Source organism: Prinia subflava, chromosome 9 (assembly GCF_021018805.1).
Source record: "Prinia subflava isolate CZ2003 ecotype Zambia chromosome 9, Cam_Psub_1.2, whole genome shotgun sequence".
Taxonomy (NCBI): domain Eukaryota; kingdom Metazoa; phylum Chordata; class Aves; order Passeriformes; family Cisticolidae; genus Prinia; species Prinia subflava.
The window spans coordinates 17,432,183-17,503,522 of record NC_086255.1 but is presented as its reverse complement, the minus strand read 5'-3'; the positions used below and the strand labels follow the sequence as shown (position 1 = coordinate 17,503,522).

Sequence of the window (71,340 nt, the reverse complement as noted above, 5' to 3'; positions counted from 1 at the left end):
AGCTGTATTTGTTAGGATTTCAGCACAAAGCCAAGTTTAACCAATGACAACAGAAGGAGTAACCACTATAGCGTGACTCAGCAGACTCCAACTGGTGCTTAATAAGGTACTAAGAGTCTTCATGGGAACTCCTGCCATAAAAGAACTGTGGGCCACCTTCAGCTCTGCTGCTGTTCTGCTTAAGCCAGAGAGAGTTAGGCCAGGGATTAATTCGGCCTTGCAGTTCCTCTTAAAAGGAGCCAAGTCCATTTATTCTGCATTTCTCACACTAAAGTGTATTATACTCGGTGAAATTTCCTTCTCTGTAGTCTTTCAGTGGGTTGTTTTGACACTTACAGATGTGCAATCAATTGCAAGGTGATGTTTTTCTTTCTCCAATGATATGATCTGACATTTTTAAATCTAGGTGGACATTGCATAAGAAAAGATATAGGAAATGTCTGCTTGGGAAGATGGGTGATCTCCTGAGTAATATTTCTGGCCTTGTTTCACTCAGCTGGTCTGCTGCCTTTCAGGATTCTGCTGCCATCTGAAGTCAGTTCCAAATAGAAAACATTTGCAAAGCCTGGAGTCTTCTGCAGAATGAAGAATTTAATTTCAAATAAACTTTCTAAATGCTGTGTAAGAGATAAACACAATTCCTTCAATCCAAGAAGCAATATCCTTCTCTACGAAGCAATGAATCCTAAAGAGAATAAGACAACAAATCTTACAAAAAAGGTAATTTATTCAGTTCAATTAACTATTATTTGGGGGAATTAGATATCAAACATAAACACAAATATATATGATATTAATACATAAAGAATGGTATTCATTAACATGCTAGGCATAAAGATTACAGAAGATTCTTCTGAACAATGGGCACAATGGCCATTCTATGCAAAACAAATGTTTGTAACCAAACCTGAAAGTTTTCACAGTTAAGTGGTCAAATCATTAATGTGTTAGGATTTTAAATTCCAAAGTAGCAAATAATAAATTCTATATTCTTCTAAGGCCTTTTGAACAGCTGTCTGCACTACAGATGTCCTCTCTGAATAATCAGTTAAACTGGCTGTTCCAAAGCTGATCCCTGAATGTGGAATCACTCATTAGCACCAGTTTGGTTTTGGTCAATGAGTTGATTGCTGCTGTCACTGTAAGTCCAACACCTGATCAGAGAACAAGGAAAGATACCATGCCCTTTTGGTGGGTGATTAAATCCTGGGTCTGGCAAAGGTGAAACAAACATCTTTTTTGACAGCTCACAAACGCAAACATTAAAAATGCAAATAATTACTAGCAAATCTATTGATGAAAGCTGGCCTTAGTTTGGAAAGACCTGCTTTGATGAAGGAATAGAATTGAAATTAGTACTGTACATAATGGTCAGCCTGATAAGCTTTTCTTAAATTCCTTTTTATAGAAGAAATTTTTATCCAATGTGGAAGAAGATGACTGCATTTTATATTTACAGATCCTGACTAGACAGTAACGCATTATGTGTGCTGCCTAATCTCTACCTATCTCTCTGTTCAAAAAAGTTACAAAGCAGTTGATACAGACTTGCTTATTCTGGTGAACCCCTCCAAAAGGCAGTGACATGCTGTCACATGGTTGCCCCTGGATGCATGTCTCCATCCTTGATTGTCCCCCATCCTCCTCTCCTGCATTCCCATGCAGTAACAGGAACCAGGGCATGCATGAGTGTTCCTGTGGTGATTCCCAGCTGTGCTCTGAGCCCTGGTGAGAAGCTGGTGAGAAGCTGTTCTGTCCCTAAAAGGGACCTGTGAAGGAAGAAGCAGCTTGGACCATCTTACAATGACTCCAGAACCCAAGGAGTGCTACCCAAACTCCACATTAAATACTGCTGAATGAACAGCCTGTCATGGGGACCCCTCACAGACCTGGAGAAGACCTGGCACATGCCAAGTATTGGCCCTCCATGACCTGATGGTGACCTAAAGAGCCCATGCTTTTTCATCTCCATGAGCTGCACTCAGGGGTTAAAGCTTCCCAAGACTGGAAAGATGTTGGGTATCGAACTCTCCCTGAGCTTTGGGGAAATTTAGACAGTGAAGATACATGAGCTTGAAAACATCAGTCCAGCTATTCTTCATGGCTGAAATGCCTGGGATGGCACAGAATAGCTCATTTTCCATGAATGTGTATCTAAGTAAAAAGAAGAATGCCTTCTCAGTTATCAAGAGGTAAAGAGAGAGGAATGTTATTTTGCGTCCTCACATTAGGCTCATTTCCCTGTCTCCTGAGCCCTGGTCCTTCCAAAGAAATAATTCCAAAGTCAGCAGGGCTCTCAGAGTCTGTTCCAATGTGAAGGAGAAGCTGTGGAATTTTTTCCTCTAGATCAGCAGCTCATTAGTGCAGGCTACAGGAGAAAACTTTTGCAGGTTTGGAAACACCAAACTAAACCAAGACCAAAAGCAGTGTCCTGGTTCTCTCAGTTTTTTACTTACTATCAAGTTTTTCCTTTTCCCAAACAGAATTTTAAAAAATCAAATCCTAGGAGATGTTCTTAAGCCATGAATATTCTTCCTTAAATCATGGGGGGTTAATTATAAATGTTTCTTTCAGATTATTTTGAACTATTTTATTTCAAACACCATACTAAAAGTCATGTAAGTTTTTAAAGACAATGTCATTTAGAAAGGGAATTTGAAAACATAGAGAACAAACCTTTTTATCTATTTCTGGAGAAGGGGGAAAAAGGAGAAAAAGTAATTTTAGCTTTTCCTTGGCTGTAGAAAAAACTCTCAGCTTTACTGGGTTAATATTTTTCTGATGGGACAAAAGGCATTAAAGTGGCAATTTTCCTGGTCAGTGGTCTTTTCCTTCAGTAGCAGGTTGATGGGCATGGATCCTGCCATTAGTCCTCCTGAGGCTTGCTAAGATACTGATGTTTGTACCTGGACTCATCACATAAACATTAAAGAAGGAATAATGTTTAGTGTTAAAAATGCCCCAGGTTGAACTTCAGTCCATTTCCAACAGAGGTATAGAACACTACAAAGGGTATCTCTGGGATGTCACTTTTTGACCAGCTGCTTTTTCTATGATTACTTTCAACTGCATCATGTTTAAAAGTCTCATAGGAAAAACAGAAGTGCATGAATGGAAATAAAAAAATAAGGACATTTGTATGATTTTTATAAATAAACAGCACAGCAAGAATTAAATAGAACACAAAGTACAATTACACAGGCATGAACTATTACAGCTTGTTCTCCTCAAAGAGTATCTGTGCGTAGACTGTCATACTGGAAATGCCTTTGGCTTCCTGAATTGGCTTCATCAGTTCAAGTTCAGCATATGTTAAATTCTCCTCTGCGATTTTTGGCTGCAAAACAGAACCAACAAATTCATTATAATGTCGTTACCACTGAATGGAGATACTTTGTAACACTGGGTATAGTTCCTCTCTCACCCATTCTAATTCTACTGTATTGTTAATTGCTTTACTCTGCACTGGAGCTAGTTCATAGAAGATGAAATAAAAATAATACTAAAAATAAGAAACAGGGCTAAGTAGGATTTTCAGGTTTGCTTCCAATTTCACAAACCCAGAACATTTTGACAATTCAAATATTACAGATTTAAAAGATGTAAGCAAAATATTCAGCCTCCTTAATATGTAATTTCCAAACTTTATTTATTGCAGATTTCACAATTTGAAAGATATATGCCAGATTTGCTTTCCAGCTGTAAACCTTGGACCAGTTACATCTCTAATCACATTCACTCATGGAGCTTCTCAGTATATTTCTTAACAGAACCAAAAGATGTTAAAATTATACAGAAGGCAGAAAAATGGACAGAACTACTGCTGTTCCAGTGGAATTTCACCATTTTTGCCAAGCTATAGATGAGTTCAGAGTTTAGAACAAAGGCCATACCACCAAAACTACCTGCTGTATTACATTGATTGAGTTTGACTTAAAACTACAAAATTTAGCTAAGGGAGATGATCAATAAAATTTACTGAACAAATTTCTTGTTTGTGGCAGAAGCTGCCTACTGCTATTGGTGGCTTCATCCAGCCTCAGGTGGCTTAGAGGAGGAAAATCTTCTATTGTGCTCCTCTGTGTGTTTTGTCACAGTTGGGAGTGGGTTGTCCATGTCTAATTCACCTCGGAAAGTGTTGCAACAAATAAGAGTTGCTGGGGAATTGAATGTGAGACCCTCAGTACCTAAAATGGATTTCAGTTCATCTGTAGGAGATTGAGGTCTATGTTCCCTGAAAAAGAGTGAAGTTCTACAGCCCTCTGTAAGTGAAGTACTGGAGAATTTGTTCTTTATCTCCTTGAGTACTGTGTTCTACCTGAATAACTGGTGCCCTCAAGTGAAGTGCACAGGACAATTAAAAAGCCAAAACATTTCAGCCATGCAAAGTTTTGCAGTCACCAGAAGTAACCATGAAAAGGTTGCATCTCTCAGACTAAGAAATGCTTTGGCAGTTGTAAACTTAAAACAGGTTCAAAGTTCATAAACCAAGATTTTCCACACAGTACTTAAATGTTAAGAAGAAATTGTAAATATTTGCCAAGGCCAAAAGCTTCACATTCTATTTATTGCTTATGTATTCCTGATTTAACACAAATGATTCCTGTTTCCTTGAAATGTGTTTGAATAATTATTGTATTGTCTTCTGCCTAAAAGGATAAGCATCTCACACCCTCGGAAATCAGTCCCTGTGCTCCCCTGCTTCCTGTCCTTTGCACTGCTCTGGAGGAGCTCCTCTCCTTTTGCCTTGACAGTTGCTCACACTCAGCATTTCAGGTTGTTTCCATCAGGGTGAAAAAGTTTACACTTTTGCAGCATTAATTTGATCTTATTTCTTCCCTGCAGATCAAATCCTCAAAAATTTGTGCAGCTGCTGCTGCAAGTGGTGTCACTGAAGTCAGCCAATCTGTGCAATGTGAGTTCCAGCCCTGTGCAGGGCACTGCCTGCAGGACTGGCACCTCTGCATCTCACTCTTCAGAGTCTTCCCTCCCTTCCCCCCTTCCATGTGTCACCCTATTTGTTCTCAACTTCTGGTCCTCATTCACTACAAAATGCTCTGCAGTTGACAACACAGAAAATGTCCTGCTTTCACTGAATTCTCCGGTGTAATGTCAAAAGGAATTCCTGTGGATCCAGACAGATCTTGACTGTCTGAAGAGAAATCAAACATATATTTTCTTTGTTAATATATTAGGACTGAAGTGCATCACAGTGTTTAGAAAGACATCTCTCCTATCCTGGCCTTGGCTTAAAGACTTAGAAAAAACTCCCGGTCAACTGCTGTGATGCCTGAAAAATTTTTATATTGCCGTTTTCTTTCTACCCTGAAAGTATTAGCCTCAGTTTCTAGGCACTTCAGTTGTTCCTTGCTTTTATATTAAGTTAAAGATTCCTTTTGAGATTTCAAATGGTATGTGCCTGTCTATTCAGTTATGTAGTACAAAAGCTAAATACAGGAGTTACATTGAGGATGGACACCACAATAACACCAACAAATGCTGAAGATTTTATTTTGAGTGTATGACAGTATATTGAGTCTCTGTTTGAAGGTATTGGGAATTTTGATGCCCGCTTTAGTGTCACATTAGACCTTCAATGCATAATGATACACTGCATGTGAAAAGCCTCCTAAAAATGAATCTGATACAACTTTTGAAACAAAGCTGTCGGTCACTGCCAGAGGAAAACTCTGCAATTCCTAAGTCTGATGCAGAACATCTGCTGAGGTAGAAATATTTCCATTGTTCTGTAGGAACCAGTTGTTCAGGACAAGCTAAATCTGTATGTGTTTTCCCCTTTACTGTTTAATCGTATTTCTTGTTATGTTTCCATTTAGAAAATGCCGCATGTCCTAAAATAGCCACCCTAATGCCCAGCTCATGTAAATTTTAGAAGTAAGATTTATGAAATCATATTGTCCAGGTGTTTTATTATATTATCTCAAAATTGCATTGTTTTTCAGTGTAGATTATCTCTTTATTCTTACCTTATTCTATTATGTTTGGATATGAAAAATAACACTAGATTCCCTAAAACAAGTCATTGGGCAGTAGTGGCTGATGTGTTGCTTTCATACATTTTTATGATGTTCCTATAGTAAATATAATTTCATAAAGCCAAAACACACTAAATAAATAATTGCATCTAGAAAAGCAATAAAACCAAATAAAATTAGTACTTTCATAAGTGGAAAAGGTACTTCAATTACTGCTACAAGCAACAGCACACCATAAAATGTGTAGAATAATTTCCCTTATGCATATTTCTAGTATGTAATAATTTGATTGAAAATATGAGGAAACACACAGGAGGTTCAAAATTGTGAAAGGTATACAGTTTTCAGCAAAAGATGTGTAATAACAGTGCATGGGAGCCAACAGTACTTTAAGTACCTGTGGTAGCCAGGTTTTTATTCCATACACTCTTCTGCACTTCATTTATCAACCACATGTTTAATTTAATTTTGCTGGTTTGTTTGTCCAAAACCAACTTTTTTAAGCAGACGGGAAAAAAAAACCCAAACTCTAATTCTACGATTTCATCTCTCATTAGGATTGAATATTGTCTTGGCAGTGTTAACCTGGAACTGTGCCACCACCTTCTTTCTGGAACAATTGCGTGACTTTAACAATTGGTGTTATAGGTGGGATGGAGGGTAGGGCAGAAGAGGAAGAGACAATGAATGACTGGCCACTCACCCCTCTCTCTCTGTCCTGGCTCTTCCTCTAGGAGACCATTGGGATTTCTAGGGCTACAACATCCTTTTCTAAAAAAATTGCATCATTGTTCTAAAATAATATTGAAACAATTTCTTCAAGTAGGATTCGATTCCAATGTGGCATTCCTAGATACTGTATTTATCTTGTATGTCTGTTTTCTCATCTTGGGATCATATACTTTGCCAAAACATAAATTTGGAAGAGTTATGATTTTCCAGTGTATCTTCTGGCAAATGCAAAATGATTCCTCTTCCCGGTTTCTTCCAGTTTAATTTTAGTTTATTCCAGTCACAGGGCTTCCCACTGGCAACTATTCCAAAGAGTTCACATATAGGAACATTTTCCTTACTAAACAATCTGCAAGGTTTATCATGTGAATATGTAAAAGCAACTAAAGTATGTGTATATATTTTTTGTTTTTATTTGGTTTGTCTGGTATATAAATGTGTTAGAAATTAACTAGAAGGATTGGGGTTTTAATCAAAATTATTCTGAATTTTATGCCATAATTACCATTTATGTCAATTTTGCTTCTTCCAGGTTTAGCTAGTTTGTTTCTTGGCAGCCTCAAGGATGTTTACTGTAAGCAATGTCAGACTTGAAAGTTCTTAGTTTTAAAGTTTTTTAAAGCTTTAACTAAGACTACTCTTATCCAAATTTGTAATTAGGTATGAAGAAAACAAGAAAATAATAACCTCATAAATTTAACTTCTCTGGAAAAACAACTGATGCCAACTTGCACTTGGAGACTGCTGCAATCTCACTGTTCCATGACCACACGTTATCATGAAGATGACAAACCCAATGTGAATTTTTAGTTTACTATCAAAAATGAGCAGAAATAGCCTGACTTCCCAATTCATTTCAGTCCTAAATATCTCAGAGACTATTGCTGCAGACATTCCCCTTTGAATTCAGTGTCTATATAATCACATGTAATGTAGTTTTTGTTTGAGATATGATACAGAAAGACTTTTACATAGGGTAAAAAACCCCACAAGTGAAATTTTCAGCAGTTTTCTGGATTCAACAAGTATATTTCCCAAATTGTGTACATGGCAGTGGGGTTGGAACTAGATGATCTTTAAGGTCCCTTCTAAAGCCATTTTATGATTCTATGAAATTCCAGTCAGAGCTTCTCATTATTTTTAGTAACTCCGGTTTCCTGCAGTAACACTTGAAAATGAAACTCCACCCTCACTGGCGTGCCCTGCACTCATGGGTGAATGGATTAGGTCAGCAGGGATCAAACCCAGCCAGCTCTGCAGATGTTTGCTGGTGTGATTGCCAGTATGTGGCAAATTGCCACCTGTGGCCCAGCCATCCCTGCTGTTGGGAGGGCATGTGGTGCCCAGGGATGCTGCAGCAAGTGCAAATGGGAAAGGTAGAGTCAAGAGCTACTGCTAATGTTTGTTTGATCCCGGCTCTAGGAATTGCACTTCTCACCACGTTACTCCACAGCACCAAGCAAGCAGCCTTGCCCAGGGCCATGAAGGAGCTCTTCTTAGCAAGCACACTCTGAAACTACCATTTTTTTTCTCTCCCTTTCTCTTGCAAAAGCCAAACTTGACTCTTTGGCCTTTTTCCTTTAATGTTTGAGAAGCATCCTGTTTTGTAGTCACAGTCAGTAAAAATCTCCACAGAAAAAATGCAGATCGTGTCCAGATGGCACAGCTCAGGAGCATCCAGTGTCACTGCTGAGCACACTCCATCAGAAGGTGTCTGATGACAGGACTCCCCAGGCCAACTGGTTGGGCTGTGTTACCACAGGAAGAGATTGTTGGCTGTCTCTGTATGCTTGCCCAGAAGGGTGGAGACTGCCTGCTGAGTGCAGCCTAAGGGAAAGGGGGTAGCCCATCATCTCCTCTGCACATCTCCCTTTCAAAGCATCTGTTTTTTACAGCCCTGGAGGGGATGGGATATGGCTGCCAGCCTGGCCATCACTGAAGGTCAGTGATGGAGGTGAAAGTGAGGATGTGCTGAAGCAAAGATCCAGCATGTTTGTGGATGGGCTGCAATTCCCTTGTCTGGGCCACCAGGACACTGGAGAAAGCACATGCTGGCAGTGGGGTCAGGCAGGAGAAAACTCACTGTAGCTTCAGAAAGGAAAGGATTAGCCTTTGACAGTCCTATTTTTAAATCTACATTGGAAAATCTCTCCCTTTAGAGGATGTGGCCTTTCTTGTGCTGAAATCAGTAGTTTTCCTGAGGGCCACAGATACACTTAGTGCCCAAACCCTATGCATTTCAGTGGGATGACTTCCTCATTAAGATAGTACCATAACTCAGAAGTCAGAATTTTTTTTAAGAGCTTCAAGTGTTTACTATGTCAGTGACTTGATTGCTAGCAGAAAACCAGAGATTGCTCTGGAACAGAGGAGCTCCAGAAATTACTTCTGCAGAAGTTCTGAAGTTAGATCTGCAAAATTACTTATCCTTTAGAAATCTGCCCTACTGGCCAGTAAGAGTGCTGAAATATCAAGACAGACATTCAGTTCCAAAGCTAAGAAATATGACAGTGGAAAATATGGAGAGTAGTAATTATGTCTTTTAGTGGCATTATCAGTTAAAAAGTTAAAAAGTTTTCCCACTAAGATGACTATTTTTTAGTCCCTATAGCATAAAATGTTTCCTATACTCCCTGAGAACAATATCCACAACAATCTGTGAAGACTCTTCCACCGTTGCATCTAAATTTTGTTATTGAATCCCAAAGAAGTTATGGTTACAGAGTCAGGGACAAAGATGATTTGGTAAGTCACACTGAATGAGTTTTTGGGGAAGAGCATCCTCACCTTTGCTCATGCTCTATTGCTTTTACAGTTGCAGCTGTTCCTAGATTCTAAACCAACATTGCTGGAAATCAGGTTGATTCCTTCTTATCATTTAAAAAAAGCCAATGAAGTAATTAAAAGTTTTCACTTCACTGGTGACAATTCTGTTACCACAAATGTGTCATCACACAAAAATCATCTACTGCGGGATTTTGTAAATACACGAGTCTTGACACAGATTCAACAAGAAATTTTACATATTTATACAAATTATTCATTCTTGGGAGTAAAGATAGCAACTTCAATCTGAATGGGGAAGCAAGCATAACCCAGTAGCTTTGAATATGTTGAGTACCAAGTGTCAACCTGAATGTGCAAATAATATTCATGTCCTACGGACATCTTACATCCTATGGAGAAACTGGAAAAAAAGAAAAAGAAAAGATTACTCATCTTATAGAGAGAGGAATTTGAGGACTGAATGGAAATATTAAAGAATAAAAGGAGTCAAGGGAAAAACTGTTCACCACTCCTTTGTATATCACATGTATGGTCTTACTGGAGGTCTGTGGAGATCAATAAGAAATTAAGAAATTGGGAACTCAAATCATTGCTCTTTGTTACATGTTGTGCAGGAAGCAACTCTTCTTCCAGAGGCTGGCGCAACTTTTAAATTAAAGTCATCCAGTAGAAGGGAAGACCCAGCTTCAGAATTCAGAAATTACTGAGCAGATGTGTTCCACTTCCTTTTTCTTTCTCAAGAAATGAGCCAATGGTACCTACAGTTAAGACTACTGAGAAATCCTACTAGTTGTGCAAAAAACTGACTGCTAGAAAATTCCCTCCTCCTTAGATAACCATTATCCCTTCCTGTTTTTCAAGCAGCTTTTACATCACCATCATCAAGAGCAGATCTCAGTAATCATGTAGTGCTGAGCCACTGGTGATCCAATCCATGCTGCAATAAACAATGCTGTATGAGCTGAAGGCAGAAGGATGCTTCTCTTAAATAGCTCAGTGCTATGGTCACTGAGAGGACTCTGCTCCAGAAGTCACACAGGAACAGCATGGACTCTGTGGTGGGGAACAAGAGAAGCCAGATATACTCTATTCAGCAGAGAGGTTATTCAAGAGGTCAGCCACTGTAGGAACAGCAGAAGCCAACTCTTGTAGACTGGTACAATCAAATGGACGTGTTTGAGGAGCTAAGCCCAAGGGGATAATTTGTACTACAGGAGATATTTACCTGATTTCAAAGTGTGATATCCATATGATACAGCAGAGTGCATGTCAGTGGCAGAATCAGAAGATTCCACTTAGCCTGTCTTATCTGGGGAGGTATACCTCCCCTTAAAATTTAGTGTGAAAATGATGAAGTCAAAAAAAATGTTGCATAAGTAAACATTTGGAGTTTTGATCCAACATGAAGTTGCATCCTTTCCATTGGTTGCAGTGAATCCCACAGGAGCTCCTAAGATTGATGGTTTAAACCTTCATGAAAAGACACTAAAGCCTTTTCATTTAGATGATGTTCTGTAACTGACACTCTTGGGCTATGACAGCTAATCTCTAGGAGGCAATGAAAGGCTTACCAGAAAATTTGGTTGAGGAAGTAGAAGATTTATCTCTACCAACTCAACGGGCTAAGTACTTAAAGCTAGAGCAGAACAGCCCCTGGAGAGAAGAGTTTGTGGGCCCCCAGAATTTTCTTCTTTGTAATGACTCTCTGTGCTTCTTGCATGCTATAAAAAACATCCCTTTTGCATTTCAGCATCTCTATTTCCTTAGCTCTGTACACATTTCTCATTGATGCTAATAGAGAATGACACTGAGGGGGAATATTTTTGCAACAGGGGGAGCATAGAATTGCTATTCTGGCTAAAGCAAAAACAGTATGACTTAAGCAGAGTATTTAAAAGGCTTTACTCAAAGCTGTGCAATTGAACTTGGTATTAGGCTTTCTCTCTCTCTCTCTTTTTTTTTAATTTTCATTGAGATTATGTCAGTATTTTATCCAGGTTATTGTGTTCTTGTAAAATTATACTGCAACCCACTCTAGCACGTTAACAACAAAAAAATTTCTCTAGTTTATTATAAACATCTTTCAAGAAACCAAAAGCATATGTCCTCTGGAAATAATTTTGCTGGTATTTAGGCTATTACAAAAAAATTTCCCAAAACACTGGAATTATTTTGTAATGTTCCTTTACACTCTAGCTTGTTAGCTTAGGTTTTCCAGACTATTCTCCTGGTGCCCCACTATAGTCCCCTCCTTGGGTTGCACAGGGAAGCTGCAGAAGTAGCCCAGAAACTCAGCAATTTGTGTCTGTCTTTGCAGTAGTGATTACGTGGAAAGTGTGTGCCATCAGTGAAAAAAAGACCTAGTGTAGACACCAGCTGTGCAATCATTATAGTTGGAAAGAAAAGGTTATTTTATCCTGCAGAGATTTGGCAGGATGATGACAATTTTTTTGCCCCAAGGCAGATGGAAAATATAAAATCTGAGAATTTTCTGAGAATTAAAATGGGGAGACAAATTTGGTAAAAAAAAAAAAAAAAAAGAGTTTCATTTAGATGTTTTTGATATGTCTTTTTCTCTGTATTTTCTGTATTTTATATCTTTCGTTATACTTCTTTAACTTTAATTAGTTTAATTTTCCTCACTGAAAAGAAGTAGTTTAAAAGCAAAAAGTGTGGATTATTTTTTCCTGAGAATACAAAAACATAGACAACAGTGTTGTAAAAGGAGGCAAGAGGAACAGAATTGGGAAACTGCTCTGGGAAGTGCCCTGCTCAGCCTCTGAATGTGCCCTGTAGACTGACTTTGGTTGAATTTACTTTGTCCCTTAATGCACTTTATTGCTAGGTGAGTCCATATTTGTTGGATCACTTTTTACTTAAAACTAACTCACGTCCATAGACTGTGTATCTTTTGTGAGCTGCTGCATCTCTCCAGGTGCACTCTGAGGTGAAATACGAAAGGGAAGAGAGCAACATGTGGAAACAGCTGCCAGACTGAAGTCCAACAGCAAGGCATTAAAACAGAGTTTACTGTCTTCATGCAGCGTGTGGATCTTCAGTTGTGCTAGGGGAGACAAAGCTGATTTTGTGGTTTGAAAAGGTTTTACTCCTGCTCACCTCCAAAGTGTCTGCACAGCAGCAAGGGAAGAGCCAACAGCTATTTTAAGGGCTATCCTTCAAATCATTCCAGAAAGAAAAAATGTCTGGAAACAGATTTCCTTCAAGTTTAGCATTGCTGATGTGCTTTGTTGACCTGCAGGAAGAGTCTGAGTGCTTTAACTGGTGAGAGCTTTTCCTAAGAGGGCTGAAGGCTCCCTGATTAGGCAGTGCCCAGTGCTGGGATTTACACCACGTGCACAGCAAAGGGTGGCTGTCACCCCTGGCCACAAATGCTCAAATCTCTGTCCCCTTTCACAGCTTTGGCCTGCCACAGTTACCTATGTCAACATGAGGCCTTTCTCACAGAGTCTGAAACTCTGCCTCTTCCTCTACCAAAGCCTGACCTGCATGAGCAGAGTCTGGCAAGAGGCAATCCCAGCAGGACCAGCAGAGGAAAAACGAGCTTCATATCCAAAATTCCTTAAGATATTAGCTGAACTGTTCTCAATCACCTAGCATTACACCCAATTATTCCAAGGTGTAAAAGTAGAGGTTATTTTCTGATAATTGGTGGAAGGTTCCCAATTCTAAGCCTCATCTGAAAGTGAAACCATCACATGGCATTTGAGTTATTCCAGGGGCATCATTTTAGGCACCCACGTTCACCTAATATAGAGAGTTGGTCTTTCTGGGATCTCTCTATTGCCAGAGAAGCTGGAAAGAATTCCCAAAAGGCCACTCAGAGCAGTAGTCTGAATTACCAGGAGTATCAGGCTCCCACTCTTAACTCATCTCTCTTTCTATTGCCTACACAGGGAGCACAGCAGACCACTGCAGCTATAGGCATCCCAAGTGAGCTGGTATAAACCTGTGTCACTCCATTACCACTGGACACCTTGTCCAGGCATTGCTTTGTCATAAAAGCAGAGAAACATCTCGCCATCCATCTGATTTGTCTGGCAAGTATCTGCAAGGGTATTTTTCAATCAGAAACTCATACCCAAGAGGAACTGTTATATGAAGGGTTTTTCCTTGTATGAGCTATATATATCCATCTTATTCCTGCAATTCAAGGCATTCCTGACTTACACCAGTGAAATAAAAAATAAGGCTTCCCATTTCTCACTTGAAAACTCTCAAAAGAAGTGTGAACAGTACAGTTATGATTCTGTCAGTAACTGGTTTTTTTTTTTTCCAAAACACCAGCTGCCAGAAGCACGTGAGAATGAATAGCAACTTTCATTTAAGGACAGGCCAAGTTTGTAGACATAACAACTGTTAGAATGCTGGAAAACATAATCCAGCGTAACATAATACTCAAAATAAAAAGAACCAACATAATTCATGACTTGAAAAATTATTATTAAAAAAAAGGACCTGTATGATTTTTTAAGGCAATTTATAATATCTGAACCTAGAGTTCCGGCAACATTACAGCATTTGTATTGAGAGAGAAGAACATGCAGAAAACTATGTCATAGAAAATTACTCACCAGGATCAATTTTCTTTGAGGTTTCAAGAGCTTGGGCTTTGGGAAATTATTGGCAATTGGAGCTACAAAAATAAATATTAAGGGATCATTTCCTTATTATTATTATCATTCACTGTCATTTTTAGTATACGCATTAGCAATTTATAAATTACATATTAATAGCAAATTAGAAACAAATGCACATACTTATATATGAGTTTGACCATATTTCAGGTATTTTACAAGGAAACATAATGAATGTTTTGAATTAGAAAAATTCATAAGATTAAAGAATCTGATATTCAAGGCATGCTGCTTGTATGCAAACATCAGAGCAAGTATACCCCCTGAGAACTGATCATTTGTGACCTAACCCACAGCAAATCTTCAAGTCCTTTCCCTCCTCCCTCCCACTGGCTTGGCACTGGCAGCATTGCTCAGAAAGTACACCCAAGAGTTTGTGAGACTGACCCCGGGGATGCAAATCCTCTTGAAAAATGAAGTGGCAAAATTCCTGATGTCCTACGCTCTGCTGTCCCTCCATGGTTGTGCTCAGGATTTGAAATACCTCTGCCTCTTTTTCATACCTTTTGCTGGGATGGCTGGTGGCTGCTCCAGTTTCTCTTTCTCTTTCTTCTTCTTTACCTTCTTAGGCTGTAGAGGAGACATGCTTGTCACACTGGTAACTGTCTCCCCAGAGCTGCAAAGCACAGGTCCAAAAGTGAGGGGAAAATGAATGCAATGGAGGGAAAGAGAGTTTGTCCCTGTGAGCTCATGCAAACACATCACCTTCCACTTGTGGGAGTCCATGCCCAACAACCTGAATTGTGATCTGGGTATATAATGAAAAACCTCTTACAGGGATTGGAAACCCTGTGAGTTTTGCATTTTTTCAGCTGTATAGTATGGCTGTGAAACTCAAAGAGTTTCACTCACCTTGGCATAGAAAATGTCAACTGTCCAGTTTAAACAAGACCCATTTCATAGCACCTATTCCTTAAAAGCATGTCTGACCCCACTGCTGCACCCAGAGTGAACTTTGCCACCTGCCCTCGAGGGTCAGAGGCTCAGACAGATTAGAACAGTTGCATAAGCTCCCATGGGAATGTATGGAAAAGCAAAGTCTTCAATGCAGACTCTGGGCTAAGACCGGCTGAGGGACTGGGAGAGCATGCAGTCTTCAGGCAGCTCACAAACCCACATCTGCAAAATCCGGCTTCTTCAAGGGGGCCAGTGTGCCCAGGAAATATAAAAAAAGAAGCTGTGCTGCACTCTCTAACTCAGGCATTCTCCAGTACATCTGTGCTGAAAAGGTGTTTTTAGCTACAAGGGAAAAATACAGGTTACACTGTAAACAGACTCCTATCCAAGAGAGCTTTGGACTATTAGAGTTGAACATCCTGTAAGGCTGGATTTTTCACCCTTATCACCTCCCAGAGGCTGAGCTCAAAACCCCTGCTTTGACTATCCAGGGTCTGGATGTGCACTCAGGTCACAGCGATTGTCACTGCGGGTCAGCTCAGCTGTGGGAACTGACTCTGGGGGGCTCCCTGCTTGCAGCTAAGGGAAAAACATCTGCTGCCTTAAGTGGTAATGAAAGGGATCTTAACTTGCAGCTGGGGTGGGGGCAGAGTGCAAACCCTCTAGTTATGATGGCCACAGTGATGGAGGGGACTTGGCAAGCAGTGGCTGCTCACCCTGGGGAAGGTTAGGGCAGTGTGGCTGTGGGGACCTTTCTCTTCTGCACTGAGCTCCACCATGTCATGCAACACAACCAAGGTCTCCACAGTCATAACAATGACAACACTTACTGCACTGAATTTCACATCTTTTGTCCCAAGTTCCTGTTCCTCTCCAGATTCTTTTCCATAATGAAACATTGTATTAACAGAATAAAATATTCAGACTGGGCCAAAGACTTAATGAAAGTTAGGATGTCTCAGCTATTGCCCACACAAGAACAACAGAATTACACAGTTTTACACAGTTGTAAATCCAAATGAATGTCACTACCATTGGTAAAATCACCCTGGATTTTCACTTGTGTGGATTACAAAAAGACTCTGGTTTGCTGATTTTCCTGAGTTCTGTTTTGTGTATTCAGTCAAAAACATAGGTTTGCCACCAAACTTTCTAAAAAGTGTTTAAAAAATAAAGTATGTTTGCAATAACAAATTATTGCAAACAAAATAAATAAATCACAACTTATGTAAACTGAGGGCTGGATTGAAACAATTTCTAAGTCTCCCTGCTCTACTATGAACCTATCCCACAACAACCATTTGTTTCTATACCAAAATCAAGATGAAATGGTTTCAAACCAGCAGAAAATGAAACTGTTCTGTCTGATTTCTTTGCTGTACAAACAGCAAACTAGCAAGAAGAAAAACTACCAAAAAGGAAATGGGAATGATTTTTTTAAATGTTTTTGGGTTTAATCATCCAAGGTCATTAAGGCAGACATGTAACTTAAAGATGCTGTTGTGCCGATATAATTTATTTAAGCACAATATATGAAAAGGCTTAGTGTCAATTCACTGCATTAGTTACTATTCCTGCTTTGCCAGGAAAAGTGAAGCTACAAAGAAATGTACTTGAGGGTTGCAGGTTTCTTTTAAAAGCCAGGGCCATGCAGGGTTAATTAATTCTGGGAGATACTATAACTATACTTGCTGTCTTAGAACTGAGCTCCTCAAACCAAACAAGGAGGCTCAGAGAAGACTCCTTGGCTCTGAAACACTGCCTCTTTGTGACCTTGTCTTGTTCTATGTCTAAAAGGAGAGTTAGTTTTTTATCTCCAGCTCCTTCTTCAGCCCCCTGACTTCTATTTCAGTGGTGTCACATTGCGCATTTCTTGAAGGATCTAATGAGCTTTTTAGAGAGCAAGAAAAATACAGGGGCTTGGGGAAGTAACCTGTGGAAGGTGTGTAATTATCGTGGAGCCGGGGCAGCAGCTTCCCTGGAGGTCATGGCTGTTGCAAGACCTGGGAAACTACTAGAATTTTGGCTTTGCTATCCCTATTAGAATCTAGGATATGGAACTTTTCCTGTTGTCATCTAAGTCAGCTATTTTCTCCTCCAAAGGTCTGCAAGGGGGTGACAAAAAATTCACTTGAGTGAACTGGGAGTTACTTGGATGTTTTCCAGATAGGAGAGCTGTGTGAAAAGGTGCCAGGGATAGCTACATTCTTGTTTCTGGTTCTGTGTGGCAGAATTTGTAATGTGAGACTGGCTTTGTGGAACCAAGGTGTCGAGATGGACAGCTTTCTGAGGCAAACACTTCATTTACCTCCAACTGCTTATCTCCAGAACAGTCACTGAAGGACTAGAGAGTTCAGGCCAACACAAATATAAAAGACAGAAAAAAATGTTCCTGTTTTCAAAGCTTCACCTCCTGGGGGTTTCTGGATACGAAAACTGGCAAAATGATCCAATAACAAGGAAAATAATATGAAGAAGGGTATTTAAAGAAAACACCAGGAAACGGAATTAGGTGGTTTGGAAAACTAAAAATAACTGTACTGTTTTATTTAGGTAGTTATTTTTAAAATGTGGTAAAGAAATGGTGTTTGGTCAAGTCATTTTTTTTTCCTTAATTTGTTATTGGTCAAGTAGCAAACCAAAACCTAAACATTTGCTTTGTTATACTCAGGAAATCTGGATTTAATTTTCTTTTCTACCACGGCCATTTTGTGAGACTTGGGGCAAATCACTTATCCCGTTGTGCTTTAGATTCCAATTAAAAGTAAAAACATCATTCTGATGTCAAGACATAAAATATTTTAAGATGCTTAGGTATTACTGCAGTGGGAATACAGACATTTCTTAGACATCAGACTATTAATGTAATTTTGAAACCGGATTCTACTCTGTGCTTGAAATATCACTAAGGGAGTTGGAGTTGAGCTTCTCTAATCAAGGCTGAATTTTGCACAGTAGTAATTTTAAATGTCAAGAATCTCACGCAAATTAGTTAATCAGGTTGGCCTAATGGATATTTAGACAGTAAGTTTTGGGTCTAAGTGTGTTGAATTAAGTTCCAAGACAATTTGCAGATGGAGAACAATGAGTTCAAAGGAAGTGATGCTTTGTGTTTTTAACAGAGGGTGGAAAATAAATGGTGCCAAGTGTGAAATATAACAATTATGATGCTGGTAACACTTTCATAGCTATTTAATTTTCATGTCCTGAAGTCAATGCACTTTAGGCATGCATTTGTGTGATGGAGCATTTCATTAGCATAACTTGTCATACTGAAATACATGAAACTGTGTTTTTATCCATATAGAGTCATGCATTCCTTTCACTTCTAGAGAATCTGTTTTATGGTGAAGAAATCCCATTGGCTTGTTTTCTCCCCACTATTCAGCCTCCTAAGTTCAGTATCACTGCTACATCATGTCTTCCCAGAGAGTCAGAGTTTGTAGTATGAGTTTTTATCTGACTGCCATGCTCCATTTTTTTTCAGTTGGGTCTCATTTTTCTTCTCTTTTTATGTTCCCTACCAGTATACTTTGATTTCCTCCCCTTCCCCATTCTTGTTTGTTTGTTTTTTTGTAATTCCTACTTTGTCCCAGCAGTTAATAAAGAATGGGGAAAGTGAAAACATGCAGGAAAAAAACCCAAAACTGCTGAGCTGTCTCAAAATTTCTGGGTGGAGCAATGGCTGGTCAAGGTCACAGAACAAAGAGCTGTCCTTGAATAGTGTGAAATTTTTGGGTTGTACTGGACCCTGTGTTGCTTTGTTTTGATTTCTCTTCCATCTGAGTGCCAGTTAGATTTAATACCGTGATAATGCCATGAGAATGCACTAAAAATCACACTGTTGGAGGATCTAGGGTATGCTATACTCAGCATTGAATCACACAGTGTCCAAAGAGACTATGAGAAACAGTATGTGATACCAGGAGGCATTGGATTTAAACTGCAAGGCTGGAAACACATGGTTTCTGTCACTGGAAACTGGGAAACAGCTGTGATCTCTGTTGTTATGAGGCATCCCTCTTTCATCTTTTTTGTTTGTAAAATATTTGTCATATATTTTTACTGCAGTTCCAGTCCAATATACATATGAGGAAAATTATAGAAAGGAAATCAGTTTTATAGCCACACCATCAGAAACTTCTGGCAGCAGGTGGTATTTAAAGGGACAGTGATTAACACTGCAGCAGAAGTCGTCTTCCCATCACTTGGGGTCTTACGCTGGGAACAGACTGTGGGCCTTGAAAATCTGCTTTTGAGCCCCACTCCATTCCTGGGCATGAGAATCCCTGGGTAAAATTGTGATTTGTTCTATGTGCATGGACAGCTTAGGTCATTACCATCCCATGAGATGTTGGGGAACCCTAGAAACTCACACAGAATGAAAATAGGCTTCTTCAGAAAGCAATTCAGAGCATCTAGGAGAGGCTTGTCACTGGAACACCTGCAGGACCTACAGCTAGCCCAGGTAGATCTCCCTTTTCATGCACAGCAGGCACATTCAGGAGTCAGGGATCTGCAACTATTTATGTTGGCAGAAGCATTTTTGAAAACATTACTTCTGTTCTTCGGCATACACAGCAACACAAATCCAAAACTGGTTCCTTGGTTTAGGGTAAAGAGACGTGTAATCTCTTACCTGTTCTGAGGGCATTTCACCAGGTAATGTTTCACTGTTAAACAAAAGAAAAAAAGGAAGAAAATGTGGTTTCACACAAACACAGTTTATGAGTTTCAAATGAGCACTGCAGACCTGTGTTGCTGAGATGGTGGAATTGCCAAGTTACACTGGGAGAGCTAAGGATAGTCACCATGCGTTGTATTGTGCTTTAAAGTGCAGTCTGACTCAAAGACATAGCTAGTCTTGGGAAAGGGGAATGTATTAAACAACACCAAAAATCTGCTGTGGAAATGCTGGGCAACACACATTCCAGTGGTCAGCCCAGCCAAAAGACAGCTTGCTAAGGAAAAGCACAGCAGGCCAGTAATTTTGCTTTGAAGACTTTTATTTCCCTTGTGGTGCCTGTATTTATTTCCAGAAGCCTGAAATAAACCATTGACCCACAGGAGCCATGGCTGTTCCTAATGTAAGTCAGATTGTGGCCACAGGCATAAAGGGATCCCTTCTGGGATCAGATCAGAGGTCCAGTCCAGCCACCACCCTCCCTCTGACAGCTGTGTGTGTGAGCTGTGTAAATCCTTCTACTTCATATTCCTTTGAGTCAGTAGCCCTGAGCAAAGGCTGCCTCCACTGCAGCCCTTTAGGAGCCAGGGTTATTAAGATGCTCTTTTGTGGCTTTGTGGTTCTGTGCCTCTCTTAAAGGACAGACTCTGGCTCTTCTGGTCAATTTACTGCCAATATATATCTCAGAAGGATGAGAGAGTGCATCCCTGGGTCATGATGTGAAGCTGAATGCAACACAGACATGTCTCTCCCTTTCATTCCCTGTTCTTTAAAGCACCATGAACACCAGACAACAGGGCACTCACATGACTATGTCCCTCTCAAGGAAAGTTTTCATATTTGGACTTAGCTAAAATCTTCCTTTCTAAGGGAGCTGGACATCTCCCAGGAGGTGCATTTTGGTCCTAAGGAAATGGGTGCTGAGAGCACCCGGAGCTGGGACTAACACTGGGACAGTGTTTAAGCCAGTCAAGGCAGTGCTTCCATCTCCCTGTCAGGCCTTTTTTAAATGTAGGAGAACAGTAGGCCTGATCCTTAGGGAGTAAGGGAATGCTCATGTACACTGCTGACACATTTTTGAGCACGCAAATATTCAGATATTAGGGTAGTGAAGAAAGGTTTTAGCAGCTCAGAAGAACCTACTTTTTCTCTTTTGTATATCCTTATACTATACTGTGTATTATTTCAATTTTTAGCTGGTGTTGGTTCAGTGTAAACAGACCTTTCCTTCAAGTTGCTTGTATGCTCACAGCAGTAAATTGAGAAAACCAAGCAAATTCTAACCCAAAATCTGCTCAAGAAAAACTGGGATACATCAGTCTAGTGCTTGTGGCTTCAGGGTGACTCACCACGACCAACATTCTTAAGTGTGGGTACTCCCTTGGCACAAAATCTTTGTCATCACTTAACAGGGTAGGAAGAATAACATTGATCTTGCTCCTTCCTCTTGGCAAGCAGAGTGTTGGGTTGTTAGAATCAGAGTTACCCTGCTAAGTGCACTACCAGGAAGATGGAGCCACAGCCTGAAACGTGTTTGTGGCCAGGCAAGGGCTTCTCTATACATCTATTTCTGGCTTACATGTCTTCTCTCTTGTGCATCTGAGTCACTCATTCCTTCGTGGGCTCTGTGCAGGCTGCAGAGGCAGCAAAGTCATGATTCTCTCCTGTTAACAAAGCAAGTCACTAACCAAAGTCCTTCTGAAAGTTTCAGAGGTGGTCCTTACACTCTCCCCTGACATGGTGGCTGGTATCTCATCCTTGCAGCTTGTGTGAGGTCTCCAAACAAAACACTTTTTAAATTGAAATGAAAGTAGAGCCTGCACTGGTTACTCCACAGATCTGAAATAGCACTTCTGTTTACAACAACACTGCTTTGATGAAGCCCCTTTGAGAACCCTCTCTGCGGCAAAGAATGAAACAGTAACCCTTGATCTGGAAATATTATTATGAAAAGACAGATTTACATGTTGAAATGCTTGAGTTTCATAAAATACGGCACATGAGAGAGTGCTAATAAAATTTCCCAAATTCCCAAGAATATTGACAGCTACTCAAGAAAGGAGAATAAAATAGAACAGGATTAATATTACTTTGAAACCTCTCTACATGTTTGGAGAAATGTCACTTGTGCAAAATTTTAGCTTCTGGTCAGAATGCAACTTAATGATTCAGCACTTGGTCTCCTCTGAAAGAAGTTCCAACTACATTCGACTTATGTTTGTGCAAAGGCAAGAGATTTTTGAAAAGTCCAAAGCAATCTTGAAGTTTTATTTCCTCTGTATTTAAAGGGAAGAAATGCCTTTGTTCTAATGTAGCTGGCAGAATTTTTTTCTTCCTACCAATTTTATTTAAAAATACAACCAAGGTAAGCAAATATTTCTTTTTCCTGCTTTGTCTGCATTCTCTTTTCCCCTCCCCCTGTCCCCCTTTTTGGCAAGGGCTTTCAGTCATCAAGAATGGCATTTTGCTCACCTGTGGATCTCCTCTTGCTCAGAAGTGACTGACAGAGAATGACGAGTGTAAAAAGGAGGACGCTGATGATTCCTATGGAACACACAAACACTGCGTACACGTACAGGTCTGAAACACAGGCACAGATGATGTCAGTGTTGCAGATGATGCTTTATGATGATAGGTCAGAAAAAAGTTACATCCACAAAATCTAAACAGACTCTGGCCCAAAAGACTTAGGGTAACAGTTCAGAAGTAGTTTAACCCTCTTGAAACTTTCCTATAGTATCCTGCTCAGTTTAAAATTTGGTTGAAGTCTGCACAAATGTAAATAGGCATAACTTATGAGTTGTGACTTTCAGGAGCAAAGGACTGGTTTGGCTGTTGGGGATTTTTTGAGCAACAACTCAAAACCCAAAAGGACTTCAGCTGGCTTATTTCCCAGCTCAAACAGCTGTACTTTTTTTTTTTTTTAATGGTAACAAAAGGGAAAAACAAACAAACAATGAAACAAGAAAAGTGGCAGTGAGGAGAGTGCTGAGTGGCTGAGGAAGAAGGAAGAAAGTCTGCAATTGCTTCTTCTGCTGGCAGGACTGACTTGAAACTTTTGTATCACTATTTTTTTCTTTTTCAAATTCAGCTTTAGTCTCCCTTCATGGAGAGTCTCCCTCCCTTTTATTCAGATGTTGTAACAGATTTCCAGTGGTTATTTTCCCATTGGCCATAACAGATATACAAAAACTGAAGCTGGACTCTTCCATTCTCTTTTGTCCAGTACCCCTTGTACTTTGTGGGATGATTTCTCAGGCAAGGCTGGGTTTGCACAGGAAGTGGCAGAATTGTTTGATTTGGGACACTTTAGTTGTCCTGTCCATTGGACTAAACTAACATCATGTATAAAAACAGTAGCAGTTAGATGTATCTTTACCTTCAAAAAACTTCCAAGCTTCATGGTTTTTCTTGAAAGTGGGATGATCAGAAGATTTTGATGCAATCACTGAAAAAAACAAAGAAGATATGACAAAAATTGTGAAATGTGTGGCATAAAAAGTTTGAACCTCTTTTAAGTAAATGTATTCTGTCTTAGACTTCAGTGTCCCAAGAGCTTGCTGCATTTCAATAAAACAGTTCAGCTGCACTGAATTGTCCTCTGTGTTTCAGGAGGAGGAGTGACTGCCAGTGTAACAGCTGTACAGCCTAGAACCAGAATCTAAATGCTCTGATTGCTGAAACATTGCTCAAAACCCTCTCTGCTCTCCTCAGCCATATTATTTATGGATGCTGATATTTTTTATGACATCAGATTAGATGATGTCACTTATGCCAATTCCATGGGTTTTCTTCCTTTAGCAATCACTGCAAAGAAATGGGAGTCTGGTAATGTCCTCCAGATTGCCAGTGAGGTCTGAACCTCCAGGAGAGCTTCATGTGGCAAATCATTAGAGGACAAGATCTCACTGGCAAGGGAATTCATTAATGAGTGCCCTGCAGGGATGTGAAGCGTGGGGCTAGATCAATGGATAGAAAACTTTCAGGACTAATGAAATCTTCTCTTCAGTAGTGATGGGAAGCTCATCCTGAATATCTTAACAAATTACTCATTTGTTACATGAAAGCATCACATGGGTAGATCTTTGGCAAGTATTTCAGAATAACTTCCCTGGAAAAAAGGGCTTTTGTTCATTTTGGGAAAAAAAACCACTTGCATTCCTGTATCTTGCAACATTTGTACTGCTAGAACATGCCACATGCAACTAATATTTAAGAACTCAGCCTTTCTCCTATGGGAAATTCTGATAAATAAGCTTCCCCACAAGACAGATTGTTGTGATCATCTATTTGTTTTTGTTGTCCATGCAAGTAGGATTATAGTTGGACTGCCTAATTTTCTATGTTTGTCCTCCTACAAGTAAAGGACTTGGACTGTAAATCATTTGGAACGTGTATTGCTCTTCCTAAAAGATGCGTGGTTTTCATGAGGGATTGCCTGATTGTAAATTATGTTTTTGGATTGCTGAATACTGTTCTGAGAAGAATACTGATTATTTTGAGTTTTCTGATAGGAAGGGAGTAGAAGAACCTTTTTTTTTTTCTCTGATAAACTAGTTTTTTGTGTATTCTCTATGATAATTAACTTGGTTATAGGGCTGGCATTGATGACACAAACCCAAGAAAGGAGGAGTTGCCTTTAATGAGAACATGGGGGAGAGGGAAAAGGTTGACCTTGTGTTAGATAGAAGACACCGCGTGGCTGGATTAGGAGATTCTTCTTGGCAACACTGGCACATGGATTTCCCTTGGTTTCACTAAAAAGATTTAACAGTAGCCTCCTATAAATGCTATCTCATGTATTCACAACACTGAAAGGGGCAAACTGCAACAGTTCAAATTTCAGGTGGACCTTCTGAAAACACTACAGAGTTGCTGTAGTTGACATGAGTGCAGGAACAGAAAACTCTAAGGACTCCATCTCCACAACAAGGCTTTCTTTCCAAAGAAATGTATTTTACCCCTAAAGTAGAAGTCAGATATGTACATAAAATTTAACTGTCATCATTACACAGTAAGGAACTGTAGCCTGTAACTCAACTGTTTTTCTGTAAGTCCAATATGAGTATTTGTACAAGTTTATGTGTTGCAACAAAATGTATTTGCAACTTCTTAATGACCTATGCTAATTTACATAAGCAAACTTGCTAGCAAATAACAAAATCTGAATATAAATTAATAGCAGTAGATATCCAGCTGTCAACTTGCTTCAAGAGCAAGTTCCATTTTGAAGAAGCAGAATTATCCTTTTCTTTTCTCCCTGAAAATCTGTCTTGCACAGTAACTTCCTCTTCCTGTGGATAAATCTAAAAAAAAAAAAAAAGAGGAATGTTCTGTTTCTGCCTCTGCTTGATGTGAAAGTTTTAAGAAATTTGCCTGGTGCTTTAGCATAACAATACTATTTTGAATTTGGACATAACTGCAGATGCATTACTGGAATAAAATGTTAGGCAACACAGCAACTGTGATGTGGTGGAACACAGCTACATTATTTGATAAAGCACAAGCAATACAACTTAAGTGTCCAAATTCTTCAGGCAATTTGTATTGCTCCTTTTGTTGCATCCTGGGTCTAACTGTAATATAAGTAAATCCCTTTGCAGTGAAAGTGTAACTGACCATAATATAAAATACAAAATGTGTTTGGAATAAACTTTTGGGAAAACTGGAAACTATCAGTACTTGGGAGAGAGTTACCTCCCCTCTCAAGAGCAGCAGGTACTGTACACTCAGGGCACATTAGCCAAATGCTTGCAAACGTGGTCCTTTGTTTCCAGTCAAGAGGCTTTACATGGTAAAACAGTTGCTATGACATTTAAAGATATGCAGTATTTCAAATATCTTTTGGTATCTTTAATCTGGATTTACAGTTAAAATAAATATGCCTTTAAGGGGCCAGGGTGGTTGTGATGTTTGCCTCAGCTCCCCCCAAGCTGTCTACACCCCTGTACAGGCTGGCCAGCCTTCCTCCCTCATCTCAGGCTCCCTGCTCTGCTTTGTGTCATTTGAAGTGGAGAGCAGCAATACAGCTGAGACAGTGTGAAAATGATGAAGTCATAAGGTCTCAAATCCCTATTTTGATTATAAAATATTATTTAAGGACTGGACTGAAAAATTATGGATTTCCTTCTTTTCAGTAACTTCATTGATCTGAACTCCATAGTTTAGCCATGTAAAGTAATGAGAGGTTTCAGTGTTATAATCAGCAATAGCCTGAGAAGCTGTGAAGGATGTGGAGTGTCTCTTTGTGAGGAGGGATATGACAGGTGGTGTGACAATATTTTATATTGATTTTTCTTCTGCTACCACTTACTTGGAACATGCAATTCCCTCTCCAGGAACTCCTGACAATCCATGTGCTTCACTACAGGCATTCAGGAACTTACATCATTCACTGAACAAGAAAACATTCTACACTGCTTTCTGGCATTATCTTTAGAGTTGTCCCCATGAGAAATCAACTTTTCTGTTTGTAAAGACACAAGCAAGGGGGTAGTTTGCCAGCTAGCACTGATGGCACCACTGCTAAGCAAAACCACCTCTTCAAAGGAGTCTGTTCTCAAAATCCAGCTTCATCCATCTCTGAAAGTGTGGGTGTGGTGGCACAAGATTTGAGCTAATCCACCCCAAAGAGACTGCTTGTTTTCAACTTGGTTCATGTCTGCCACTTGTTGACGGTCATTTTAACCAAAGTTCAACACCAGCAGGCTGGCCATTGCTGTTCTAGCTCTGCTTTCTAGCTGCAAGTGGTAGAAACAATAGTACTGAAGTGACAGTAAAAGTGCTACTTACCAACTGCTGCTAGACCAGAACTAAGAGCAAGGGAAACACCAAGAGAGGCAAAACGTAAACTGAGTATTAGGTTTTCTTCTCCTAGCCACAGATTACACTCAAAAAAAATCTAAGTTCAAATGTTTTATGGATGAATTTACAAGAAAAAAGAAGGGGTCACAGGACAAGAAGAAATTATAGACTTAAAATCAGTAATCTCTCACCTCTTATTTCAGTAGCTGCTGTACCATTTGACCATGCTGTCCACTTATTTCTGTGTTTGCCAATTTCCTGTACTTTGCATATATAATGTCCTTGATCTGTTTGCTGAAGACTTAAAATAAGAAACTTGTACATAGTTCCCTGTTTTTCTTTAAGAAGATGAAGTCTTTGCTTGTGAAAATGATGAGTATAATTTCCATAATACTGGACAGACCCAAACTTTGTCATTTTGATCATCAGATGCTCCTGGGCAGGTGATGCAGCGAAGACCCACCGCACAGCCAGCAAATTGTCTGTCTTCCTCTTTTGAGAAATGTGGCAGTAAAGGGTAGCATTATCCCCCTCGGAGTATTGCACTGTTGGTCCAGGAGAGACCGTCACATTTAAAGCCTCACAAACATCTGTAAAGGAAAGGAAAGATGGTGAGAATCCTCCATGCTGGCACAACAGCACCATGATCTGTCCCAGCAGGCAAGCCCACAGCAGGGAAACCGATGGTACCTGTTTAATTTGCAGCAATTTAATGACCTTGTAGAACCTGACATCATCTGCCTCTGTGAATGTTAAGGATGGCATGAGGCCCTGCTTCAGTGAGTCTGCTCTAGCATTTTTTCTGTCACTAATCAATAACCTAGAGCTGACATTGCTACTGTCACAGGACCAACTTCAAGAATCAAGACTTTTATTAGTCTGAACAGTTTTGGAAAGCTGTTCTGTGACCAGCTCTTCCAATGGCTTGCATCCTTCTTAGGACTCCCAGGCCAAAGGGTTTCAATAGCCAGTTTATGCTCATTTGTTCCTGTGCCAGCTTTAAGCTTAAAATAGTGTTTTCTTCTCTAGAGCTTACTTCCTGACTTCACATACAAAGCAATTATCTGGCCTCAGCCTTGGCTTTGTTGAGCTAAAAAGACAAGCTCTGTTAGTTTCCTCTGGTAAAGTCGTGTCTTCCCCATTCATCCTAACAGCCCTTCTTTGCATTGGTTACAGTTTAAATTTGGGGTTTGATTGTAATTAAATTTTTTTAATGTCACTAACTGCAGTTTTAGGCAGCATCTAGAAAGAAGTTCTCCAATGTCCTGTGGAACACTCACAGTACTTCTCAGATTTGACTGGGATACACATTGCCTGGTATATCCCAGAATTATCTTGTCTTTTTTTCATGATACTTTCACATGTGATTATATGCCAGGTTATAAATAAATAGCATACTTGGGTGTTTTCCCTCCTTTGTCACTTGCGGTTCAGTTACCAGTGTACCAAAGAAATTCTTACTAATCCCCAAGTATGTGAATTTGTTGTACTAAATTCTGCTCCACCTTTGTTTACCCCACCCCCAGTTTTTCCTGTGTGCTGTCCTTGTCTTATGCTGATTTGATAAGGCCACAGTTTCAATGTGCATGCTTCTACTTCTTTTAGATATCGTTTGTGCAGACCTTACATCACACTGTTCTCTAGATTATCACTGGAAGACCACTGAATTGTCCGTATCTTACAGTTCCCCATGTCCTCTGTTTTAAGTAATGTTCTCCTTGTCATAATCAAATGGTCATCTCAAACCTGGGTTAAATCCATCAGACTTTTTTATCTGACTACAAATTTAAGTTAATCTGACATTATTTCCATGACAAAATATGACATGAGATCATATTGGGACAAATGATTATTCCATTGTTCCATTAATTTCTGATTCTTGTCTTTAATGTTCTTCATCCTAAACCATCATGTAGACCAGTTCTTTGTCTCTCTGCTTTACTTCTAATAACAGCAGTATAGGTGAAGGCTGAAAAAAGTGTCCATAGCTGTTCATTAGAGGAAGATTTCCCTTTCCTGACCTAACTGATTTATACTGAACTGATTTTCTGAGGCATGGGAATCAACACTCATTTTATTTCCTTCCTAATGCACATTAAGAATGTCCTGATTAGTCATATCAGAGAGTGATCTATTTTTGACCAATGGTGTATTGTGGCAGTGTGTTCCCTAAATGACTTGGGATGTGTAACCCACGGGTGTGAGGGCATCCACTACAGAAGAGAACCGAAATCCAGCAGTGAGCAAGCCCTGCACTCTGCAAAGCATGACACGTCCTCTAAACTGTGAACTTCCTGTTGTGTGAACACTGTACTGTACTCAAATCCTAACAAGAACTGCAACTCTGGGAGAACGATTTTTTCATTTCTGGACACTTTTCTAGCACGTCAGCAAGGAACATTTTAACAAAGGGGATGAGCATTTTGGCAGAGACTATTGTCTGACATCAGCTCCTGAAACACAAACATATATTTATCTTCAAAATAAGCAAGTAAAGTATTTCCATTCTGTTTCTGAAGGAGTTTTGGAGACAGAGACACTGGTTTTATGGTCCCAGTGAAGCAGTGAAATGAAGCAGTGAATTATATCACCTTACAGTAAATCCACTAAACTAAAGAAGTTGCATTGCAACTGTTTGAGAAGAATTCTGAAAATTAATAGTATGATAATTATTTTGTGCCACTCCAGTCAAAATATCTACTGAAGGGCATGTTTATTCCAAGTAGACAGTATTTTTTTGTTATGAAAGAGAAAATATTTTGTATAAAGAACAGTTTGGCTTTAAAAAAAAAAACTCTTGAAGAAACTACAGCTAAGCATGGATGAGGTTATTGATAAAATTATTTGTGCATTATTTTTGAATCTGTAACTCATGTAAATGCCAAAGAAAGAGGTTATTTTGGATTGCAGAAACCATATAAGCAGAACAGGATGTTGAAATTTAAAATTAAGGCTGAATCCCACCAAAAGCTTTCCAGGCATGGAAAGCCATTTCAGTTATTACTCTCTGGACTTATCAGCCTTGGTGCTTTACCGGCAGAAGGGAAGCCAGTAAATGGCTGTCTCTGCCATCAAAATAAGATTAAATTTTGAAGGTTGTGCTGCTTAGTAAATAAGGAATAACTTTGAGATTTTCAACACTTTTTGGGGTCCTCAAACGTACTTAGGCAATAAATGTTTAATAAACCATTTATAAAGTTATGGTTTGGGTAAATTAAAAACAAAGACCTTTTTCTACTGAAATTATGAACATGTCGTGAAAACTATAAAGAAAAACAATTATGTCATTTTCCTGACATGTGCATTTCTGTTTTGAAAATTCTGGCTAGGAATAATTGTGAAACAGAGTCTCAAAATAAAAGGCAAGAAAGTCATTGCTTAATTTCAAACTAGGCAGAACACAGTGCCAAGAAGTACCCAGGAGAAAATACAGAGGAAGTCAGATATGGTGATGATGGAAGCCTCTGCGAGAAGATAAAGCAGCATTGTACATGGAGACTCTGATCCCTTTCTAGCTGTTTACACTCATAAAAACATTGGTATTTTATACCTAAGGCTTCTACTTTTCCTCTGGGGACATGCCTTTTTATAGGGACATATCGAATTTTGCACCCTTCATGTTTCTGATCAGTGGAAATCTATCTCCTTATCTTCCTTCTCTGGCTCCCACTAGTACAGCTGCACAAGTACAGCAGTAGGGAGCATTCTGGAAATCTCACGCTGCTTTTACCATGGTATCAGCACATGTTGAACAGGGTCAGGTGATGCTTTATATAAAGCAAAAAGCAGTATCTATTTGACTTTATCCTACTAGTGCCATTGGAGGAGGAACAGTGGATTTTGAAGGAAAAAGTTCATTTACCTCCTATGTGGAAAGGAAAACCCTTGTTCAAGGCTCTCAGACACCAGTGAACATGTTCCTCCTGCCTTTAGCAGGCACTGGTCAGCCCCAACATGAGGTTTACCCTTGTAATGGGCTCCTTGCCAAGAGCAGGAGACTTCACAACTTAAGAGCAGGCTTGTGTGCCAACACAGCACTGAATTTCTAGACTTCAGATTGCTGTTTCAATCACTAAAATCACTGTTTATCTTCTTCTGCCTTCCTGGTATAGTATGATGTACCCGTTCAGGTGGACCTCACCACAAGAGTTTCAGTCTTGTTTCTGCTTGGAAAGGGAAATTATTTATAGAAAGGGGGAGGAGAGAAAGTCAGAGACTTGGTGATTTCTTTGCAGTCTGCTTAACCATCAAACTTCTCTCCTTTTTACAACGAGCTTGCTTAGTTGCTCCCATTCCAACATTTTAGCTGTTTGCTTCTCTGGTATGTTCCACCAGCATGTCTCAGTAGCCTGTGGAGTCAGGAAAGGTGACTGCTGCCCAAGCCGTTTTAAAAAATCCCACTTTGCAAATAGCCCACGTCTACTTACACCAGTTCAAGTCCAAGAATTATCCAGATTTGAACTTTGCTGTCTGCCACATTACACAGCAAAACACCTCAACAGCACTGTCAGGAGCACCAAACTGTACTTCTAGCACCAGAAAGTTGTTTATGCCAGGGCCTCTCCCCTCTGTCTGTGCTGGAAGTGCCAAAGGACTTACAGTGGCCACTGGCTCCTTACAGTGGGGAGCAGTTTCAGCATGGCTGTGGTTCTGTGGGAGAAGCCCAGTTACTTCAGGTGAGAGAGGAGTGTTGTTGTTGCTGTGCACAGCTGCTCACAGCCCAGGTTTAGGGCTGCAAGGGCTGATAGCTGGAGGACTGGGATATGTGGGGGACTAGAGGGGCATGCAGCTAGGGGTGGTTACCTTCTGATCTCAGCTTTGCATTACCAGAAGCATATGGGATGGCTTTGATCTGTGTTGAAGTTCGTTCAGTGAAGCTACACTACTATCAAAGCCTGCCTTAGTTTGATTTCTTTACAATTAAAAGAGCAGATGAGCCAGGAAGAAGCAAAGCTCTTTGTTTAAATGAAAACAATTAGGAGCTGGCTAGCAAGAGCACCAAAAACCAACCAGCTGTTTTCAGTTGAACAGATCTGTCTGCAAGTTTCACAAGTCAGAGGCTCCCGGTCAGAGAAAGCTTCTGCATTGACTAAAGATGGACTTGAACCAAGCCTGTGCCTCCACCAATCTCCTGCCCTTCTGGAGCGGGGCTCAAATTCAGCTCTTCCATCAGCCCTGAATGAGCAAGGCTTCCGCAGCCCTCTAAGCTCACTGCACCTGGAAGTTCAGACCAGACTCTGCGTCTGCTCTGCGGCTTCAGGACACACAGCGCTGTCCCATACACCTTTGTTTTGGGAGGCACACAGGTCGTACAGGGAGGACGCTTTTCTCAAGTGACCTACAGGTTCCATTTCCACCTGATGCCGACGGGACCACGGCACCTGTGGGAAAAAACAACGCCAAATCTCCCTTTGCTTCGGCTTTGCCGGGCACAGAGGACAGCCGAGGACCCACTTCCATGAACTTGCACGGAAGGGTTTTCTTTTCTGGAGGGATCCGCTGGCTGTGAAGGGGCGCTGCTGCCGGAGCCCGGGGCAGGGGCCGGGCTGGCCGGGGGGCTCCGGTGCCGACCCGCAGCTCTCCCCGCCGCCCGTCCCGTCCCGTCCCGTCCCGTCCCGCCCGAGCCCGGCGCTGCCGCAGCCCGCCCGCTCCGCGCTGAGGGCCCGCGGCAGGGCCGGGTCCCGCTTACCTGGGGCCGAGGCCGCGGCCAGCAGCGCGGCCAGCGCCGCGGCCAGGAGGCGCATGGCCCGCGGGGCGCCGCTGCCGTCCCCCTGTGCCGAGCTGCCTCCCTCCTCTGCTCTGCTCCCCGGCCTCTCGCCTCCTCCCCGCCCGGTCCTTCCTTCTCCCCTTGCTTTTCATCTCCTCCCCTTTCTCCTCCTTTTTTTTTTTTTTTTCCGCTTTCTTCCTTCCCTCCCTACTCCTTTGCGCTTCCCAGCGTCCTGCCCCCGTTCGGCTCTCCGCTCTTTCTCGCCCCCTTTCCCTGTCGTTTCTGTCCACACCGCGCCTCTAGGGTGGCATCAGGGCTACACAAGGATGCACCATCTCCAAACTCCGCGATCCTCTCTGGAGGATCACACACACCCACCCCTTGCCCATGGACACGGATCTGTGTCGATGGGAAATGAGAAACTCCCTCGCTCCCCGAGTACAGAAAACCTCTGTATGAGCAGCTGAGGCAGCCCGGCGGCTGTGGGGTAGATTGCTGGGATGGGGAAGGCTGTATTAAGCGTCCTCTCAGGTTTCCTGGATGTGTTGGCAATTTTGCAGGCCCTCATGCCCATTCCACTCATCCCATTCCATAACTGGAACAGGACCACCATTCCCTGGCAGTTCCAGTTCACATTATTTCCCATTCCATGGGTTCAGGTGGTGGCAGCGGGGACAAGGAGGTCTGGCAGGCAGGAGTAGCCCATCAGCAGGCATGGGGATGAATGCTGCAGGCATTTAGGACACCTCTGCACACTGACACACTGACAATCAACCTCTCTAAAACCATCCTCAGTTAATTGATACAGTAGCTTAAGGTGCATCACCCCAAGGTTACCGTCCTTGTCTTCACAAATGGTACTGCAGTGCTGGGCCAGGATGGACAAGGGAAGCTGGCACCTTGCAGTTCATTCCTGCCTTTCCCCTGTGCTCCTTCGGAAGTGTTTATCACTTGAAAGCCTACAAATCTCCCCAGATATGGATTTAATACTTCTGCCTGCAGGTATGATGGGTTATATATTCAGGTTGCATGAAGTATGGATTATATAAACACATTGGCATTCCTGCTTCCCTGGATAGGGCAATTAGTACGGAATTAGCTACTCCACCCCTCTCCTAGTAATCACTTAGGCAGGAAAATACATGTCTGCTTTTAAGCATCACAGAAACTCAGCATTTGCTGAATCTGATCCTTATGAGACTGAAATCTGCCTTTAAAATCTTGTAATTTGTTTCTGCCAGGGAGAGACTTTTGTGTCCACAGCAAACACTTCTCACAAGAGAGTGACAGGTCTGGATTATGCACAGAACAATCAACAGATTGAGGAAGCAGAAATAGTTTTTAAAATTTATACTGCCTGGATGGGGGAGGGGGGATAATTAAAATTTATAGATTTAACACAGCAAAGGGGAAATCCTATCAAAGAGATAAGCTAATTCAAAAACACACAGACAAATTCACAAAAAACATTCTACCAGCAATTATGTAGTTTGATAGTCCTGATGGAAACTCCATTTCAGGAAGTCCTTGGACTGCTAATAGAGAGGAAACCAGGGATGACTGATTTTGCACACCCTTCCAAATCATCTGCTCCTCTCTGTTGCTTGAGAGAAGATAGGCTGGATGGACATCTTAAACCTTCTCATGTAAGGCTCATTCATGGCTCATTCATGGCTCACTACATGTCTCTCATAAACTCTTTCAGCCTACTCATGTTTTAATGGCATGTACAAATTACTCATGTAAAGACATCAGTAAGGACTGCCTAAGGTCTCCCATGAGTGCTTGGGCCCACAGAGGTGAAATATGCACTGTAAGAATCAGTATCAATGTTTGTTGTTTGTCAACAGTTCCTGTTTGCACCAACAGTTCCTTTAATTGCATCAAGAACCCTAACGAGCTTTGGCACAGAACTAGATCATTTAACTGGGGAGAAGGCTTTATATAATGTATTTGCCTATGATAGAAGACAGAAGAGTCAAAGGCGCATCTGGACTTCTAAAATCTCTCGTGTCTGACAGTTTACTGAAAACATACTCTCTGTTTTGATCTTGTGATCTCTGTATTTTTGACAGTTCCCTCTGTGTTTGGGTTCTCTCTTTGGTGTAGAATCACTTTTACTGCTCTGTCTTGAAAGTTCTTTGACAACATAAAAACATTAAACGTGATTCTTATTCTTAAAGTTTACATTTATTCTAAAGTTCCAAAGGTACTTTTAAAAGTAGTCTAGGCTGAAAATCTTTTTTACTTGTCATTGCATAAATGAGCTCAGATGATGCTGCCTTTTTAGGTTTTTGCTAAGGGACAGCTTTTCTTTGCACAGCTAGAACAGTACCTGTAGATCTATGTACACATCTCTCTCTCTCTAAATTGTACTGCCAGCAGCACTCATCAGGTAACCCAGCACCTAACACATCTGAGTAAATCTACCTTGTGCCAGTCTCTTAGGATATACTCATGAAGCAGTTCTCATGGACCTGACCCACTAGTCAGGCTAGTGAGCTGTGGACAAACATAAACTTCTGGCCTCCCATCTTCCCAGGTTTGATGCTGATTTGTTGGATGACCTTTTACAAATATGTTCTCACCTCTGGGCTGCAGGTGGGTGAAATGCAACCTTCCTTTGTCCCTGTGTTAGAAGGATTTGCTATTGGAATTGGGGCAATCAGCGTGAAAGGTGGCAATTGTATGATTTGCCTTTCTTTGCTCTTAATATCTTACAGCCCTTCCACTCATTTGTTGCTGCTGAGAAGTTTCTGCTTTTGTAAAAAGTTTTTTCAAGACTTTTGATGTCCCTTACCTGATACCATTGCAATTTACCCATGCACCAAAGATCCCAAAGACCAAATGAACATGCAGTGCAATTCCCTTTTTCTCTTCTGGCTGTCTGTGTGAGACAGTGCACCCCCTGTGCTGCTCTGCAGTGTGCTGACGCACACAGTGGAGCCTCTGACCCGCAGGATACGGCTCTCTCCGCTCTGGCAGCACGTATGTGGCCTCGTTTCCTGCTGAATAGGTCTGCTCTGAGCAGAAAAGTGCCTGATCAGCACTCCAGTGCAGCTGACACAGCACAGCCTGCCTGTTTGCAGAGCCTGGAGCCCCTCTCTCCCCAGGGCAGTGTTATTGAAATCATCAGCTTTAGCCGCTGGGTGAGATCTGCTGTGCAAATCCCCTTTGCCTCTCTGCAAAGTCACATCTGTCAGGAGAGGTAACCACAGCCTCTTGGCTTTTGCTGTCCTGTCCTCCCTCTCTGTCCTGCCTTCTGTCTTTGGAAGGTCTTACTTGCATTCCCAAATGTGTCTCCAGGTTGTGCTGCAGGATTCCTGTGAGCAGGACTGTGGCTTGCCCTTACAGTAGTGTTGCAGTGTGGCAGAGGGACACGGTGGCACCCACTGAAGCTCACACTGGGCTGCTTTGGCTGGGCTCTAGCATGGAGAAAAGGTTTTCTCTAGGCTGCAGCTCTCACCATGTGCTGATGGGACGGGGTGGGCTGCCTGCTTTCATACCTGATATGCTGATAAGGAGAGCTGTGCTTGTTCTCAGTGATTTATGGGAGTTTGCTCCCCACCTGCAGCAGTAAACTGTTTCTGAACTTCCTGCTCTGAATTTTCACCTGGGCACCATCTTTCAGGGCAGCTACAGCTTATCACTCTTCCACACCTCATGCAGGCAGCATGCAAAGATGCTCTCTGCCTGCCTGGAACCCACCATCAGAGACATGAGTTATGGCCAGGTCTTTTTCAGAATCCAGCAGCTGGTGGCTCCCATGGCCCAAGGACTCCCAATTAAAAATGAATGTTCAGTGATTAGAGAGGGATAAAATCCAAACTGATTCGACACTGCCAAGCATGGAGAGTGTTTGGATCTGTACCCAAAGTTTCCTATTCCTTTAATGGGCAAGTTACCTTTGAATGTAGAATTCCAGAACTTCTGAGCAATGTGGTTCTGCTCATGGTGTTCTTCTATGGCTATTTGGTGGACCAGCATGTGGAAAATACTGTTTTGTGAACCCAGCTCCTTGTCAACAGAAAAAACACTGTGTAGGAGCTTCCAAATTGTAAGCATCACACTTTTTAGGTCTCTGAACATCATGCAATGTTTACACAGTGTTTGGGGCTTTGATCGTATTTTTCTTGTGGCTATTTATTTCTGACTGATTGGAAAATATCTGGATAGATAGGGTGATGTTGTTAACTGCAGATTTCCTTTCCCCCTGTGTAAAGTGTCCTTCTTCCATTCCCTTTTCCTTTTTTTTTTTCAGGGTTATGAATCAATGATACTGATGTACCTGGGTAGAGTCTGAGGTTTTGTGGCTGTTGTGCAGCCACAATTTCATGGAGAAATGAAATCCTTACTATTGATGCTGTAATGTATTCTTCATTCTCTTTCTGCAAATAAGAGCACATTTTGTTTTGGTACAGGAAACTTGCTTTTGTTATTACTTTTATGATTATGTTTGGGACTGTACAAAAGCACAGGGGATTTAGTATGTTTTTCTCGGCTTCTGCTTCAAGTTTGATCATTCCAATTTTCAGGGCACTGCTAATCTTGAGAAAAAATGAAATGAAACCTGTAGGTGTTTTGCAAGAGTGTTTGGAGACTCTGTCATGTGTACTTCCTGCATAGTTAGGTGTGTGCAAGAGTTGAAGAGTCTTACTGTGATTGTTGTATACTAAGACAGTTCCAGCTTCATACAGTTGTGTATAGCAGTGTCAGCTTCATAGAATGGTGGGTGGCAGTGTCTTTTGGGAACCATTAAAAAGTCCATTGCTGCTCCAATTCTGTTCTCCAAAAATATTACAATGTCACTTTTTGCTGTCCTTATTTCTGGCAGTAGGTGAGCAAATGTCATGCTAAGATGGATTTCGAAGGCTTTTCAGTGCATTGGTACGTTCTGGCTAAGCATTCTCATTAGGCACCTGTCCCAGTTAAAACATTACTGACAGGACTTCAAGCTACCCCCTGGAGCCTGCTGATCCCTCTCTGCTCAGCTCAGAGAGGGCACAGACTCCAGAACCACACAGTGAGAGTTGTCCTGACAATGCACTGTGCTATTCCCTATTCTGGCTTGCCTTCCTCCCCAAATAAGTATTGCAGACAGGTTTGGGGAAGGGCAAGTCTCTCTGAAAAGACTGCAGGATATGGTTTATTTGTGAAGTCTCATGTTTCATGGTATTCAGCCGGTGCTTTCCACACAACCTGTGCTGGCACCATATTTTATGGGGACTTTGTGTCCATAATTTGTCTCTGGACCTTCTTTCTAAGGGACTGACTGATATAAGGATGACTCTGCTGAGACAAAGCAACGATCCTTCTGGTTCAGAGCCCTTTTTCTGACTGTGGCTGGAATAAACAAATACTTAAGGGCAGGGCAAACACACAATACTGTGTTCCCAGGAGAATTTTGCAGGATGTGCTGTCTCAGCAAGACATGTTTCAGAGCCTCACTGATCAGACCCAACCACTCAGTGTGCTCCTCTGTCACTTAGTTCTGGGATGAGGGGACAGAGGTTTTCCAGTGCATCCCTCCTCTGTGGACAGGGTGGCCGTGTGGCTCCCGTGGTGCCAGATGTGGTTTCTGATAGAATGAAGCTTGATGGGAGGGAGAACATTTTAAGGTGCAGCTGATCATGAAACCATCACTGCACCACACAGGGATGGTCAAACAGCTGCTACATGGCTCTTGGAAAGTCACACTACAAAAGCAGTGAACCAATGTCACAAGGTGTAATGTACTTGTCTCAGATTTGTTGGGTTATGCTTGGATTTATTGTCTTAAGTTTTCAAACATCTCTTCAACAAATTTTCCAAAGCAGCTCATTTAGCCTTGATCTTAAGAATAAACGCTTAATCTTAAGAATAAAGGCTTCCACATAAATTCTTTTGACCTACCTGCTTCTGTTCAGAAACCAGAAATATTACAAGAAATGCACCCCTTCCTTCTTTCTGATACTTCTGATCTGCCCTTACCTGGTCACCTGGATTGAGAAAGACTGAAGTAGTGTCCAAGAAGAGAACTGAATGGTTGTGGAATGCAAGGTTTTGGTGAAGGTGAATTAAAGGGAAGAGTGTTGGACTAAATGAGATCTAAAGAGCTCTTCTAGCCTTGTTTTATTTGAGGCTGCTTTATGCTTTCTGTATGTTGTGTCCTTTAGTAGAAATACTAAATCCTTGAACACACCACAGAAACAAAAAACAAAAAAACAAACCAAAAAACATCTTCACATCTCACAGAATAACAACATTGTGTCTCTGACCTACTTTGTCCTTGGACATGAGTAGAATCTTGCCCTCTGATCTCTGTTTTCTACCATGTCCACCAAGAGTTTCTTCCATTTCTGCTTTCCTTATGGATAATAAATCCTTGATCAAATTTCTAATTTGGATAATAAATGCTGTGACTCTGAGTTTTGAGTTTTTTAAAACATTCCAAGCTGAAAACAAAATACCCACACACATACTCAGAGCGCAGAGTTTGTTGTCAGAAAAACAGGGAATCCTTCCCTAACCTCAGGAATGTCCCTGGAAGATCTGCTGCACTTTTGCTCTGTTGTCAGGAATGGTGTCGCTACACTTTGGTAACTGCTGATTTTAAAACAGATTCTTTAAACTTAAAAACAGAAGTAAAAGCTACTGTTTCTTAAGGAATTCTTCCAGTAAATACCTTTATCAGAGACAGTTTAATCAGGGAACTTCAGTCAAATTTTGTATGCTGTATAAGTTTGAGTAGTGGTTGAACTTTGACCTCTGAACTTGAGGAGTTATGGATGAGACAAGTGGTTATGTTTCCTGCTGAGCAGTGAAATAATGAAAAAGTATCCATCCAAATATCCAGTAGATCTGTGAACTGCTTAAAAAGTTACCTCACTTGTGTTTCTAAGATGATCTCTCTGAAGAATTTTTGACCCAGCTTTGAATAAACAAAATATTTTTTTATGTTCTTCTGGGACATATCCTTCTAAAATACTGGGTATTTTAGAATATGTCTGAGACATGTCCTTCTAAAATAGTGCGTATTTTAGAATAGATTGTCTTTCATGTTGTAGATGAGGACATATGTTCCTCCATACTGCATCTAAGTGAAAAATGGGCAGATGCTGTAGCCCATTAAAGGCATCTCTTTCATGTGGCTGTCAGGTACTGAATATTGTGTTCTTCATCTCCTTTCCTTTAAAGGTAAAAATAAGGAGCAAAAGAAATACACTGTCTGTTCTTTTTCAAAGTACAGAAGTTCAGGTGCCATTTGTTAAATGATTCTTTGCAGAGAAAGAAGCCATGTCTCACATACTGCACATACCATAAGCTTGGATGCATCCCTTAACCAAAAATAGATATTTTTCTTAGCATTGTTGTGGCCATGTGGAAAAGATGTATCACCAAATCAGCTTGTATTTCTTCTATCTGAACAGTTGCCTTGGATAAGCTCTCAAATATGCATTACCTATTAAAAAAAATCTGATTTTTTTCCTGCATTCCTGTCCTAACATGAGAAGGGAGTAGACAAAGTTTGTCTCCTAAACCAGGAAGAAGATAACTGCTCCAACAGCAGGCCTTCGAAAGGCACCAGATTATTTGCATTGTTTGATGGAAGAGAGCTCCTGACCCATTAAAAACTAGTGATTTTGATGTGGTGAAGTGGCAGCCAGATCCCTTTTGACTGTGTCTGGTATGATTTGCTGGCTCCATGGATACGTGGAACAATGGTCTGTGCAGGGCAGCTGGGACGTGGGCAGAATTACAAGTGAGCATCCGTCAAATTCCTCTCTACAACACTAAGGGGGTTTTTCTTCTGCACTTCCTAAATGACAAAAACCCTTGGCTTGGGATAGGCAGCTTTGAACTCAGGATTATACCCTGGAAAAATGAAAAATTATTTTTGTCACCCGTGAAGGTATTAAAAGTGTACCGTGTTGCTGTTAAGTCAGATATTGGCAAAGCTCCAGTGGTGGGTTGGTTGGTTTGTTTGTTTTAAAGAGAGTACTAATATTTGCACAGTTAAAAAAACCAAAATATCTCTTTGTTTAGAGCCTATGCTAGACTATTTCTATTCTGATGGTTAAAGTCTGTCAAAACTTATTAATATAGCAGTGGAAGTTTCTGATGGGGATTGTTGATGAGTGCCAATAGGCAGTGGCTGAGTTGCTTTTCATGGGTTTGTGGGATTATATCTAGAAAAACAGTGTGGTTTCTTGGAGCTGCAATTTTATGAAAATGTATGTTGTCCACAGCAGACACTGAGCAAAGGCTTCCAGCTGGGAAGGGTGAAGGGTGTCCCACACCTGAGACTGACTTCACCAGGCTACAAGGTCTGTGTGTGCCTGGGTGGCTGTGGAGAGACACAAATGAGGAGAACTCATCTCCTTCTCTGGGACTCACAATAGACATCATGCTGACCTTAAAGGGAAGTCTGTATTTGGATCCAGGAAACCTCTGAAGTGAAATCAGATGGGTGAGTGAGAGCATCTACATTCTGCTTGGCTGGCACATAAGGTATGTTGTACCTTGCAGTAGCTTGTTACATGTCTGCTGGTGATTCTGCTCTTGAAGTCTGATTTATTTATTTTGTTATTCAGACTCTTCAGTGCAAAGGCAGTCAACACTCTGACTGAAAAGAAAAGCTAGCCAGACAGTGAATGACCACAGTGCTAAATGACCATATGGGCCATGGCATAGGCAAGTAATTTTCCAAAAAGGAGTGTGTTTGAACATTGCTCTGAAGAAAAAAAAGGTTATAGGGGAAAAAAAAGGAAGCAGGATACTATCTTTTAAAAGTAATAGCACACAATGCAGGCTCCAAAATGCTCCATAATTGTTTGTGGTATGGCCTCAGAGTAGGGAAGTATTATCATCAAAAAGAAGTAATTTGAGTGAAGCTGGAGATCATAACATTCCACTCACCCACTGAAAATGCCCACTGTCAAAACATGGGTTTCCGATAATACCCAGAGACTTTCTCTGCTTCTTTTGATCTGTTAGCTGTAACAAATATACTTTCCTTCTCTGACACTGAACTTAGGAAAGCAAACAAAACCAAAACCATATTTAAAGCCCTGACTCACAGAAAACATTATGCTTATATATATGTCAAAGGCCTATGTTAGATGAGTTATTATAATTAGATTAATACGCACATCTGTTTTACAATGAAATGTGAGTAATGTGTCACTAATTATTAACAGCTGTAGTTCTTTCTAGCGATGATATTTCCATTTTTAAATGCTGCACAATCTCTGGATTAATAGGATGTGAAAATGCAGATTTGAAGTTTGATTTTGAGAATTATAATACCCTGAGTTGTACTTTGATTTTGCTCATATCAGTATTTGTCCTCAGGGACATCCTGGCTTTCTGTGAACTGTCTGCTTTGCCTCTTTCAGCAACCAGAACAAATGTTCAACAACTGCACTGATATTTCTTCCCTGCCTTCCCAGACAAATGTCTCTAAGCTTGCCCTCTCTTTACAAGAGCAGCTTTTCTGGGAGCTGTGTTAGAGCAGTTGTGTCCTTTCAGCACTGCTCAGCCCTCTTTGAGGGCATCCCAATTTTCCAAAAGTATCACTAAAGTCTTTTGCAGTTGTTTTGGTCACTCCTTGTCTGATACGTGTACTGTCTTGACCAGACTTAGAATGTTAAGATCAGCTATAAGATTTTCCTTCTTCACTAAATCTTAGAAAACACAATATTATTGCAGCCCATGCTGCAGCCAAATCATGTTTTGTAGCCATGCTGTCCAGACATCTCCAGAAGCAGCAGTGTTGTCATCATTGAACTTGCCAGGCCTTCCTTGCCATCTCATCAAGAATTATGGCTCTAATATAGTTTAAGCTGTGGACATGGTTTTGGCTTGTGTGCAAGGTCACATACTGTTGTTTTCTCACTCTGAATGTCATGAGCAGGTCCTGTCTTTATTTCTTTACTTATGGTGTGTTTGCATGCTATCATGGCCACAGTATCAGGGCAGCCTGAGCTCTGTAAGATTCAGCTAAGTCTGGGTGACTTCCTTTGCTTGTCAGATTCCAGATGTTTCACCAGAGTTTATTTCTGGGTCCTTCATGATCCCCTCTCTAGTTTCCCTGTGCATGTGTTTCTTCATGCCAGTGATGAACTCTGCTCTTATCAGGGTTAGTCAGATACAATGCTCCCCCAGCCCCTTCCTCCCCACTCCAGAAAAAAAAAATGTTCATCTTCCAAGTCTTAGATCTGCTACAAACTCCTTTAATGCTTTCCATTCCCCCTGCATTAAAACAATCTTGTTCCATTTTTGCACAGAATGCAGTCCTCCTTAAGGGTCTGCAATCCATTTTCATTGTGAGCCTTTTGGCTGTCTTAATTGAAAACTAATAAAAACTTCAAGCGACTGAGAACCAACTTTTATCAGAAATAAATTGACTTTCTGCCCAGTAACCTTCTGATAGCATTCATTGTAGCTGTAGAAACTGTGCAGGCCTTCTCTGAGGGGTTTTTTTCACTAGTAGGGAGCTTACCCACTGCACTATCCATTCCCACAGATTAGTTGGATTCTCCCTGATTTGTCCTGATCTAACGCCAGGTCTGTGGGGCTGACAGCTGTAAATGTGATCTCTGAATGTGTCAGCACTGTTCTGCATGGAGCACATCGAGCTGAGCATTTCCTTCCACACGTCTCCCACCAGCATTGTTAAAGGCACAGCTGCACACGTGCTCTGAACACATTTTCCCCAGGACATTTACCTTTCCAGCCCTCATTTTTACACCCCGCAATGGCATTGTGGAGGAGGAAAGTTAAAAGAGCTTACTGCACTCTGCAGCCCAGGGCTGTGAATTCATCTCAGCTGCTTGCAGAGTGTTAATGGACACCGTGCAGGCCAAAAAGGCACACAGGGAATCTGTCCCAATAGTTTTTAAAGCTTCACCTCTGTTGGTAATGGTACCTTTGAGAGCTAATGAAACAGTTTTCAGATGTGGGTCTGGTCTCTGCTAATGCCTATGATTGTGAGCTAATAGTACAAATAGTATTGTATACTCCAATGGGAAGTTTACTTGGGCAAAATTCCCACTGAGGTCAGCTGGGCTTTGTCCAGAGCAATCCTTGCCTAATAAATCCCTTAATAGTAATAAACATTGAGTTTGGAACTGTAGTTAAATATAGGAATAATTTAAATTAAAAAATACATGGGCTGAAGTCTCCTCGTGTCTGTACTGCTCTTTCCTGCTCTAATTCCACCAAGTTACTCTCAGTCTTTGCTGGTGTGCAGCCGAGTGCAGAATCATGTCTCCTATTACCACATGAAATAATTCATGAAAAAGCCTCAGTTTTATACAATTTGTTTCAAATATGAGTTTAGAGCTTTAAACTAGTGAACATCATGACATGTAATGAGTCCTGCAGTATCTTAACCCTAAAATAAAATTGAGGCTAATTCTTGTTTTTCTCTAAATGAAGGTGTGATGGCAGAGTGGTTACAACATTTGGCATTTTGACAGAGGTATAAGCTCCCTTGTCATGACAGGGATGAGTGTTTTCAAGACAGGTAGAGAGTCAGATTGTGCTGCTTTGAGGCTTTTCTTGGTAAACTTGGCTGTAAATGGGTACCAGTTATTCCAATTGAGAATCAGAAAGGCTGTGATAAAAAGGTCTGTGATGACCACCTCAGTGTTTTCATCAATCTGGTTCACCACAGAGTTGGCAGGTGCCAGTCTGGTGGGCTGAACTGCCTTCGTGTAAGTTGTGGCCATTTTTCTTCTGCTCTGCTGAGAGATGTGTGTTTCCAGTGTAGGCAGATTTGTCTTGTGAGAGAAAGAAACAGAACTAATGAAGTTGGCTTCCCAACAGATTTGGTTGTGTGCTTGGTTGATGTTTGCTAAATAGGGCCATGGATCTTAGTAGGCATCAGGTAACCTGCAAAGAGAGATCTAGAGAAGGTCCCAATCTGGGAAAAAGCTTGAAACAGGGTTTTGTGTCCTCTTTTTCTAGTTGCTTGCCTTCATGAAGCATGCTGGACTGTAAATATCTTGGAGGCTTCTGCTCTTTTATCACGTTCTGACAGAAATTGGCAAATCTGTTCAAATGGTGGGAGGAGGCTGCCTTGGCCTGAGCTCCAAAATTCTCTGAGAGAAGAGATTCTGCAAATCATAGCACTTTTTGGTGGATCCATACAGTCAAACATGAGCTCTGAGAGGATCTGCCATGGACAGGGTACTACTCAGTATGCTGGGAAATACCCTGAGCTCAGTCAGGAAGCTCTGGATCCGTGCAAGGGGGGCTGCAGCCAGCAGAGTGTGGGGATCACTGCTTTGACTGACTCTCCCTTGCAGCTCAGGCAAAGTCTGGCTGACCCTGCTGTGGTAAAGCAATTAACATTGCTTTAAAATCTGCTTCTCCACTTATGCCTTTTAACACCCAATTCGTTTGGATGTTAAAAGGCATAAGTGTTGAGGATGTTGAGTTTTAACAACTCAGTTGCTTTGATTTTCTCTTGATTTTCCCCCAGCACGAAAGACGCTGGTTTTTACTTTTTAAAAGTCCAGTTGCATGGACTTTTTAATGCCATTACATTAGTATCAACTGGCAATGTCCAAAAAGACTAAAAGGCCTGTTTGCAGAATGAAACAGAAGAAATTCTCATCAGACAGGCCACAGTCAGGTACTACTGTTAGATACTGGGATTTCCCCAGGAAATTGCAGGATGGGAAACAGGAACTTTGAGAACTGTGAAGAGGGTTAAATCCAAGTTAAATCCATAAATTTCTGTAGTGTGTAGAAATTGTGCAAGTAAATATGTGAATGTTTGTCTTTTACACTGAATTCTTGGAGTTCTTACCCAAGTCAGAGAACGCCTCCTATTATCCAGAGTCCTTAAGCATGTGCTTAACTGAAAGAAGGGATTTTAAGGAGGATTTCTGTGGAGCTCTATATATTTCCTATCAGCTGCTTCCATGTGGGAATCAAGCCATTTATGTATACAGTTCCTGACTCTGGGGCAATTAAAATCGCAGCCATAATGTTATATTAACACAGAATTCAGTGTGCCTAATGACATATTAAATCTTCCTAAATTATAGCTAAATTACAAAAAGGACTAATTTACCAAAACCAGTTACTAAATGTTTAGAAAAGGAAGCTAATTGAATTATCCCTTGTTTGTCAGAGACAGATAATCTCCTTGTGAGAAATCTCATTTTTTCTGAAGCATGATTAATTGGCCTGACGAGTCAGAGATTATGACAAATTATGCAGAAGATAATAGATAATAGTAGGAAGGCTTGGGAGCAGGGAACTAGCAGCTCTGATTTGGTTTGGGGCTAGGTACCACTTCTGGGCTCCCCCTGACCCTTGTGTGGTGTCTTTGCTGCTGCTGCTGCTGGAGATGAGCCCTTTGCTCCTTTCCCCAACATGCTCAAAGCCTCAGCCTGATTCTGATCAATAACATCACCTCCCCAAAAGGATGCCTGACAAAACCTGTGCTTTTAGGTCAATGAATGGTTTCTATAATCAATGACATGAGATGTGTGCAAGCAGCCTGTGGATTATGGCATGGAGGGGGCATGGGGCAGGAAACACAAGACATACTTTTTGTGTGAATGCAGAAGACAGAATGTGTGTACTGTGCCACTTTGCTTATGATGCCTTTGGGCTTGTTATTAGCTCACACCATGCTCAAGCCCAGTGCAATGCCACTGACTTTGCTGAGGCTCCCTTTGGTGCAGCTGTCAGTGAGAGCTGAGGTTTGTCTAGGAATTAAAGCCAGAAATACTGAATTGAAACCATTTATATTCAAGAAGGTGAAATGCTGAACACCTAACCATTCCAAAAGCAGCATTTTTGTTGCAGGCAGTAGTGGAGAAGAATGATGGTCTACTAGGTAGCTCACCCATGTTGAGCTTGGAAAACTTTGTCTGTATTCTTTGCTCTGCTAATCCTGCACTGGCCCTTGCTGCAGCGCTTAGGCTGCTCCATGTCTCACTTCCCCTCTGGGTTAAGAGTGAACATGTCTTCTTAGGACTATGTGAATTGATTTCATGATGTGCTAGCATGAAAATTTGTACGAATTCACTGATTTAGTGATAGAGAGGGAAAAGGCCTCCGTGATTTTTTATGTGTAACTATATAGTATCTATGGAATTAGCCACTTGGAATGGAAGAAAAATATACAATGGAAGCAAAATATACCACAAAACCATAAATTCAACATTTCTGGATTACTGACACTGGGAAGAAGTTTCCTATAGGGTAATAAGATCTTTTGAAGGGCATTGACGCATGCAATGTTCCTAGGCTTCATCTAGATGTTTGCTGTGGTGAAGAGGCTATCAGAGAAGATGGACCTATGTCAGACCAAGGCTGACTATTGTAATATTCCCTGTGTGTAACGAGAGAAATTTTCAGAAGTTTGAAGCCTCTATAGGTCTTATTTGTATAGTATAAACATCTTTCTTTATCAAGTGTTCTAGTTAGGTACTTTCTTTGCTTGTGTTTTCCCATATTTGCTTGGTGAGTAAAAGAATTTTAATAATCCTTTTGATTTGATTAAGTGCAGTTGTTAGAAACAGAAAAAATACTTCTGAATAAAATTATCTGAGTTTTCCTTTACAAGCATGAGAGAAGCCAAGAAAAATTCATATTGCAAATATTTTGACAATTGACATTTGCCATCCTTTCTGTTTGGGAGGAGCTGAATCAGACTCTCCTCTTCCTCATACTGCTCACAGTGGATTTATATCACTGGGGTCTGATTTCCAGGACTCCACCCACAGGCACTTTTTATTACCCATGCAGCTGTGCTGAGTCCAGTGGATTTTTGCCTGATTTATTATCAAGTGAACAAGGGCTGCACCAAGCTGTGTGACTCCTGCAGTTAGTTTTGATTTGCACTGATGCAGCTGACAGAAGGAATTGACTTGAATGATCTCACTGTTGCTGTGGCACTTGCATTGTAATTAAAGCCAATGCTGTGTCGTTATCTCTTCAGAATTTCACGCTGTGCCTGCACCTCTTAGCTCACTTCTTGTGCCTGCAGCTCTCTGCCCTTGTGAAGAACTCCATTCACCAGCACCACTGTGCTGCTGGGCATCTGCTGTGAGGGGACTGAGGTCCAGCATGACGTGCTGGGGCGTGTGTCCAAAGCCTGACTCTGCAGAGCTTCCCACTGTTATCCATTCAGGGGAATGCCCTGAGCTCAGGGAGAGCCCGGGGTGCTTGGCATGGACAGGCAAACTGGCAAGTGCAGATAGGTGCCTGTTGTGCTGGATGTTGACTGCCTGGGTGAATCCTTGATCAAAAATTCGTGCAGCTAACAGTGTCTGTTGTTCAGTCTTTTGACTGAATGCCTCCCAAATGTTCCTTTCAGCTAGTTTTCCTTCACTGGTTATTTCCAAGCACTGCTGTGCAGCTTGGCCTGAATTTAGGAGCTGCTGATGCTCCAAGTGGTGCTGGTAAAGCTGTTTGTAGGAATGGGCAAAACAGCAACTCCCTGAGGTGGCAAAAGACTGCAGCCCTGTGTGAATGTGCCCAAACCTCTCAGTGACAGCAGCAGTAGCTCTGAGGGTCCCTTGTGCCCAGCTGTCTTGTCTCAATATTGCTCACGAGCCCCCATTCCCAGGGAGCCAAGGCACACACCAAAAGATTTTGAGAAATCATAACCTATTCACCACTCCAGCACAGTTGCCTGATCAAGATTACCAACTTTAATTCTCCAGGCCTTTCTCCTTACTGCTTGTAACTTAGCATTTCTTGTTTATTTTCATCTTTATTTCCCATAGTGTACTGAAATGATGTGTACTGAAACATTTTTTCACACAAATAAGGGAAGGTGATAGCTTCCCTCCCTGACCACATGCTCTCACTTCTGTTCCAAGTCTTAATTAAAATGATACTACAGGAAGCAAATCAGTTAACAGATACCTTACAAGATGCTTTATTCACTTACACATGTACACACAATTACTTACAAGTATCACATTACTGCTTTAGTTTATCTGTTAGCAAATGCTGCTAATGAACTGCAGTGTGACTGAAGTGGGTAACAGACCCCTAGGAAAACAGGGAAAGTATTCCAAGATATCATTCTTCTCTCAAAATAAATTTTACATTTTGTTGTTCAAAATATGTGGGAAAACTGCTATCCAGTTTCCTTTGCACATTTGACAAATGACCTGCTTTGTGGAAGTCAAAAACCACCCATACTGAAATCACTTTAGTTACAGTTACAAGTGGTACAGTAGCTTATTCTTTATAAAAACAAAATCCTGATTTATCTGCTCTTATGCTCTAACAGCATGTTTCCTCTAAGTCCCTGACCCATCATATCAGCCTCTGCCTGATCTGAAAGCTGATTACTGGATGGGAAGACCTGGTCTCCATGATTTTTATGAGCAATATTTCTTAATAACACCCAGAATTTCTAGGTTGTAATTCAGTCTTACTATTTCCTTTTTTTTTTTTTTTTTAGGTTGGATTAAATCTCTTATATTAGTGGAAAGCTGGAAAGAACTTTATTTATTATGATCTGCCACTCTGAGAGCAGAAACAGGTATAAAAGTGAACTTTAAGAATGTATGTAAGGTGAGAGATCTAAAAAAACCCATATGTCTATAGACATTGGCTTGAGCTAAAAGGTTATGAAGATCCTATTTATTTACAGGTTGTGGTCTTTGGATCTGGATAATGGTAAGATAGAATAAAACAGTGTAACATCCTGGAGTCGTCCTGTAATGCTGCAACATAAAGCTCTGCCTGTGAAATATCAGGATATTACTTAATTAAGCTGGGCATTCCAGCTACCTGAGGCACCCAAGGCTTGAAGTTCTGCTGGGTTTCCTGAGAGAAGCTGTAGGAATAGCAGAGGATGCTGGCTAAGAGTTCCCAAAGCTCCCACAGCTGACATTGGCTGCCCTGTGTTCACAGGTTGAAAGAAAAGCCTGGCTTGAAATACAAAAATCTTTCTGTTTTCTTGCACCTTGTGATAACAGAATGTTATATACAGCATTCATGAAAGAAGAGGATTAAACAGAATAGAATCTACAGCATTAATTTGTGAACTGAGACCAAAGCCACCGACTCAAAGCTTTAGTAAAATTTGGAAAGTGTTTACAGAATAACTTGGGTTTAAATTATTTTAAATTATTTAAACTACTCTAAATGTTTTGAAACAAAGCTCTATTTTTTTTTTCTCATCACTCCCACTGTAAGAAGCTTGTAATTGGAGCCAGGCAAAGCAATTTTGATGACTTCAAGTCCACTAGTACATATAACGCTAGACCAAGAATGAACATGCTGGGAAACTCAAATTATTCACAAATTCTGACTGAACTTAGTTTTATACTAAAAAAATAAGGATAGGGAAATTCTGGAAATAACAGATTAGCTTGTTTGTACAGTTTTGACATAAAGTGTCAACAGAACATGAAAAACCATTATTTCTAAAAGGCATTTTGAATTTTAAATGGCCATAATTAATTTTAATGGTTGAAATCATCACTACCACCTAGAAAAGACATCAGTTCTAGATCTAAAAACAATAAAATTTTAAATTAATGAAATGTTTTCTTACTAACACAAAACATATATTCCCTGAAATAAAAGAGAAACCTTGTTTTATTTTAACCTCAAATGAATTATTTTCCAAGTTGCTGAAATCATTATTTATTTATCTTGAAATATGGGTGTGACCATGAATTCTGCTGCTGAATTGTATTGCCACCTTTCTGATTACCTGGTATTTCACTGACTTTAGAAATCAATCATATAATTATCACAGAATAAAGAGGTTCTATTGGTGAACTGAGCTCATCTATTTTATTTTCCTCATACATTTCCTTCATATATATATGCTGAGGGGACTATGGGTGCAGGTGATTGAAGTTAGCTGCACTATAAGGTCTTCCTGTAAACAATCAATCAGCCTTTCAGCTAAAGAACAAAGAAAAGGATTGGCATTGGTAAGATTCCTGCCTGTGCACAAGAGACTTCTATTGATCCTCAGAGCAGGTAACTGTTGATTGCAAAAGGGTTATTGATCTCTTGTACTTTGGTTTCTTATTGCATTGCTGTCATCTGTGAAAAGAAAGAAAAATCGCAGGTTAACAATAACTCTCTGGCTTTGGTTTCACCTGGATTGTCCCAGGTAAAACATCATTGCGAAAGCTGAGCTGGGAGATACCCAGATAAAAATCACAGGAATTCTAGAAAATTATAAATGAAGATGCTGGAGTTACATTCCTGAAGTTCCTTTCACTTAACTTTTCTTCTACTGGATGTTTCTTTGTACCTTTGGAGCCATCTGTTTTTGTTAGTGAATTAACAGAACGAATGCATGCCTGTGGCTGTTGTGGTGACTTCCAGGTGCCCTTGTCACTGCCGGGTGGGAATCCTCTAGCAGCAAGCCATGCATTTGTGGGTAGCACCCCAGTGCTCCCTGTACTGCAGACACTGGGCTGTTGTCCTTTAGGGTGTTTCCCAGTATTGCCTCTCCCCAGAGCTGGGAGCAGCTCCTGGATCCCTGCTGTGGCTGCATCTTCGCAGGAGTTTCTCTTGGCGTGCCCCTGTGCGGGCAGGGCGCAGGGCAGCGCTGCGGGGTGCTGGGGCTCACTCCAGGCTGCTCCAGGTGAACCTGCACGGGTAAATTCCTGCCACAGCCCGAGCAGAGGGCCCACAGCCATTACTGCTGTGTGACCTTTCCCTAGTGGATGTGCCTCAACAGCTTTGGGTCTGCCCAGCACTGCCACTCCACCTCCCTGTGCCACCAGCACCCCCCTTCCCCCAGAACGTACCTGTTTTGGCTTGATCCCGTGTTTGACCTGCAAAGTGGAGAGAGTGAGCTATTAATTGTGACTTTCAGAGCCATAATCAAAGATGAGAATTCAAATGAGTAACACATCAGAGTTGTGGAAATGCAGGAACCGTTTTATCTTTTCTTCACTGCTCTAAATCTAAATCTTATTCCATTTTGCTCCATCTAGTGTCAGTGCTTGGGAACACGATCTTGTCTTGCAGCCCTCGACTTGTCTATATTAAATCTCACAACTTCACAGGGAAATGAACTTCGTTGCAGTCCCATTCCCCCAATAGTACTTAAGCATTTTCTGGTGCCTTTGCTAAAGAAAGATGTCACAGGAAGTTTGGTGGGCAGGGACAATAATTCACATAATTTGCCTCAGCCGTTTTTTCCTTCTCTGAGAGAAATTTTGTCACTCGTGTCTTTTAGAATGCTCTGCCATAATTTCCTGTTCATGTGAAATTCCCTGCCCTGTTAGTGTCTCTAAGATTCTGATTCTTGTCTTTGCAGTCTGACCTGGGCATACAGTCCATGGGAGACCACATGGTGAGACACAGATGGGCTGGAATCAGAGGCATTTTTTCTGTTCTGCTCCTTTTCCTCCCTTATTTTGTTCTCTGGTTTGGGGCTGGGGTGAGCCAGCACAGCTCTGTAAGCTAGCAGTGCCTGCTCTGTCATCTCTAGAGAATGGCCTGCTTCACTTCACCCCTTCCCAGCACAGCTCTGTGTTCTGCTCAGGCAGTCACCCTTCTCTACGGCCTCAGGGACCTGGCCCTGCTAAAAATCAATGTGGTAGAACAGAAAAATAATCTTCAGAGTTATCAGGTTGTTCAAGGACATCTGGCACAAGGATAGTGGTAAAATATTACAGCTGAGGTGCCAGGGAAGGCTGGACTGTCCTCTCTTGCAGAAACTGTCATTGTCAACAATGGGGAGATTGTCTGAGAGCATCAGCAAGACAGACACTGTCTTGGGGTGACTCACTGGGTGCATTGGACTACATGGAGAAGAGCACTGGCCTCCCAACCAGATTCTTCTTTTCTCTTTCTACATACAGACAATTGAGTTACTTGGGATTGGACCACTTAGGCAATCACTTAGGACTTCTGTGCCAGCACAAGCATTTCAATGTCTGTGTAGTAAATAAGACTTGGGACTGGGCCAGGTGTTGTTTTAATGCACACACAGAAAAACACAAAAACTTAATTACTTTTCAGGCAGTGGGTTTCTGTGTTTTTCCTTTAGAAGACCTAGAAATTTTCCATTGACTCTGTGAGCCTCTGCAAAGTGTCTTTAAACTCCATTTAAATCTGTATAGAAAGCCTTTAAGGCCATAGTTTTCTGTGATTTGCTGAGAAGTACACCATGGATCCCCAAGCATTTGCAGCCTAGAGTCAGCATCACTTTTGGTACTCACTGATTTCTTTCAGTTTGCTATTTTGTTCTCTGACACCAGACTGTAAAGTAAACATGGAATATGGAGTGTGGATGATTGTAAGCAGCAATCAGGAGAAAAACAAACAGCAGTGCTGATACTTAGTACAGGTTATTCAAGGCAGAACTCTTGGACAGTAAGAGATCAGGGAACTGAAATAAAATGATCAATAGACGGTACACATGGTCTTAAAAAAGGATCTGTAAATAATCTTATTTTCTGAGATGTCACTGACAAAAGCTCCTGGGATCTGAAATCAATGATTCCTTTTTCATAAGTTTAGTGTGCAGAAATTAAACGTGATACACGAAACCCTGTGATTTGGAATATGTAGGAGCTCTAATTCGATGCTGTTCTTGTCTGACTAACACCTGTGGCACTCCTGTGTCTCCTGCATCAAGAGGCCTTGGTTTGTGTTGGTTTTAAGCTGTCCTTTGGCTATCATAGCAGCTTTCATTCCTAGCTAATCCCATGTTGTCACTTCTCTGACAAGCCCTAGGCAACACAAAGCTACTCAGTTTGTTTGGCAGACTGGTGCTGCCAGGGAGCAGGAGGCTCTTTGCTCAGAGGCATCTAATATTTGAGTTACCCTGGGTGCCTGTTGACAGGGGTGAAGAGGGTTCTCTTCCAGAAACATTTCTCTTTTTTTTTTTTTGTATCCAGACTTGGAGCTCTAGGGAAGGGTAGAATTACTCGTTTAGTGCTGGAATCATTTGCACCAGCAAGTTTGCCAGCAGCGACCACGATGGCTGTGGAAGGAATTGCCTCTGACAGGTGTCTGAATAGTCAGGAAAGCATTCTCCTGACTCAGCAGGTTTGGCACCAACTCTTACAATCAAATTATTCAGAGCTATTCAAGACTAGCCTCAAACAGGTGTGCAGAGGGGTAGGAAGGAGTAAGGATTCTTCCCTGTTTGGCAGCTGTGAAAGGGTCAGCCACAAAGACAGTCCCCAGACCCAAGAGGAGGCACCCTGGGTGAGGTACCCTCCCAGGGAATGTGGAGGGTGGCCAGAGAGGAGCAAAAAATAGCCAGAAGTGTGGCTCTGCCCATCAGGCTGGTAGCTGGCATCAGTGAGGTATGCTGTATCCTGGAAACGGGTTTAATGAATTAATCTCACCCCAGCAGTTTGTGCCATACGTATGTGTGTAGTATATATATATATACATATATAAAACTGTCTTTCAGGGGCTGTGTGTGTCTGTATTCCCACGATCCAGGAATGGTGCTAAGGGAGCTGAGAGCCTACAGAGTGTCATACTGCTGCTTTTTAAAGCCTGCTGTCCTCAGCATAGTGCAAAGCTTAATGCCCTTGATTTTGAAGTGTGTGATAAAAAGATTAATTTCATTTTATGGAAGGGGTAACCTGAGCAAGTGATTTGTCCAAGGTTGTTCAGAAGAACAAGTTCAGCTAGACAGGGCAGTGACAGAAGTAGGAAGAAAAACCAGTTTATTACTCTGGTCACTGGTGACTCAACACAGAATGGGTATTGACATTTTGTTTACGCAAATGTATATGTACTGGGAGTTGAGACAGCCATTTCTGCTGAGATGATTTGCCCATTTTTTAACATTTGCACACACATGGAGTTGTTTAGATCATCTCTACTCGTACTTAAATTTATTTGCAATAGCATGCATTATTATGGCATTTGTGGAGCTTTAAGCATTTTCCATTAAGCTCAATTCCCAGGATGCATGCTGAGGAAACCTAAAGCAGTGAATGGATACAGCCTGCAGCCTATCAGCCACCCACTAATCCCCTACAGTGCTGAGCAAGGAATTGGCCCTGTTCTGGTGTGTCAGCAGGGCCACACTTGTCTTGTGCAGGTGGTATCTACTCAGAGAAGTGCAAATGCACTCCTGCCTAAGAGGGCTGGAGCCCTCCAAGTTTGTCTTCCACTCCCATTCTCCTAGTTCTTCTCTAGCGGTCTTGGGCCATGGCAGCAATAAGAAGAGAGGCTCTGTAGTCAAAATAGACTTCACTGGAATAATTTGTGACTGATTTTGCAAGGCCTGTTTGGATCATTGAAGAGGTTAAGTGTCATTGCTCACTCTGTTTTTCCTTGTACGTAAAACACTAACAGCTTCTGAAAACTTTGTTGACATGATAATTGAATTGTATGCAGAATATCCTCCTTGTCAGAATGAAAGACCTTGAGAAGGTCTGCTGGGGAAAGTAAAAGTGACAAGAACTGCTTAGGGTATTAGTGATGTTGAGAGAATCCATCCATACAGAGATGTCAAAGATTCTGCAGAATCTACATGACTGGTCTGCTATAGATCCAAGAAGATGAAACTGCATAGTTTAAATGGAATATTCCTGGGAGAGGAAAAGAAAAAATAGGCTTGTTTTGGGAGAGTAAAGATAGATGCAGACAACTTGCTGTCAGCTGTGGGCTGAACTTTCAATGTCACCTGTGAATAGCTGCAATGCATTTCAGTGCCCAGCATCCTGGGAAACCTGTGCTCTCCATACCGACCCTTTTCCCTTGTGCACCACTCTTCCAATGACACTCTCAGACAAGGCCAAAGTCTCTCTTTTTTTTTCAGTTTGTATTTACTTATGGATTTTGGTTTGTAAATTTTGGGACTGTTTTGCAAAGGACTCCCACATGTGGCTTTCTCAAGTACCCACTCTAACATCAAAACTAAATCTCAAGTTTATTTGTAGGCTCAGACTCTGGTGACTGACAGACAGTGTCTCTCATTTGCAGGTGATGGGACTCATGTCTTTGTTTTTGGCTTCCTGTTTGTTAAATGATGCATTCTGCAATTCACAGTGTTATAGACCAAGTTGGAATATTTGGATCAGAAAGAACTCTTCTCATCTCCAAAGCAAGATGTTTGTTTTTCTATCTGACTTTAAACCTGTTCCAAGGATGTGATATTTTTAGATCAGATCTTGTTCCCTATCCCTGCCTATCAGGCTACAGTCCTGAACATGACAAAGTGCTAGGAAAAAGACTCTTGGTTCAGATGTTTAGGCTGCCCAGTTCCGAAAGTTGGAAGAAGCTGCAGCTCAACATTGAAACCTGCATACGATTGCCCAAATCTAGTCTTTTCCATGCCAACCATCTATGATGTTTATATTTTCAAAGTGGATGATTTCACCTCCTATGCAACGCATGACACTGGTTTTAGAGATTTTTAGAACATATTAGAGGCTTTCAAGGTGTAGTTACATTCCAAGAACTCTTCCATTCACCTAAAGAATGCTACAGTTCTCAAAAGTACCTTGTGTTTCTCCAGCACAGTCTAGCAAAGGAGAGAGAAATTGGTCCCTTGGAGGTCAGGAGGGAAAAATATAAGAGAATATTTAGATGAGGCTTTGGGTAGGAAAAGAAAATCACCAATGCACTTTGCAAGCACCTCCCAAGCTCTTCCTCTCTTCCATAAAAAATGAGAAGAACTTGTGTATTGCATTTAAAGCCTGATTTTCTGCTGAATGATTTACATGGAGTCCTGAATGATTTACATGGAATCCTGCAGAATCCAGTGAGTGGCATGGGGAATTTTGTGTGTGCTGTTGCCCAGGATGTGTTGACAACAGGTTCATTTGCGGCAGGTTTAAAATATGTACCTTTTCCTTTTTAGTAAACATTTTCTGTCTCTCCACCCTTCTCCTTGTCTCTGTATGTCTCTTTCTTTTTCTCCTGTCAAAATAAATCTGGCTGACGTGCACTGTAGTTAATTCAAAATATTGCCAGCATTAAATGTGCCCAGACATTTTTATGAATACATTAAACTTGCATGAAATTTTTAGGCATTATAATTTACCAAGCTTACACCAAGATGGCATTTGATACTGACATGAGCTATTAATTAAAAAAGAAGACATTAAATAATTGTCAGTTGACATATAAATTGCTGTTTTGTTGGCTGACAGAATCTTGCCTCAAGCATTTTTCTTCTCAAGTGTTAGTAAATATCCCATTGAGTTTAAGGGCAACCCATTGTGAATTGATTGTTTAAATCTTAATGTTATGTACCTGACTAAATAAAGTGGTAAATTCTGTTAATTATTTCACAATGAGCTGACAGTGTCACATGGGTATCAAAACACTTGTGTTTTGAGTATTTTGGAAATTATCAATCTGAATGCATCTGAATATTTCCTGATTTCAGTGAGAATCTGTTCTTGGAAGGGGTCAGTTAGGTTCAGTACCAGCTAATTGGGGTTCTGACACAGAGGATGATTATCTGCATCAAGACCTACGAGGCTGAGCAACTCCATTGGCTATGAAAGTGCAGTGCTGGGTGGTGCCCACTCAGAGTAATTCCCAGCTAGGGAAATAGTGAGTGGCTGGTGGCATTTGTAGGAATAATGATGTAGAATTTAAAACAAAATTTGGCTGAAGGTGAGTTTGGTTGAGTGTTTTATCAATCGGATTAAGTATCTTTTTCCTGAACAAGCATTAATAGTCATCCCTGGTCAAGCAGAAAATGAGGCTGTTTGCAGAAGATTTGCCAGTTCTAAGAGGATGGTGTCTCTTAACACTGAAGGTTTCAAGTTGCTTTTCCCCAAGGGATTCAGGATGGATATATGGTTGGTTGGAACAAATCAGATAATAGACTTCACTTTATCAGAGGGTTTTCTAGGACTAGCCACTGGTCTAAAAATTCCATGAATTAGAATTCCCGAGGGAAGTAGGTAAAATCAACTTAGACCTAGTTATCAAATGTCTCTCTTGTGACTTGAATAAATCCTGCTGAAGATTAGTTTATTAGGGGCATTTTTAAATGTTTCTATGGCTCTGGTAGTATTTTTACTGCCCGAGGTTTCCTCAAAATCAGTAGAAGGCTATACTGTTTCCACAGATTATTACCAGCATTATAGAATCCCTTAGTGACCTACCAGAGAGTCATACATAGATGCCCTGAAGTGAATGAGAACAAAGATTTGCTAGTAAATTACCACAGCAGAATTGAAAAGTACACTGATGAAGAAGTTACAGTGCCATAAAAGTGTCATCTTTAACATTTAACATAAATGTTTTGCCTCAAAACACTGTGGAATTAGAGTTTCTCTCACTGGTCAGTGTAATTGGCTCAAAGCAAAATATTTGCATATTGTGTCACACTTCCAGCCTTAAGACGAGAATTTTGTCATGAATATGGAAATTTCACTCTACCTTTTAGCAAATGCCTGTGGACTGGGATAAGGAAACATCAAAGAGGTCAGTATAAGGTCACCATTAAAGACATTAAATTTTGCTGCCACCACGAAGTCAATCACTTCCCCTAGAAAGATCAGAGGATGATGTAATAAATGTTCAGACTGTCTCTGAAGGAAAATATGACACATAATAAACAGCAAAGAGAGCTAGAGAAGTCCAGTGTGGAACAGTTCATAGATCATCCTGTCTGCATTTCACCCAGGCAGTAAATCTACCACTACCTTCTGTGTTTCTTTTTGTCTTTGTCCCTCTCATCACTTTATTCTCTTTTCTCTTGACTCTGGGCTCTGGCTTTTCTGTTCTAGCTTAGCTCTTTCTCATGACTTTCCCATTCATTGTTGTGTCTATATTGTCCTGAAAGCACCATAAAGCTTAAAGGTATTCTATGTTTGTTCTTCTCACTTATCACAGTCCTAATCTATTTGAGGTTAATGCACAGAAATTGCCAGAGAATGGTGTGTTACTAGAAAGGAAATATATTGTGCCAGCTACCACTGAAGGAGTGCCTCCCTTGGAAAACAACACGTGCTTCAGGACTGGGGCCCTTCTCTGTCAGGCTGCAAAGGGTGTCCTTGCTTTGGTCTTTAATTCAGTGTTTACATATGCTGTGCTCACTTGATGATGAATGGCTGTGGTGGGGACATTCTTCTATCCAGCTCTCTGAGGGAGGCCAAAAGCCATTTTTGAGATCATCGAGTACAGCTGTTGTCTTCACTTGATGAGAATGCTCATTAATTAATGTTTGAGGTTTTTTAGTCACTTATAAAATGTCTCAAAGGGACACAAAAAAGTGTCTACATCTCTAGGTTACCATGACCCAAAAGACAACTTGCAGTCCAAGGTCTCTGCTCCAGTACATCCCTTCCCCATTGCCTTGGGGGAGATGCAGAGAAGGCTGGCACTGCTCTCCTGCTGGTGAACTGGCCAGGTGCTCAAACCCTAAAATGGCCTTACTGTTTCTGGTGAGGGGGAGGAGGGTGATGGGCAAAGAGGCATCCCTTCCAGCAGGAATGATCACTGCCTGATCCTGACATGTAAGAGCCCAGAGTGAAGGGAGGTTTCAGAACTGAGATGCAGACACAGTAACCTGAGATTTGCTAAGCCATTTACCCAGTTTGCTGTCATTATACATAGCACAAACAAACAAAAAAACCCCAAGCTTCATTGCAAGTGTTTGAATGATTTTCTTTTTAAAACGAATCTCAGTCTGCTGGGTTTTCTTGTGTACTTCTGAAATGTGGAAATGCTGTTAGAAGAAAATGCCTTTTTCCATGCAGACTCACTGATCCCCTAGAGGCCTCCCATGTGTGTTATGTGCAATCCTTCAAGGGTGAGAAGCATCATGCATAACAAGAGAGAGAAATTAAAAGTTGTACGTAACAAAAAATACAGTGACTCTTACCTTCTATCCATTTTGCCATCTGACTCTAAAGTGGGAAGAAGAAAATGTGGTTAGTTGAGAAACAAGGAACAGAGAGGTGATGGGCCTGCACAGAATTTGTGAGGAGGCAGCCAGGAGCAAATAGTTACAGCTGGTAGAGATCCAGCCATCCCTTCTGAGGCAAAACACTTTGGTATTAGTTGTGTCATGTAACTTCCCTAAAGCCCTTCTTGATTCTTCCAGCTGGAATACCTTGTGACAATTCTCTCAGAGCTGTATCTCAGCTAACACTTTGTCTGGTTTGAGTTTGGTTGTAGCATATCCCCAGGGTATCAGGAGAAACAACTTTGAGGCTAAAGAGTAGGCTTGGTTATAGTGAAATATGAATCTGCAGTTCTAGGCTGTCCAGCAATCCAGACACTTTTAGATTAGTTCTTCACAGGAAAACCAGAGCTGTTGTACATACATGATTGCTAACACTGAAGCTCAGATCTGCTGTATCAGAAGATGAGGAGAGCTAGATCTATGAAAAAGAGATCAGGAGTATTTTTTTTCTTACCTCCACAGGCACTGTCAATCTCTTTGCCTTTGATCATGCAGATTATTACTGCTACAAAACCGATTGCTAGAACTGCTCCCAGAGTAACTCCTATAATAACATAGGTGTAATCTGCAAATATTGAAAACAGCTGAGTGAGTATACACCTTTAAATAATAACACATTATGTGAGTTTCAGATATAGCAAAGTTTAAATGCATAGTAAAAAAAAAAAAAAAAAAAAAAAAAAAAAGGCAAAAAAAACCTGAGCTAGAGTAGGTAGCTGAGAGGAGTCTGAGTCTATTCCTGAGTCTATTCTTTCAAACCCCTGCACACCATGAAGCCATGTGAACCTGTGGCTGAGGCCTCGAGGGTGTTTTATGATAATGAACAACTTCAGCTTTTGGTGTGTGAAGGTCTGTGCTGAGTTTTAGAGCCAGGGCTTTACCTTTAACCCCAAAAAGAAAATCCCCCATCCACACTCCTTTGTCAATCTGCATCCTTCCAAACTGTTATTGCTGCTTCCAGATATGCACACTCACATATCCACCTCCCAGTCCCTCGCCTCCTGCCTTGCCCAGCTGTTCTGCCTCTGTAAGTCCTTGCTGGGAGGAAGGAGAATTTTAAACTCTGTGTTGTGGTTTGGCATCACTGTGTGTATGTAAGATTGTATGTCAGGCAGGAGGGTGCCTGTGCTCAGGAACTGAGTCCCATGCTCTCTCCACATACACGTAATTTAAAGTGTCAGTCACATGACAGGACTCTGCAGCACTGGGCAACTACAAACTCACAATGCTTATCTTTTACACATGAAAAGTATGCAAAGTCATCTAAGGACATTCAGTTTTGTTATTCTGCCTCTAACTTCCTGTCTGGAAGTGCAAATCCCACCATGAACTCACCGATTTCCTCCTCTGGGTTTCCAGAAGCATGTACTTTTGCTCTCCAGATATCTGGAATGGAAATATTTTAGCCTGTTAGGACATTGAGCAGAACGCCATTTTTGGCTTTTTCCAAGTTGAGTCTAATAAATCTCAAGATAAAATCCAAGGCTTCCTGAAGTAGTGAAATCTTATCAGTCAAGTTAATGAGGGCATCCTAGAAATGTGGCCACACTGTGCCAGGTTTTGACCAGAAGAGAAAATACAAATCCAAAATTTTATGCTGCCTTAGCTCTGTTTCCATGATTTTGTCTCTGCAAGCCAGAGAGCTCTACACAAGAGAAGCTGCTATAAATCAAGGAAAATATTACAGATGCACTAAAGCTAATAAAACATGCTAACAAGTAAGGATATGGCATAGCCCAACACCCCTTTCAACAAAACATGGATCCCAATCCTGCCTGTAGTTCCAGTCTTCAGAATGTGATTTATTGCTGGCAGAGAAGATTCTTTTCCCTCTTGCAAGTAAATTTTGTGGGCTGGAAGCAAACCTTTCCAGAGAATTCCACACCAAGTTCCCTGTTCATTAAAAGGAACCTCCTGGCTCTTTCCTTCTCCATAAAGCCACTGAGCCATGGTGCCTGATGCTTAGTGGGCAGGCCCTCAGAATGGAGTGGCTCTGAGGAAAACAATTCCCACATACTTTAGGAAGAAAATAGAATCAACATTTTAAAATATGAGAAAAAAGAGAGGTCATATTTAGTTTTCATGTTGCTTGGTTATTATAGGAAGTTGTTAAAAATGTACACACAAATATCAGTGCAAGGATATTTGCACCAAAGCCTTTTCCAGCAGCTCCAGATGATGTCACTGATGTGTAGCTGCACGAGGTGCTGGACCACGAGAAGGCTCTCAGGGCTGCTGTGACTCCTGCATTCCAGACCTGTGTGCTGCTAAACTCCTGTCCCCTGCACGTGTTCCAGGCAGGACACAAAGTCACTGCTCTTTGGACGGGTGACAGTGCATGTGGCTCCTGGTGGGCACAGCTGCTTTGCACACAACATCATCTTCTCACTGGCATCCCCCATCACAGCAGGGAACTGGGAGGGAGTGTTGTCTGGCTGAAACCCAAGTGGAATTTCAGTGTCTTAAATGCACTCAGTTTTCCTACAACTAAGGTGTCCAACATCATAAGTCTCAGCTCCTCTCCTCCACTTTTTGTGGAGAAATAATTTCATTTTCTTGAGGTTTTGGGGCCCGTGCTGTCATTTGTTGTCCAGTAAAATGAACCCTAGAAACATGACTGCTTTTAAATTTGAAGCATAGTCCTTACATTCCAAACCAAGGCATTTTTGTATCTTTACAGAAATAATCTTTTGTCTGTTTTTCAGACTGCTAAAACTCTTGAGCTGAGTGTGGGCCCTGGGGCTTCCAGGGTTATGTCAAAATATTTGATATATTGGGTGGCTTGCAACAGATTTGTTTTTATTTCCTGGTCTTAATCATATTTCTATTCCCAAATTTTAATAAATTACAAACAAAGCTTCAAAAATGTGGAGAAAAGCTTAACAAAATCTTGAGTTTTAAAGCAAATATATTTTGGGAACTATAATACATGGCTGAAAGTCCTTTTTTATTGCCAAACTTTTCTTCATAATGAAAATGTCTGGAAACTTATTTTGTACAAGCAGAAAAATTTTCTCTCCAAAACCTCCATGACACTCAGAAGAGGAGTTGTAAGGGGTAGAGAATCTGTGCTTACACTAAATGACCAAAATCAAAGTTATAAAGATAAGGAAATTTAAAGAGAACAAAAAGCTCTAAGGCTACACAGTAGACATAAAAAGCATAGGTTCTGTTTTTCCATATTAAAAACCAGTCTCTTTGCTCTCGCCTGCGATTTTATTTCATTATAAATTTTAAAAAAAACACCTTTCTTTCATCCCCTTAATTATTCTTTGTGCTCATATGAAGAATGTTTTAAATTCAAGCATAATAAAAGTAATATTGTATTACTTTTATTATCCTAATGATCATAATACATAGACCTTAATGTATGCTTTCTAATGGAATTAAACCAGTGACAGATTATGTGTTTTATGGCAGAAATAATATTTTACATGGAATATTTCATGCAGGTCAGTTTAATATATAGAGACTAAATTATTAGTTTCTTTTTAAAAAGGGAGGGAAATTCCTGAAAACCCACAAGACTAAAGCGAATATTTTCAATTCATATTTTCAATATGCTTTTAATTAAGGTTTAATATCATTTACTGGATGCTGCTTAAATACCGTTTGCTTTCAAAGACAGTGTTAGCTGCAGTCTATTTGTTTCAGTTTTTTCTTGGGTGGAAATAGATGGATTAACTAATTCAAATACACTTTTTTTCTGTTTGATCTTGATCTTATCTGCAATTTAGACCTATTGGGGATGTACAAAGCCCACCCGTTTGGAGGGGGTTAGAAAGGATGCCTTAAACTCTGCAGTGCTCTGGTCCCAGTGCTGGATTTCTGATTCTCTCTGTAGAGATTTTAGACCAACACTCCCATCTTGAATACACCTGGAATTGCAGAGTATTTGCTCCCATGTGGAAGACCCTGGCAGATTAATCCGAACCCCACGCTGGAGTGACCTGTGGCTCCCTTTTGAGGAGCCTGGCGGGCAGCGGCGGTGCTGTGCACCCTATGCTGTGTGCCGTGTGCCCTGTGCCCTGTGCCCTGTGTGTGTGCCCTGTGCCGTGCGCCCTGTGCCGTGTGCCCTGTGCCGTGTGTGTGCGCCCTGTGCCCTGTGCTGTGTGCCCTGTGCCGTGTGTGCGCCCTGTGCCGTGCGCCATGTGCCGTGCACCCTGTGCCCTGTGCCGTGTGCCCTGTGCCGTGTGCCCTGTGCCGTGTGTGTGTGCCCTGTGCCGTGTGCCCTGTGCCCTATGCCGTGTGCCCTGTGTGTGTGCCCTGTGCCGTGTGCCCTGTGCCTGTGCCCTGTGCCCTGTGCCCTGTGCCGTGTGCCGTGTGTGTGCCCTGTGCCGTGTGCCCTGTGCCCTGTGCCCTGTGCTGTGTGCCGTGTGTGTGCCCTGTGCCCTGTGCCCTGTGCCCTGTGTGTGTGCCCTGCGCCCTGTGCCGTGTGCCCTGTGCCGTGTGTGCGCCCTGTGCCGTGCGCCCTGTGCCGTGTGCCCTGTGCCCTGTGCCCTGTGCCGTGTGCCCTGTGCCCTGTGCGTGTGCCCTGTGTCCTGTGCCATGTGCCCTGTGCCCTATGCCCTGTGCCCTATGCCGTGTGCCCTGTGCCGTGTGTGTGTGCCCTGTGCGTGTGCCCTGTGCCCTGTGCCCTGTGCCCTGTGCCCTGTGCCGTGTGCCGTGTGTGCGCCCTGTGCCCTGTGCCGTGTGTCCTTTGCCCTGTGCCCTGTGCCTGTGTCCTGTGTGTGCGCCCTGCCCGGGCACGGTGCGCAGCCGGCACAGCCATGCGGAAGCGGGCAGCACCGGCAGCACCGGGACCTGCTGAGGGACTGGACCGCCGTCCCAGCCGCCGGGAAATACCGCGGGGAGCGTGTTGCTGGCACAGCCTGCAGGTGACACTGCAGCCTGGATGGGCGCTGCCTGACAGGGGCAGCGCAGAACGAGGAACGGGGAATCCGCTGTGGATCCTGCGGGGGAGCGGCGCCGGGGGAGCTGTGCCGGAGCCGGGCACTGGGGGAACGCTCCTGCTGCGAACACAGCCCGCTGCGCTGCGGTGACCCGCCGCAAGGCACAGCCCCTGAGCGAGAGAGGGCCCGCAGATGAACACCCCGGCTGGGAACCGGCATCCTGCGAGCTCCGGGACTCTGGGCAGAGACAGCCCTCCGCAGAGCCCAGCCGAGCAGAGAGCAGAGCTGTGCCGCGCTCTGTGCCCTCTGCGACACAGCCCTGCTCACACAGTGCCTCCCCAGAGTCAGCTCAGCCAGGAAAATGGTGCAGAATGCAATTTGGGCATAAAATCAGGGAGCAGGAAGAGCTCCATTTCCCCACCGGATTAAGTATTGTAAACTGTTCCCAGCCACAACCTGCAGTGATAAACAGCAATGTGTGCCTCATCTGTTTAAGTACTCAGCACTTGTCCTAGTCCCTTTGCTTGTTACCTCCTGCTTCCCCGTGACGTTTTTTCCCTTCCTCCAAAAACTCGTATTTCTCCTCGTTTCAACAGATAATGGCTGGCCCTGTGGCATTGCAGCAGCCAGGGGCTCAGTGCCAATTACAGCTGAGGCAGCAAATAGGAAAGGAAGCGAATCTCGGGGAGCCTCGGCGGCAGAGCAGCTCTGCAGAGCTGGGACAGCTGTGCAGGAGTGAGGCGGGAGCGCATACCGGGGGATGCAGGCTGCAACAACCGCCCTGCATGGCTGGGCTGGGGAACACTGCATACCCGGGGGATGCAGGCTGCAACAACCGGCCTGCATGGCTGGGCTGGGGAACACTGCACACCCGGGGGATGCAGGCTGCAACAACCGGCCTGCATGGCTGGGCTGGGGAACACTGCACACCCGGGGGATGCAGGCTGCAACAACCGGCCTGCATGGCTGGGGAACACTGCATACCCGGGGGATGCAGGCTGCAATCACCGGCCTGCATGGCTGGGCTGGGGAACACTGCACACCCGGGGGATGCAGGCTGCAATCGCTGGGCTGGGGAACACTGCATACCCGGGGATGCAGGCTGCAACAACCGGCCTGCATGGCTGGGCTGGGGAACACTGCATACCCGGGGATGCAGGCTGCAACCACCGGCCTGCATGGCTGGGCTGGGGAACACTGCCCTGTGGCATTCCCCAAGCGGGGACAGTGGTTTTCTGCCAATGTCCGCATGAAGCAGGGCAGTGTAAAAGCGGAGGCTTTTGCCACCAGAGGGTGGTGCTTGCCCCCTTAGCGCACGTCCAGGGCCGGCAGTAAGCCCTGGAACTGCAGCCAGCTCCCCCTCCCCGTTAGACAGCACTGTGCCGGTGTTCATCCGACCCTGCTGAGGCTGCCTGGCCCTGAGCCCCGCTTGTCCCCTGCTCGAAGTGGCGGTCAGAAGCAAGCAGCGGGTTGTGAGAGCCCTGCTCTGGGCCAGCGGGGAGCATCAGCAGCAGCGTGAGTCCCGTAGGGGAGAGCCGCAGTCCAAACGCGGCTTGCAGGCAGCAGGCACTCGGGTCAATTTTATCTCAAACTCTACTGAGGGACTGTTTCCTGTGCAGGGAGAAGGAAACAAAAGCTAGACAAGGTGCTCAGCAGGTTCACAGCTCATCTGCAAAGCTGCCGGCATTCAACTTCGCGGTGTCTTCCTGAGCCCTTTGCAGCCAGAATAGGAAATGTGACCTACAAAACTCAGCAAAATACCTCTCTGTCTCAACAAATGTTTTTTTCTCCAAGAAACAAAGTTTTGCACAAGATATATACAACTAAACTGGGCAATAAATAAGCCCACCAAGCTCAGGAATAAAAGCTGTCAAAAAGAATAGAAAACAAATTAGATCACTTACGTAAGAGAAGAAACGCTGTTGGGGCTGATATCCACCTTGTTAGTAAGGTCATTATGAAGCTGTGAGAACAGAACGGTTTCACCCAAGTATTCATGAATTTCTGCAGTGTCTGAAAAACAAACCTAAAACAGGTCACATGGTTATTGAGAAACTACAGTCACATCCTGAGTAGTTACATTTGCAAACAGAAGTTCCCTTTTTTGGGTTTAAGTTCAATATATAAACAGAATTGAAAATGTTTTGTGGAGAAGCTAGACAGCCAACAGTCAGCTTGGTTCAGCTGTTTTTCTCTCTAAGGGATCTTTAAACATTAATAGTTATTTTTACATATTGAAAACGTCCTACCACAGTGAATTTGTTTCTACTGAAATCTTCTAAATCCGTGGATAAGCAAGTGGATTTTCTGTCTTAGAAGAACTTCCTGAGGCATTCCCTTTCAGTGTTGTTAGCTTTCTTATGAACTCAGCTTGAATGCTATCATAATATTTTTAGCAGATCACTTATTTGAAAATTTCCCTTTCATAATCAGCGTTTTCAGGAGCAGAGAAGCCCCTCACTAGGGCTGCTAAACCATTGCAAGCCAGTTCCCAGGCAGTAACTTCTACCTAAGAAAAATGTCTTCATGTCCCTGGCCTCTTTTGCTGTGTGAAGCATTGGTACAGCTGACTGAGTGTGGCAGATGTCATAGAAAGTGTTTGTTACTGTTTGACCCGTAGTGTGTGTGTGTGTGTTTAGTTAATTTTTTGCTCTTTCTCTGCTCCTGGTTCTCTATGGGACCAGAGCTGGAAACACCAAAACAGACCAAACAAAAATCTCTGTGCCAGCTTAATGGGAAAGATCAGGATCCTTGTAAAAAACATCCTGTGTTTTTGTACCTCATGTTTCATCTGCAAATTATCCCATGCTTCAACGTTCCTGCAAACCTCTTTTAGAAGTAATAATAGGAATATCAGCTCTCTTGTTTTGTTTTAGTTTTTGGTGGTTGCTTCTTTTTTTTTTTTTCATTTGGGGATTGTTCTGTTTTATTTTGCTTTGGTTGGTTTCTGTTGCTTCTGCTGGCCCAAATCAGCAGTCTTGAGCAGTTTCAGTATTTCAGAGAAGGAACCAAACATCTGAGTATTTGGATGAAATCTCTAAAGCTATTTGCTTTATTCTGTTGCTACTTTTCCACGAAAGCTTGGCTAGGTGACTGCACACAGCAAACTGCATAAGCTTTACTGTTCTTGTTCACAGCATACCTCCAGCACAGAAAGGCACTGACCAGAATAAGACAGACTTAATATAATCCTGCTTTGTAACAGCTTTATTCTAATTCTTCACCAAATTGGGAAATGTGGTTTCAAGCTCTTCACCATCTGTTCATTCATCTTCACCTCTATTCTTCACCATCCAGCCTCTGGGCAGGATATATATGTTTAATTAATTCTGCTTTTACCTTCGACCTGTAAATAGTGGGAGTAATGTCAGATTTATACGTTATATGAATAACAAGGATTTCTCAGGAGACCCTATCTTGGTGAAAGAGGCTAACTGTAATTTTCAGCTGTGAGTAATTGTATATAATATAATCCTAAATGATTTTTCTTCTGTAATTTCATTAGAGTTTAGAAATTTAATTAGATTTTGAATCACTCTGAAATAAAGTAGCAAAACACCCAGAGACTAAGTGCAGTGGTTATTTTGTCCTCCGAGGCCAGAATTCTTGGTCTCAAATTGGCATGTGTTCATTAGGAGGAAGTTTGCAGAAGTTCTTGATATATTATTGTCTTTCAGAATGGACTCTGAATAGGTCTTTGGAGAGCATTAGAGGAGCACACAATTATTATACAGACTCTTTTTGAGGTTTAAGATCATCTGCCTTTCATATACTTAATAAAAATATGCCTCTAAAGTTGTTTAAGAAACTGTGGAGATAGGAAAGATGCTACTCCAGTGCCTCAGTGCACTTCCTGGTTTATTAGCAACTCCAGTACCTGTGTATGATGATACAGAGAGGAGTTGTTTGCTTTACTTTAATGATTAGGTAGGTTTATGGTTATTTTTATTGCTACACATATGAACTGTCATGGTGGCTGTAATTAGAGACACACTAAAATGCTGTTCCTTCTATTCCATCTGAGGTTCAAAAGAAATCTGTCCTGACCAACTTTGATTCTCTGTGGAACTCATTCTATGGGCAAAAAATGGACTCAGATTGCACTGAACAGCAGGGAGCAAAGACCAGTGCAGCAGCTTATGGTAGCATGGGGTGCCAGGATAGTTGTGAGTTCAAAAAGAAGATTCTCTTAAAAAATTAAAAAAAGAATGTTGTGAAATGAAGAATTTCAGCAGGACAAATCAGACAGACAAATATAAAAAAGCTCTCTCAATAATGGCAAGCCAACCTATTTGAAAAGAAGACAGTAAGTCCGATACAGTGGGATGCATGTAAGTCCCAAAGTGCAAAATCAGAAAGAAACACCCCAGGTGAGCAGAATATTCCTTTACAGACAGACCCGTGCAAACATTGCTGGCTGACTCATGTCAAAACCCTGTTGACAGGATTGACAGCATCCTCTGTGTTGGCCACTTCAGCGAGACACGGAGGGAAACAGTTCCTTCATCTGATCCAAGGGGTCATTTCCCTTGTTTCATTAGCAGCTCTTCATGAGAGCTCATCATCACAGAAATCCAGTCCTTAGGCTCAACTACAGGCTTTCAGAGTGTGACCAAGTAAATTTTGAGTCCAATTAAAAAAAGATTCTTGGAAAAAGTTTGAAAGATTTTTTGCACTTTGCTTGATGGATACCAAGGGTGATTAGACAGCCTCAGGCAGCCTGGTGTGTGTGGATGTGCTGCCTTCCATTAACATGTCATGTCACATCCTGGAACAAATTGAAGAAAACATGTTCAGGCTGGCTACTGCCAAAAAATCAAGGTGCTTTTGCTATGGGCATCCAGAACAAATGGAAACTATGCTTGAAAACTCACAGCTGCTCTTCCTTTGCTATTTTCTCCATCACCCCCTCTGTCAGGACTCTGAGCTGCTGGGACAACTGGAAGGGATTCCACATCTCAGCAAGCAGCAGAATCACAGATGTCGGGTGTGTTAACAAAGGGAAACACGCCTGCACCAGTTATTTAATGCTTTCCTCCCTTGGCATTAAGGAATACCGTGGGAAACCATTCAGCATTCCAGTCTTGCTGCTTTTTTATTCCCCTCCATCTCTCTTTCCTTTTCTGTGTAAAAGAATGTGTTATGTTACAGAGATGCTGGTACATTTTAAAAATGTGTTTACTGGATTTTACCTGAGGGACACTATAGCTTGGCCCTGTTACCAACTCAGAGAGGTGCAAGGAAGGAAAGAAAGAAAGTACCAGAGGAACTGGGATGCTACAGGAGGAAGAAACAATCCCAAAAGCTCCTGAAAGAAGTCATTGCGGGAGAGTTTGGCTCTCTGAGCAGAGAGTTTTGGACTGGGTGAGCCTAAATGAAGGGCTCCAGTATTCACTGGATGATATTGTCTGGTCCTCTGGTTATCTCAGTCTCTGGAGGGGTGTTTGTTGATAAAGTTCCTTTACTGAGGCAGCACTGCTGGAATTTTTCCTATGTAGGTTTTCGTACGGCATGAACAAAACATGCCAGGCAGCCTGGCTTTGTCATTGTTGCATATTCTGATACACTCAGCTGTGTCTTAAAATACCTTTGACGTGTATGATGATAACTTAGAAAGTTCCTAAGCAACCTCTGAAAATGGCTGGGTGCTTACTCTCTGAAGGTGGTGTGTGTGTGGGGTAGAGGAGCAGAATGCAGTGGCTGGGAAATTTCAGAGCAAGAGGAAAAGGTAAAGAATGTCCAATTTCCATCCAATATTTTTGCGTCTCCTGTCCGTCTGTATTCTGTGTAAGCATGGTGGACCTTATTAAAGGGAAACCATAGTGAGTTTCCTCCAAATTATCTACTAAAGAACACAGGTATTGGAGTAGTAGAAATTTTTTTTTGTCTCTCTTGTTCCAGGTGTAAAATAGAATTTTCAGCAGAATAAATCTTCCATGAAAATATGCTGTAAATGTGGAAAGGTTGAGCATCTTTATGAGGAAGGAACTCCTGAAAAACACCAGTTGTTCCTTTTTGAGAATGTAGATTCTGTGCTCCATAAGAGTGGTAATTCAGTGGTTCATGTCCCTGTTATCCCCTCTTGGCTGGGTCACCCCCTGAATTGCATTCTCATGATGTGCTGTAACCCGAGGACAGAATGATCCATTGGACTGGCACAGCAAAAATTTGATGCATCCAGGGATTTTTTTTCTTTTGCTAGTAAATTCAACCATCAAAAGAGGGGGCACAAAATGTGAGATATGCAAATTTCACAAGAAAGCCTGCTAAGTTGCTGGGTAGAAATGTTCAGCTTGTGGTTTTGGGTGTGGGGTTGTGTGTTTGTTTTAGTGATAAGGAAGCTTTTGCTGTCAGACTGCTTGTCAATTGTTGACCGGAACGCAAAAACAACAACACGGAGGCAGAGGTCTGCAGTGAAAAACTGCTCCCCAGAAAAGGGACCCCAGCCTGTTTATTTCTTTTCATTTTATAATTTTGTGGGTCTGGTAGTGGATTGGCTTCTGGGGTTACTACCCCCCTTCACCCCACTGGCCAGACCAGCTGCCAACCAACATTATTTTCAGGCTAGAGATATGTAAGCAAAGGACAGTGAACAAAAACAAGAAAGGTTGTTTATGTTCCAGAGTGTGAGAAAGTGAAAAACTGACCCTTAATATTGTACAGTAACTAAAGAACTGACTCCATCTTATAAGCAAGTAGAAGGCTTTAAAAAATCTCATTAAAAACCAGGGCAACAGTCAAGGGCAGCTATGACTAGTGAATATTGGACAACCAGACTCCTACAAAACATTTATATTATTCCTTGCATGTTCAAACATGTTGCACTTTACTTTTGAAATCATGTTGTCAGAAGCTGATTTTGAGATAAAGCAAACGTGTCATCTTTAATGGAATATAATAGGCATAAACAAGCTGATTCCCTTCTTTGGGTCTAGAATTGTGTTTTTTCTTCTTTTACATTTAACACAAAAAAAGTGCTAAAAGTCATTAGATATCTTTATAAACACCAAGTTAAAATAAAGCAACCATTCAGCATTCATTTCCATGCAGATTTCCCCCAAATACATTTCATTATCTGCCCATGAGAACAGTCCTTTTGCTCATGTGCACCGTGCTGTGGAAAGCTGAAAGCTTTCAGCCTGTGACAGAGTCGTTCAAAAATCTCCTCTCTGCATGGTAGGGCTGTGCCTGCCAAAGTGAGTGGAAAGATGTCTATGGACAAAGGAAGAAGGGCACTAAAATTCAAATTTAGATAGCTGAAGTAAGAGAGTTAAATATGTTACCTCCTTGCTTTCTTTAAGCCCTTATATATAGATAGAGGGATGTAAAAACTTG

General features: G+C 41.8%; 2 protein-coding genes across 4 annotated transcripts; both read right to left on the bottom strand.

Annotated features, from left to right (window-relative positions):
- Positions 1-709: 709 nt before the first annotated feature.
- VSTM4 (V-set and transmembrane domain containing 4) lies at positions 710-33,406 on the bottom strand. Of its 2 annotated transcripts, none has more exons than XM_063405698.1 (8): positions 32,245-33,394; positions 26,747-27,145; positions 23,131-23,199; positions 22,224-22,331; positions 19,707-19,740; positions 14,674-14,786; positions 14,108-14,169; positions 710-3,337 (listed from the first exon to the last, which is right to left on the bottom strand). In XM_063405698.1, exons 1-8 carry the CDS (start codon positions 32,297-32,299, stop codon positions 3,212-3,214), a joined length of 966 nt encoding a protein of 321 aa, XP_063261768.1. In that variant the 5' UTR covers positions 32,300-33,394; the 3' UTR covers positions 710-3,211. The 2 variants fall into 2 exon arrangements, with proteins under 2 accessions (XP_063261768.1, XP_063261769.1); XM_063405699.1 differs by lacking the exon at positions 710-3,337 and adding an exon at positions 3,353-10,568 and having other exon boundaries at positions 32,245-33,406.
- A 13,908-nt stretch (positions 33,407-47,314) lies between these two features.
- TMEM273 (transmembrane protein 273) lies at positions 47,315-66,025 on the bottom strand. 2 transcript variants are annotated; one of them, XM_063405696.1, is made up of 6 exons: positions 65,910-66,025; positions 60,449-60,499; positions 59,568-59,678; positions 59,030-59,054; positions 51,009-51,035; positions 47,329-50,292 (listed from the first exon to the last, which is right to left on the bottom strand). In XM_063405696.1, exons 1-6 carry the CDS (start codon positions 66,001-66,003, stop codon positions 50,289-50,291), a joined length of 312 nt encoding a protein of 103 aa, XP_063261766.1. In that variant the 5' UTR covers positions 66,004-66,025; the 3' UTR covers positions 47,329-50,288. The 2 variants fall into 2 exon arrangements, with proteins under 2 accessions (XP_063261765.1, XP_063261766.1); XM_063405695.1 differs by lacking the exon at positions 59,030-59,054 and having other exon boundaries at positions 47,315-50,292.
- Between the last annotated feature and the right edge of the window lie 5,315 nt (positions 66,026-71,340).

Coding starts and splice junctions, on each gene's coding strand:
- VSTM4 (XM_063405698.1), bottom strand. CDS start 32,299: ATGCGCCTCCTGGCCGCGGCGCTGGCCGCGCTGCTGGCCGCGGCCTCG. Junction 22,332..23,130: donor AGCTTGGAAGTTTTTTGAAG/GTAAAGATACAT, acceptor CCTGTGTTTCAG/ACCTGTACGTGTACGCAGTG. Junction 14,787..19,706: donor GTGAAATGCCCTCAGAACAG/GTAAGAGATTAC, acceptor TGTGCTTTGCAG/CTCTGGGGAGACAGTTACCA.
- TMEM273 (XM_063405695.1), bottom strand. CDS start 66,003: ATGAATACTTGGGTGAAACCGTTCTGTTCTCACAGCTTCATAATGACC. Junction 51,036..59,567: donor GATTGACAGTGCCTGTGGAG/GTAAGAAAAAAA, acceptor TCCACTTTGCAG/GTCAAACACGGGATCAAGCC. Junction 50,293..51,008: donor ACGGGATCAAGCCAAAACAG/GTACGTTCTGGG, acceptor TTCTTTTCACAG/ATGACAGCAATGCAATAAGA.